Raw genomic sequence first — 70690 nt, 5'->3', positions numbered from 1 at the left:
AATTGACTATAAAGGGCAATAACTCCTAAACGGGTCAACTGACCATTTTGGTCATGTTGACTTATTTGTAGATCTTACTTTGCTGAACATTATTGCTGTTTACAGTTTATCTCTATCTATAATAATATTCAAGATAATAACCAAAAACAGCAAAATTTCCTCAAAATTACCAATTCAGGGGCAGCAACCCAACAACCGATTGACTGATTCATCTGAAAATTTCAGGGCAGATAGATCTTGACCTGATAAAGATTTTAATCCCGTCAGATTTCCTCAAAATGCTTTGGTTTTTGAGTTATAAGCCAAAAACTGCATTTTACCCCTTTGTTCTATTTTTAGCCGTGGCGGCCATCTTGGTTGGTTGACCAGGTCACGCCACACATTTTTTAAACTAGATACCCCAAAGTTGATTGTGGCCAAGTTTGGATTAATTTGGCCCAGTAGTTTCAGAGGAGAAGATTTTTGTAAAAGATTACTTTAATTAACGAAAAATGGTTAAAAATTGACTATAAAGGGCAATAACTCCTAAACGGGTCAATTGACCGTTTTGGTTATTTTGACTTATTTGTAGATCTTACTTTGCTGAACATTATTGCTGTTTACAGTTTATCTCTATCTATAATAATATTCAAGATAATAACCAAAAACAGCAAAATTTCCTCAAAATTACCAATTCAGGGGCAGCAACCCAACAACCGATTGACCGATTCATCTGAAAATTTCAGGGCAGATAGATCTTGACCTGATAAACATTTTTACCCCATGTCAGATTTGCTCTAAATGCTTTGGTTTTTGAGTTATAAGCCAAAAACTGCATTTTACCCCTATGTTCTATTTTTAGCCGTGGCGGCCATCTTGGTTGGTTGACCAGGTCATGCCACACATTTTTTAAACTAGATACCCCAATGATGATTGTGGCCAAGTTTGGTTTGATTTGGCCCAGTAGTTTCAGAGGAGAAGATTTTTGTAAAAGTTAACGACGACGGACGACGACGACGGACGACGACGGACGACGGACGACGACGGACGACGGACGACGGACGCCAAGTGATGAGAAAAGCTCACTTGGCCCTTCGGGCCAGGTGAGCTAAAAACTTAATTCAAATAGTTAAGGGGTGGGGGGTTTGAACTGCTGCAAGATTTGGTTATCCGACATTGATTTTTACATATATCCATATGGGTCAATTTTTCCCAAACTAAGTTAATAGGGGGGTAGGGGGTCAGTGAAAAAACTATTTGAATTAAGTTTTTTATCCTTCATTGAACTTTTGATGTCGTCCCTAAGGTGTACATGTATTTCTCGTTTGGTTTATATGACCTTAACCTAACTTTCTTGGACCATGTTAAGTGTATGTGATACTGTGGATTCGTTATTATTCGTCGGATACCAATTTTTGTGATTTTCGTGGATACAGGTGAAACACGAATTAAAATGCTCAATGAATTACACTTTTCTATAGGCTTTGTGTGGAGATATTGGCAAAACCATGAAATTAAATACCCATGAAAATTGAAATCCACGAAACTAAGTGAATCCACAGTAGTTGTTGTAAAGCTTTATATTTAGGACTATTAACATAGTATTAATGGTTAGTAAAGAAGGCGAGACATTTCAGCGTGCGCACTCTTCTTATGGTAGGGCCTAGAGCAAAAGGTAAATAGAATGATTGTAAGGGGTATATTTCTGTCTTGCAGTGTCATGTGACCTTGACCTCATTGTTCATTGATCAATGTTTAGTTTTTGAGGTTTTAGGCAGTTTCTCAGGTATTCATGCAACAGCTCATATATATTTGGTATATGGAATGATTGTATGGTGTCCGGCAGGGCTCAACTGACCTTGGCCTCATTATCAATATTTAGTTGAGATAAGGACCTTTCCTCCGATACTATAAGCAATGGGTTAATTATGTTTGATGTATGGAATGATTGTAACACGTACATATAAAGTAGAAGATGTGGTATGATTGCCAATGAGACTACCCTCCACAAGAGACCATATGATGTAGACAATAGAACTAAACAATAGTCAAAATACATACAGCATAGAAAGCCCCAAAATGACAAATGTAAAACCCAATCAAACAAGAAAACCAACGGCCTGATTAATAAACAAAACAATAATCCTCCCTAATCTTGGACGGTGATTTAATAGTAAAATATAAGCAGTTAAAACAAGAATGTGTGCCTAGTACATGGATACCCCATCCACACTATCATTTTCTATTTTGAGTGGACCTTAAAAATGGGGTAAAAACTCTAAATTTGGCATTAAAATTAGAAAGATCATATAGGGAACATGTTTACTAAGTTTCAAGTTGATCCGACTTCATCAAAAACTACCTTGATCAAAAGCTTTAACCTGAAGCGGGACATATGAATTAACGGAGGGACATACCGGAAAACATAATGCCCAGAAATGGGACACAAAAAGAGGCAAAAGGTACAAAAGGAACACTCAAACTCCAATTATCTGAAAAAGGAAACATGGCGGAGGAATTTAATTACATAAAGTAGATAAAACAAAGCTTTTATTTATCTAATAAATTACAACTAGGTTTAATCTCATCACCATTTTGTACTGGTAATTACAATGTCAACAATGTGGCAGAACTCAGATCAAGTTATTCAAACTAATAATTTTATTATTATTTGCAGTCCTCTTTCTGAACTAATTTAATTAATTACAGTTTACTATGACATTCCCCTTGATTAGTTAGATGCATCTGCTTTTAAATTTACATGATTAATTTGGGATAATTGGCTTTAAAATAATTACAAATGACATTATTATATGCACTTAAACAAGAGAACTTTTGTCTGGTTACATAGTGAGGCCAGTACAAAGTTCCATATATATATTTTTTGATCAATTAAAAGTCATATTTTGCACCAAATATTAAAAAAAAGGTAACAACTACTAAAGGAAAGCGTTACACCTATGTTAACAACAAAAATATTGCAAACTAAACAAATAAAATACTTTGGATATTTTTTATGTAAGACATCATCACAAACTACATTTAATTAGTAAATCAAAGTTAATGAATATCATATATACGCTTTAATATTGAAATACCATTTGGTTTTGACAGCGTTAAGATTTTGACTCTGCTAGTGATTGAAACAAATAGAATAGAATTTGTGGAGCTTCCTCTTTAGCAGATAAAATGTTTAGTATTAAAAATTCTAAATTGGTACATTACCATGTAACTATCAATTTGATTTCAAGTTTTAAACAATAAAACTTGGACAAACTAATATTCAATGCACATAAAAAGTTACAATGTCAAAGAAACAAAAATAATCAACCAAACTTGCACATTTATGAATGTAATCTAACATGTTTATCTGGTGAAATTCTTGTGTACTGTACACATTTCAATAAAATATATGATAAGGGTTTGAATACATAAACACATAGCTATATAAATAAATGTTCAAATAGCAACCAAAATTCAACCAGCCAGGTTAATTCACCACTAAACCGTTTCTTCTAAAATAAAACCAGCCATGAAGCAGGTTTTGAGTTGATGAGGGAGGCACTGAGAAGCTGGTTTTCATTTATTTGGCCTTAAAACAATATGAATAAAATAAATGGCAACACAGTTAACATCTTTGGGATGCTTCCTCCCACCATCAAAACTTGCCATCCCTTTCTAAAACGAAATACTGCGGATTGTAGAAGAATTGTATTTTTCATTATTTAATTTTGTGGCTTTGTCAAATCCTGCATGCAAGTCTATTTAATGGTGTATTTCATTGATCATTCAAATCATTGGTTCACCTTAACCCGCAAAATAGTTATTCCATGAATAATAATTAATCTATAGTAATGCAATAGTTACAATAACTTCATAACTGTGTTGTATAAATAAGATATGGTTATTTTGTTGTAAATGTGGCTTCATTGTTGTATAAAAATTAATAAATTATTTGATGAAAATGAACAAATTAGTAAATATATTTTGAAAGCTATGTGCATAAACAAATAGATCTGACAGCTACATTACATATTCAAGACAACTGTTTTAGAAATTAAAGGATGCAATAAGCTGCATCATTTTATAAAAAAAGCTCAAAATTTGACTGTATGTGTTATTTCAATGATTTACAAGGTTTAGCTAAATGTAACCAGCCCTTTTTGCATTCATATTTGAAAAAAACTTTTGATGATTACAAAACAAAATCATAACAATACAATTGACTTCACCTATAGTCTTTCTTGCAGGCCTGATGTTTTTCAGGTAAATATATAGTGTTTTAGTGTTTTTTTCCTAAAATCATGAAAAATATTATTTTTTTATATTATAAACTCATTTGTTCCTCAGTTATTGAATTATTATCAACATAGTCAAAAATGTGTATTTTATTTTCAAATTTTTAATTCAGAATATTCGTATTTGATAATACACAATAAATGTCCTTGGTTGATTAACAAAGATACACTAAATGCTGACCAATAAAACACTTGCAAGATGATAAAAGGTTCCACATTTATAAGATGATAATAGTTTTACATTTTTATCGTACTGATACAACATTCACAAGAATTGATCGCACCACTCTTTTAAGCATTGAAAGCAGTCATTCTGTTGTTTTGAAGTGGCTCCTGTCAAATCTTTCAACCAATCTTTAAACATATCTTCATCTTTTTTCAGCACTAAAAACTGTCCTAAGACAACATAGGCCTGAAAAAAGATATACACAAAGCATTAAGAAAAAATGTTTGTTTAGGGAGGGTTTCCTAATTTCTAAAAGTATTATCGGTAGGTAGAATTTTTTTATCTTATTTTACTAATTTATATAATCAAGTACAAGTGTATCGGGTCAACCTGCAATTCTTTCGTGATTCACTATAAACCAATGAAAACTTTAGACAGGTTTTTAAATTTTGCATTACATCCTTACTATGAAAATCATCACTTCAATCTTTTAACAGACAGATCTATGTATCAATGTGTATATTTAGGCAACTTTCACAAACATAAGAAAAACGCGAAAATAAATTGTTGCTAAAAGTTAACTCTTGGATCTATCCTTACAAAAATGTACCTAACTACTTCAAGTAAATTTGAAAATCCTGAAATTAAACCAGAAAGGGCTAAAAGCGAAATAAAGCATTTGGGAAAATAGGTTGGTTTACAGTATAGTGAAGATAGTTATCATTCTTGTTTTAAAGTTCTTGTAAAAACCAAAAATGGTAGTTGACGACGGATGGACAGACAGACAACAGTATACCATAAAACGTCACGTAAACGTGTTTAAAAACTCTTTGTTTCAACACCTGCCCAACTGTAATTTTGTCAGCATCTTCTTGTATTTTTGTGTTATTTATCAAAAGTGATTAAACTTACACAATCAAAACCTGCTTCTGTCAGTCTACCACCATAAACTGGTCCAATCCCTGCGAGCTCTGTTACAGGTTTGTCACCCATTGGCTCCATTACAAAATTTCTGTGTTTTTGAGAAGTTGAAGACATTTTACTACAAAGATAAGAATTTTCATATAATTAGTTAGACATTACTGGTTGATTCTATGAATGATCAATAGTGGTCTCAGGGACAGGACCTAACATTTCAACAGTCTTTCCATTCGAAAATGTTTCTTCAAATAGTTGGTACATGTATAAAATAAATGAACCTGGAATCAAAATATTCTTGAAATATATATATCTCATTTGATGAATTGAAAATAATTTTTGTTGCATATAAACCTTTCTCTTTTTACTAGTTTATAATCTGTCCGGTGATTGATGGACAGGCGATCATTATAAAACAATGTAAAAGCAAACAAGGTAAATTTCATACATTTGTAACTTTACAATTCAATATGAAATATTAAAGGTTGACCACAGAAGCAAAGTTTGGACTAAAAACCAAAAATTGACCAGACATATTTTCATGAGTCCAGGACTCATAGACTCGCCTAAGTGGGAACCAGACTGAAATCATCTATTGCAGTAAAATTGTCAAAATACTCATGCATGCTACCATGCCAAATGAATACAGAATCATTGTGGGGATAAATCCTAACGGACATCATTTCATATAGATAAGATATATGGAACAGACACCATGGATACACATTAATGACAGCTAAAGAATAAGACCATTATGACTCTCACAAGTTACTTTACATATATATTAACTTTCACTTTCTATTTATAATGATAGTGTCACCATAACAACAATATACAGATATATGTATCCTTTACTGTCTACTTTTGATAGAATAAACCATAGAATAGTGGTATCATGTTCACCATAAGTGTGGGAGATCGTTGGTTTGAAACCCAGCCGGGTCAAAGCAAAGACAAAAAATCTCCAGATAGCAAATAAATGATGAACAAATTGCAATCAAATCAATAACTAGATTAATATTGTATTTTCTATTCACATTCATCGTTAACAATAAACATATGGATAAAACACGTCACATGGATTTTATAAATTAACAAATCCAGAACTTTAAATCAAACAACTTATACCTGACACAACTAATAAGTTACTGGTAATGTGGAATTTGATTGGTGAAGCTCTGATGTTTGCCCAACAAATTAGGGAAAACGAAAGTGGACTATAAACCTTGTGGCGGAATGCATTTATTGTCATTTTATTTGCAGTTGCCATTACTTTAATCGCCTGATTGATGCTTCCTTCATATATAAGATTATGAAGATACTCACTTGTGTTGGGATTTTTCCGATTTAAAGATAAATAATGTACTGTTTCGTCGAGTTTCGTTTTCAGGAAATTGGCGCTTTCACAAGTAGTCAATGTATAAAAGTAGCTTGATTCAGTGTCAGTTTTTCAGCTATTCTTAAACATTAAAAAGATTCTGACTTTTTCTTTTTATCTAGATCTGTCCTCCTCACATAGGAGAACCGTAAAATAAATATTTTTTTAAAGCATTTTGATCATTTAACATGTTCTAGGTAATTTGAATATTTGTACTTTCTTGTTTTAAGGTTGCAATAATTGACCTTTCGGTAGGGGGTCAAGTGTTTTGTCTGAGTCAGGAATTTTTTTTCGCACCACTAATATTAACATATTTTTTTTAGCTTTTAGACACTAACAATCAAAATCTAACACTGTAAGGTACACCACAGAGAAAATATGAATTTAGAATATTATTTTAGGGCATCTGCTTGATCACAATTTTTTTTTCATCAAATTGGGACTGAGACTACTATATATAACTATAGTAGTCTCATCTTGGGGATAGAATATTTCAAAGGAAAAAACCAACATTAAAATGTTAAATGGTTCTGCTGTTATGTTTATCTTTTTAATACTGGTTAATGAAATCATTACAGTGTGTACTGGCTGGTCATTATCGCGTATGATACGATTTTGACACGCCTACATAGCTAATGAATATTCATGATTTTAAAGATAAGAACAGCACGTGTAGCCAGAGACTGGGACTTGTAGATTTGTAGCATAACTGTACATATGTAGTTTTGAAAATATAGAATAGATACAAAAATATGTGTTTTTAATATTAGTATCCGAGCAAGTAAAACACGGATCTATCATGGTGGAGGACTCAAATTGTATATATTAATATTGTGACTTTAATTTCGTGGTAGTTGTTTGAACAGTTCACAATGGCTTGTTTTTCTCCTGGATATAATAACTTTTTCTTTGGATTTATATAGATTTTTCGCTTATTATATAACATTTATGTGGATATTGGAGGTGGTGCTATGACTAGATATAGACCGGTGATTTAAAAAGTGAAAACATATCAGATAACTTAACTTTTAGGAACTATATACAGCAACGGAATTTTCAATAGTATTGTGTACATGCATCTTTATTACTAGTATTTCTGAACATTACATTTATTTTAAAACGATGGATTTTCATTTTCATATAAGAGGTAGGCCAGTGTACGAAACTCAACTCTCGAATTTTTCATTATACATTGTATCTATTAGTTCCAAAATCATTTTTTAAAGTAAAATATAACCGATGAGCTGTTAAAAATATTGTATCCAGTGCAAAATGATACTTTTCATATATATTTTAATCCGTTTTCTCCAATGATACTGTGAATGTATTTTTGTGTGTGAAAATTGTTTCGCCACAACCAATTGACATTAATCGAGTCGTTATATATACAGATCTGTGTGTGAGAATTGCCTCGCCACAGAAAATAAAGATGAACTTCTATACTTGTGTGTGAGAATTGCCTCGCCACAAGATTCCTTATTGAGTTTGTGAATATTGATTCGCCACCTGTAATGTGATTGTCTCGCCGCTTTGATGTCTAAATACCAAACCAGAGATGAAAGAACATTTTAGTGACAATGTTGAAATTTAACATTTTGTTGATATGTGTCAATGAAAACACTGCGTTACATTGAATTGTTTGTGACATGTTATTAATTTGTTTGTTCTATTTGAATTGGTTCTTTTGCATGCTTATATATATAGGGCTACACGTGACTGCATTTAGTAGTAGTATATTTGTTGTTGTTGATACTTAAATCATGCTGATAAGGTTTTGTAAAAGTTACATTTGCTATGCGAGTGTCTAATTGTATTAGGAATTATTAGGTTGAATCAAATGATTTGTGAGATATTTTATAAAATTGTTATAGTGGCCAAAAATTGATGGCTGGGTAGAATCAAATGATTCAAGAAACTGAGTAGTAGTGGTAAAAAAAAAATTGTAACAGGGATTTTGTTATGAGGGTCAAAAATTAGTGGCCAGGTGGAATCAAATGATTCAAGAGATATGAAGTATAATAGGGGCCAAAAATTGTGGGCCGGGATTTGTGAATTGTTTGAACGTTGAACAACAGATGTAGTAGCGCAAAAGATGTTATGCTAGAAATAACCTTTGTTTTCATATATAAATATCTATTTTTGATTGAATGTTGTAAGAATCTTTAATCTCAGTTAACGGAGCATTAATGAGTAATTATGTGAGAGTGTGAGAATAGACTAGTTATTATTATTTGAAATATATTATTAAGAGTCACGGGTCTCTGCTAGTGTCATCACTTTGAAACATGTATGTTTATTTTTAAAGCTACATTTTTAATGCATCGCAAAGTTGGCAGTTGAAATATGTCGTGCTCTTGGAAGTATCCGTAAAATAAACAAGTGAGAGTTTAATGGTCAAGATTTTACGACCTATGGTATCGAACATCTGTGTCTGGGATTTCACAGAGAGATATTAATGTTGTTGTGGTTTTTACATAATGAGTTCTAATGAGATTTAATGGATAGATTAGTTGATTTGTAACTATAAAATTTCTGCACACTTGTCATTGTGACAGATCAGATAAACAGAATTTCCGTTTCAAGACTACATTAATTACACTGGGAACTAAGTTGAAACCATGATCATTGATTTTCAATGTTTTATTGTTTTCTGTTTTCATATACATTTCGACATAATATTTTTTTTTTACTGCATATTTTAACTCAAGAAAAAGAAATCTTTCATTATAGATATTTTAAAACTTTCTGTTTTTATTTTTATTGACTACAAATTTTGAAGTTATTTAATTTAACACATAGAATTATTATTTTATGAGAACTTATGATTTTTTTCCCCAAGTTTTAAATGTGTGTATATTAAAATACAATTAGTATTTTCTGAGAGATTGTTTCAATTTATTTTTTATTTTTTTTATTATTATTATTTTATATAAATAGATTTCATTTACCAGTAAGAAATTTTTAGAAATTTCTATTTTGTGGGCGGGGGATGTTATGTTTATCTTTTTAATACTGGTTAATGAAATCATTACAGTGTGTACTGGCTGGTCATTATCGCGTATGATACGATTTTGACACGCCTACATAGCTAATGAATATTCATGATTTTAAAGATAAGAACAGCACGTGTAGCCAGAGACTGGGACTTGTAGATTTGTAGCATAACTGTACATATGTAGTTTTGAAAATATAGAATAGATACAAAAATATGTGTTTTTAATATTAGTATCCGAGCAAGTAAAACACGGATCTATCACTGCTCCCTTAAATATTTTTTTTAAAAAGGGATTAAGTGAAATTAATAACCTGTTTCCACTGAAACTAAATAAGGAAAAACATATGCTAAACAATGAGATTATAAATAGTCAGATTCTAATTATTCCTGATATAATTTTTAAGATGGAAAGTGAAAAAATATAGTTTAATTCTTTCCATGGAAAATCAACCAGGGAAAAAAAAAATAATTTAATATTGTATTATAATATTATTTCCTTGTTCCTGTTTGATATTGTGAAAATTTTGCTACAGTTCAAGCCATTCTTTTAAGGGGGGTCCCAACCCCAGGAGAAAAAAAAGGGGGGGGGGTAGGCACTTGTCCCAGAAAATAAAATTAGGTATATAGGATTTATTTTTTCTGTGACAAGTGCCTGTATGTGTGTTTGTTTGTGGAAAGGGGGGGGGGGGGCAAATATATGTCCCATTCTAACGATAGATCATATAAAACTAGATGTGTCAAAGCGACACGAATGGCCCTGTCTCAAAAAGTTGAAAATCTGCAATTTCAATAACACATGTGAACACAAACATGATGATAGTCTCTCATGTATAAAAAATCAGCTCAAAATCTGGAGGTGTATAGAAAAAAAGTCCGTATAACTATGATTTTCAACAATTTTCAAAGTTGTAAACCCTTAATTTTGACAAAATTAGAGGAGCGGAACGAAACTTAAACTTGATCTGTAACTCATCATGGTTAGCTCACATACCAAAAATCATCCCAATATCTGAAAACCTTTAGAATAAAGGTCTGTATAACTGTGATTTTTAACAATTTATCAAAGTCCAAATGCATTAATTACAGCAAAAATTAGCTTTGTTGCTTGTTTTTTTTTCACATCAGGAATTAATATGGAAAAGTATTCTTATACCTACAAAACCACAAATTATCAATAAATTCTCTTAAATTCTTAGTACAAAACATTTTCCTCAAAAGTTGTGTATATCAGATATATTTTGATTGTTTGTAAGCAAATCTGGTTGTTGGTTTACAGTTTTGAACTCTTTAACATTTTGTCATGAGGGGCCAATTGTTTTCCTCAGAGTTCAGTATTCTCATGACATTACTTTTTGTTTGCTATGTGGTATTGATTTTGCTCTTTATTGAAGGCAACACAGTGACCTGCAGATGCTAACATCTACTGTACTTTGACTATGATGGATAGCTGTTTTTCTGGCAATCATACCACATCTTATTTTTTATCACATCTTTTTTCATTAAAAATGCACAAAAGACTATATCATTATTTTTTTTTTTTTGGGTGAGTTTAATATGTAATAACAAGAAAAAATATTTAAAAGGTTAACAGGAATTTTCAAAATATTGAACTGTGCAATAGACCATCTTAATCAACAACATCTAACTTCTCTGAAATGGTTGAGATAGCCTGACATTTTTGCATGTACAAAATGTGGTGGGTTTGAACCAATTTTTCTTACATACTGGTTTTAACTTATCAAGACCATGTGTTCTAAAAGTAAAATACACAACAAACAAGAATATGTGTCTATAGGACACTTTGCTATGCAGTGGGAGATCCATAACTTTTCACAATTGGGGGCCAAATGACTGCCTGAGAGGGGGCTTGCTCCGGTCATGCTGCAATGATTCCCTATATAATCAACCATTTTTTCCCCAGAAAAAAAGTGGGGCAGGACCCCCCCCCCCCTCTTAATCCACCTCTGCCATGATCCCACCATCACAAGTTCACTGGTCCATGATATCCAGATATATATATTCTATGTCTATTGGTGATATTAAGAAAATACCATAATAGGTCAAACATTTAGAACAAATGGACAAACAGTGTGTGGATTAATCAAAGTGCTTGTAAGCACTGAAAGGTAAAGATTGCTTTAATTCAGTGGGAAGTTAAACTAAACATTTCATTGTGTAAAGCATTAGATGTAGTTGATTCAACTTTAATAATGGACAATGGAAGATAACTCCAATCCTAAGATTACTTTAAGATATCATTGATATTTTTAGAACAGATATTAGGTTACTGCTTATTGCAAAAGTTGTAATTTTCTTCACTTTGTAACTTGAATATCTTAGCAAATATTTCATTCATAAATTTCTGGATAGGATGTTAAGAATGTTATTGATCAATTCACTATATTTTGTTCATCTCAAAAGTAGTTTTAAACCATGAAAGATTTAGGTATCAATTCTGACAGTAGAATCAGTACCGTAGGGACTGATTTCATTTCATGCAATCTTTACCCAAAATTGAGGTTTGTTTTGGCAAAGTGATAATAAATAAAAATATGACTGTATGTAAGATAAAATTTATTAGTTCTAGAGACTTTCGTCATATGTTCACATTATGTATGTGTATCACAGCATTTAGACACCTTTCTATAAATACTATATCTAAATCATTGTAGCAATAGCTCTTATGGTCCTGACTCCACATCTTATTATAAACAGTACCTAATTTTTTATCACATAAAAAGGTATCATTAAAATTTTACATTATTAATGAACTTATAACAGGCGGTAAAGGCCAGACAAACCCTACCAAACAGACAAGCAATTAATCCATAATAACTGAAAAATATTGTGTGTAAAAACTTTACAGTTTTCTTTAGCAGTCCCTGAACGCTGAAGACAAAGTTTATACAATATTATATGCCAGATGGAAACATTCATCCATAAAGATGTATACTTTGTTAACAGCTTTAAAAGCAATATATCTGTCAAGCATAAAAAAAGTTTTGAACTAAGTTATACGTTTATCTTGAACTATTGTTACAAGAAAACAAAAGTTTTTTGAAGAAAAAAAAAGATATGTGATAAATTCTGCTTCATTCATTGCATATGAGACAATGAATCATTATATAGGACCATAAGAGTTATTCTACAGAAACTTATAACAAAGTCTTCCTCTATCTAAATCTGGTGAAATATATTTGAAAATTTACAATCAAATTCTCAATAATTACAGAGATATAATAAAATGTAAGTGTTTCTATTCAATAGTTAAAAGAAAATGTGGTTTGAGTGCCAATAAGACAAGTTTCCTGACCTAGCCTAAGTGCTAATCCTAACAAGTTTTACTGACTCTGTGGGACCAAACAAAACAGGAAGAAGCATATACATATATAAAGATTACAAAAAAAATGTAAATGAAAGTAGACTTGACTTTAAAATTCAAATTAAATGCACTCTGGATAGTATTATCAAAATGTACAACAAAACCTTCAGTAAGCAGTTTTATAAATACAAAGGGAAGTAATCAAAATGTATGATCACAAATACAAAGGGAAGTAATCAAAATGTATGATCACAAATACAAAGGGAAGTAATCAAAATGTATGATCACAAATACAAAGGGAAGTAATCAAAATGTATGATTGCAAAAACTGAGTAAGACATCTGTTCACCAGACAGCAAAGGACATGGATAAAAGCAAATATAGGTCACCATACATCCTTCAAGCAATGCTTTTTTTCCAGATTCTTTAGAAACAGAATGAAATTAACGTATGTTACTTTGAAGCCAATGGAAAATTTATAAAGTTGATTGACAAAAAACATGCAAGTGATTTAAACAGTAATGTTCCTCAACATTGGTATGAAAATTTGTCCACTGAAAAATTGCGTAGTTTAATAGCATCAGAACTTTTTTTCTTGTCTTCCAGTTAAAGAATGCGAATAAGACAAGATTAAAGAAGTTCTAAAAGCCATTATAATAATCTTTACTTGATATGTAAATATTTATTGCACTCACCTGATTTTGTTTTTTTTTAGGAATGTTTAGAGGAATTTTTAACAAAATTAATTAAATGATGTGATATATGAAAATAAAAAGGCCAATTAAATGGATTTTTTTTACATCAAGTTTTGTAAGAAAGACATCAAAAGTTATTGGAACAGAAGAACACCAAGATGTATCTAAAATTTACAATGGTTATCTACTACAAATGTATTAACAAAAAGTTTTATAACAAAAACAAAGGGAGGTCATCCCATAAAACATTTAAAAAGTGAATTGATTTGCGTTTAACTATAACAAATACAATATTTACAATATACAAGTACAAATTACATGTAAAGCGCTCCTATAACAAGAAAGACAATTAATTCTATAACATAGATAATAGGTTAGTCTTGATTATACTTACAAACCAAATAACATAAGCTCTATACACACAATTTGATCAACAAAATGATCAACTTAGGAATAAAGTAACTGGTATATCCTACATGACTCAACAAACAGATCTCTAAACTTAATGTTGCTTAAAAAAATACAAACTATTATTGAGACAAATAATGAATATGTTACATTTGAGATCGCAATGGAAAAAGTCCACATATAAATATTTTTTTTTAATATAAGAATTTCTCTGTATTATGGCCTAAACAATTCTTAAGAGATTCACTTTGAACTAACTTCCATCAGCGTGAAGAAGAAAAAACATGTGCAGGATATCAGTCTAGAGACAGTATGTAAAGGGTAAAAATAACAACTTATAATTCAGCACCTAATAATAAACATTTATCATTCATTGAGCACCTATAAAAAGATCTTGCAAGACAGAACTAGTCAGCTAAGACAGAACTAGTCAGCTAAGACAGAACTAGTCAGCTATTTTTAGACAGAACTAGTCAACTAAGGCAGAACTAGTCAGCTGAGGCAGAACTAGTCAGCTATTTTTAGACAGAACTAGTCAGCTAAGACAGAACTAGTCAGCTATTTTTAGGCAGAACTAGTCAACTAAGGCAGAACTAGTCAACTAAGGCAGAACTAGTCAGCTAAGACAGAACTAGTCAGCTATTTTAGACAGAACTAGTCAACTAAGGCAGAACTAGTCAGCTGAGGCAGAACTAGTCAGCTAAGACAGAACTAGTCAGCTAAGACAGAACTAGTCAGCTAAGACAGAACTAGTCAGTTATTTTTAGACAGAACTAGTCAACTAAGGCAGAACTAGTCAACTAAGACAGAACTAGTCAACTAAGGCAGAACTAGTCAACTAAGACAGAACTAGTCAGCTATTTTTAGACAGAACTAGTCAGCTAAGGCAGAACTAGTCAACTATTTTTAGATAGAACTAGTCAACTAAGGCAGAACTAGTCAGCTGAGGCAGAACTAGTCAGCTAAGACAGAACTAGTCAACTAAGGCAGAACTAGTCAGCTGAGGCAGAACTAATCAACTAAGACAGAACTAGTCAGCTAAGACAGAACTAGTCAGCTATTTTTAGACAGAACTAGTCAGCTAAGACAGAACTAGTCAGCTAAGACAGAACTAGTCAGCTAAGGCAGAACTAGTCAACAAAGGCAGAACTAGTCAGCTAAGACAGAACTAGTCAGCTATTTTTAGACAGAACTAGTCAACTAAGGCAGAACTAGTCAGCTGAGGCAGAACTAGTCAGCTAAGACAGAACTAGTTATCAAAGGCAAAACTACACAGTTAAACTGGACCTTCTAAAGATAATATATCGGGTTGCCATTTATAATCATGCTGCTTATTTTAAAACTCAATATCATATCTTAACATTGAATATTATAAGGAAAAGTAATTTTACAGGAAAGTCTTTTGATTAGAACTTCACATTTCCTTTTTAAAACCGGTATGTTTTAATGCATCAGAATTAAAGAACCAAATAGAGATTTTTATAAGGGAGATAACTTAATAAAAAAAATGTTCAAAGTAGATATTTTTGTGATTTCTAGAATCTAGAAATTAGGAACATTTATCTTAATTCTTCTATTTCTTTTTTGATACTGTCCTAAAAAATATGACGTAAATTTCTTTTATTAATTTCTTATGTGAAAATACAATTACTAACCACACTTTTCATAAAAATATGAATTATGAAGTCATCCAAGATCACTCATTGTATGTACATAGGCATTCAGTTAAAATTAAGAATATCTAATTAAGGACTGTAATATTTTTTCTGTCTATGAAGAAATAACATAAAAAAATGTGGTGCACACTGGATAATGCGCGTCGCAAGTTATTTAACAGTGTGCACCACATTTTTTATGTTATTTCGAATAGACTGACAAAATATTACAGTTATTTCTTATAATTTAATTTTTAAAATCCATTTTAAACCGGCGTAAATCATGAAAAAATGTTGATGACGTCATGGTCACATGACAAAATCATGTCTATGATATGATAAACAAAACAACGTCAACCAATCATAAGACGTGTTACATCCTAAATTATATTATTGTAAAATAATATGAATAACATGTCGAACATGGATTCTATGTTTTACTTTTACTACTATGTTCACGATAACATGATTATTCCAATTCTGGCTTAAAAAAGTCTACTCATTATAAAAACAGACAAAAACACAACTCTAAATAACAATCAACAATATGACAAAATTGGAACCATAACATTAGACAAACAAGATATTAGTTACTGGATTGAAGATCTAATAACACTTAGGGTGGGAGGTGAAAATCTTATTCATTACTGACAAATGTATCTAGTGCTGACTATACCTTCTTATTAGATAAAGAAAACACCCAAAAAGAAGCACCTTTTCTGGAAAAGAACATTTCATTAAAACCCATAAATATTTCCCATTTTCAACAAAAACTGAGGAATCACATGAATAAATATGGAATGCACTGTATTTACAGCCAATCTAAGTTTTTAATTGATATTAGTAAACCTATACATGTATAAATTATCAGGTTTACTAATTATATGAATTAAAAACTTAGATTGGCTGTAAATACAGTGCATTCCATATTTATTCAAAATTTTATAAATATTTTAATAAGCATCCCTATATCAAAAAACAGTACCAATTCAGAATCTAAAGCATTCTGGGTAATGAAGTCACCAAACCCCCTAACCAACCAGGCATGTAGCCAGGAATTTCTAAGGGGGTGGGGTTTGATACAATCATATTCAACTTTTGTTTTTAACAGTTACAATTCATACAAAACATCGACTTTAACAGTGCTTATTTGTTTTGAAGGGATGGATAGTAAGAACCCCTCCTAACCCCCCTGGCTAGGGGTGTGCCAATGGAAATTCAACCAATGACATTACATTATTTCCATTCAGTGTATGAAGAATGAAACAGTGACTGATTAAAAGGATAAATGCTGACTATAGTTTGAGACATGATATGTATATTATACTGTATATATTAATCCTTTATAAAATATACATTGTTTTCTGACAATATAAATCGTAACTGATTTGATAATAAAATATTTTTGTTTTTTGTTATTACCAAATTTGCAAATGATTTATCTCAGTTTAAGGTTATTTGTTACTTCAAGTTTTTATCATAATAAATATTTGTTCTTACAATTTCTTCAATAAATTCTGATAACAAAATAAATAGAATGAAATATCGAAAATTCAAAAACTTATGAGATATTTTCATCATTGCGATAATAGCAACAAAAATATTCCTCACAAAAATAAACAAGAGTGCACATGCTGAAATGTCTCGCCTTCTATACTAATCATTGACAGTCCTTAGTATAAAGCTAAGCTTTATAACAACTGTCACATAAACTTAACATTAACCAAGATAACTAAACATAGACCAATGAACTTTGAAAATGAGGTCAAGTTCAGATGAACCATGCCAGGCAGACATGTACAGCTAACAATGCTTCTATACAACATATATAGTTGACCTATTACTTATAGTTTAAGAAAAATAGACCAAAACACAACCAGGTGCTCCGCAGGGCGCAGCTTTATACGACCGCAGAGGTCAAACCCTGAACAGTTGGGGCAAGTATGGACAAAACATTCAAGCGTGATACAGCTCTGAATTTGGATTGTGATCAAATTTTTGACATTACATTGGTTTTTTTTACACAAAACAAATGTCAAGATTTTACAAATCAATTAAAGATTTCTTCTTCAAACTTTTTAAATCTAAAATTAAATAGTTGACACAGCATAGGTTTCTGACACAGAATGAATGTGGTCTAATGAACTTAAAAGTTTTTTTTTGCCTTTGAGCAATTCACTATGCTGTTGAATATTAATCCTCTCAAAAAAATGTTTGAAGAAATTTTCTTTTTATTTATGAAATCTGAAATGAGAAAAATTTAAACCCCCCCCCCCCCCTTTTTTTTCACATCCCGTTTCCCTTTTTCCAAAACTGATATCAATTCAAATTTCGAATGGAGTTTGCAACAATAACTACTCTTTTAAATACATCATAAAATATTAAAATGTAAAATAAAGTGCTTTTTATCACTGAATGGTAAAGATTGGTTGGTAGTAAAAGTGAATATACATTGTTTATTGTATAAAACAATAAAAAAAAACTTCATCAGCAACATTTTATATTGGCAAATTTCCAATGAAGTTATTTACATAAAGTTATTGGCAAATAAAAATAGAAAATGACATCATAGTCATGTCTGGCAAATGTCCAACATACATTATCTAAAAACATTTTAGATAAGATAAGGAAAAAAAGCTTCATCAGCAACATTTTATATTGGCAAATTTCCAATGAAGTTATTTACATAAAGTTATTGGCAAATAAAAATAGAAAATGACATCATAGTCATGTCTGGCAAATTTCCAACATATATTATCAACTACTATTCTATACAAAGAAAGATAACTCCAATTGAAAATTAATTGCTATTGCACAATATTGTGCAATTAGATATTTCTTGCTATTGTGCAATACTGTGCAATTGAAAATTTCTTGCTATTGCACAATACTTGATATGGAATCCTGATTTGGACCAACTTGAAAACTGGGCCCATAATCAAAAATCAAAGTACATATTTAGATAAAGCATATCAAATAAGCCCAAGAATTTAATTTTTGTTAAAATCAAAGTTTAATTTTGGACCCTTTGGACCTTAATGTAGACCAATTTGAAAACTGGACCAAAAATTAAGAATCTACATGCACAGTTAGATTTTGGCATATCAAAGAACCCATTTATTCAATTTGTGATGAAATCAAACAAAGTTTAATTTTGGACCCCCATTTGGACCAACTTGAAAACTAGGCCAATAATTAAAAATCTAAGTACATTTTTAAATTCAGCATATCAAAGAACCCCAAGGATTCAATTTTTGTTGAAATCAAACTAAGTTTAATTTTGGACCCTTTGGACCTTAATGTAGACCAATTTGAAAAAGGGACCAAAAATTAAGAATCTACATACACAGTTAGATTCGGCATATCAAAGAACCCCAATTATTCAATTTTTGATAAAATCAAACAAAGTTTAAATCTGGACCCTTTGGGCCCTTTATTCCTAAACTGTTGGGACCAAAACTCCCAAAATCAATACCAACCTTCCTTTTATGGTCATAAACCTTGTGTTTAAATTTCATAGATTTCTATTTACTTATACTAAAGTTATGGTGCGAAAACCAAAAAAAATGCTTATTTGGGTCCCTTTTTGGCCCCTAATTCCTAAACTGTTGGGACCTAAACTCCTAAAATCAATACCAACCTTCCTTTTGTGGTCATAAACATTGTGTTTAAATTTCATTGATTTCTATTTACTTAAACTAAAGTTATTGTGCGAAAACCAAGAATAATGCTTATTTGGGCCCTTTTTTGGCCCCTAATTCCTAAACTGTTGGAACCAAAACTCCCAAAATCAATCCCAACCTTTCTTTTGTGGTCATAAACCTTATGTCAAAATTTCATAGATTTCTATTTACTTAAACTAAAGTTATAGTGCGAAAACCAAGAAAATGCTTATTTGGGCCCTTTTTGGCCCCTAATTCCTAAAATGTTGGGACTAAAACTCCCAAAATCAATCCCAACCTTCCTTTTGTGGTCATAAACCTTGTGTTAAAATTTCATAGATTTCTATTCACTTTCACTAAAGTTAGAGTGCGAAAACTAAAAGTATTCGGACGACGACGACGACGACGACGACGACGCCGACGACGCCAACGTGATAGCAATATACGACGAAAAATTTTTCAAATTTTGCGGTCGTATAAAAACTTAACACTGTGCAATAAACCGTGAAAATGAGGTCACGGTCAAATAAAACCTGTGCGACTGACATGAAGATCATAAAATATTTCCATACACCAAATATAGTTGACCTATGGCATATAGTATTAGATAAAAAGACCAAAACTCAAAAACTTAACTTTGACCACTGAACCATGAAAATGAGGTCAAGGTCACATGACATCTGCCCGCAAGACATGTACACCTTACAATCGTTCCATACAACAAATATAGTAGACCTATTGCATATAGTATGAGAAAAACAGACCAAAACACAAAAATTTAACTTTGACCACTGAACCATGAAAATGAGGTCACGGTCACATAAAATATGCCCGCTAGACATGTACACCTTACAATCATTCCATACAACAAATATAGTAGACCTTTTGCATATAGTATGAGAAAAACAGACCAAAACACAAAAATTTAACTATAACCACTGAACCATGAAAATGAGGTCAAGGTCAGATGACACCTGCCAGTTGTACATGTACACCTTACAGTCCTTCCATACACTGAATATACTAGCCCTATTGCTTATAGTATCTGAGATATGGACTTGACCACCAAAACTTAACCTTGTTCATTGATCCATGAAATGAGGTCGAGGTCAAGTGAAAACTATCTGACAGACATGAGGACATTCATGATTGCAAGGTACGCATATATCAAATATAGTTATCCTATTACTTATAATAAGAGAGAATTCAACATTGCAAAAAATTTGAACTTTTTTTTCAAGTGGTCACTGAACCATGAAAATGAGGTCAAGGACATTGGACATGTTACTGACGGAAACTCGTAACATGAGGCATCTATGTACAAAGTATAAAGCATCCAGGTCTTCCACCTTCTAAAATATAAAGCTTTTAAGAAGTTAGCTAACACCGCCGCCGCCGCCGCCACCGGATCACTATGTTGAGCTTTCTGCAACAAAAGTTGCAGGCTCGACAAAAACCCAAATTTTAATGTTGATATCATTCTATACACGATCTAGAAAATCGCAACAATAAAACTCTTATTTTTTGTTGATTGTCCAACAATAACAATAAGAATACTCGCAATAATTTCTAAATTTACAGTACTTGCAAGGAAGTATGGTAACCAATAAAAGACTTCTGATATATGTATTTATACATGAGTTTTCTATCATAAATGTTCAGTAAATACAACTTTAGTTTTTATCGAAGCATTAGGACTAATAGATATGCGTGAGTTAGGGTTCATAAGTTCTTGCAGATCTTCATCACTGATTGGTCCTTTCATATAAGTAGTTGCTGCTCGCCTTGGTAATTTCATCTTCACTTGTTCTAAATTGGTTGATCTTATACGTATACCTATAAAATATAATAAAATTGTTTTAAATTATAATATAATTTGTATTATAATTTTGAAACTCTTTTTTTCCACAGTCATCTTTTTTCAAACATAATTTTTCAGTAGAAATTGATTTTAGCCGAGTTAAATTTTGAATGCAGTTATAACAAAAAGTAAATGACTACAAATTCTTGTCAATCAAGTTAAACTCATTCCAAAAACTCTTAGGGTAGAAAAGCTTAATGATTTGAACATTAGGAAAATTTCTTTCATCCATGCCATGTTAACTTAGTCTTGTTTTTGTATCTACATCCATACACAATAATGAATAAGAAGATATATTATATTTATATAACAAACCAGCCATACTTGTACAGAAATGTGACATTTTTCAAAACAAATAAAACAGTTGTGACTGACCAACTCATTTCCAAGGTCACATGTCTTACTGCATACAGAAGAAGTCAGGATACAAAGAATGATACCAGTGCATGTAATGTCTTCATATATTATTTGTAATAGAATAAATAAGGTCTGATGATCTGATCTAGCCTAATACATACTTATAATACAATACTAAATTAGGGTTTAAACAAGTTTACAGGAATATTTAACATGCAAGCATCTTTCCCAGGCAGGTAGTAAACTAACTATAATTATCCTATTTCTACGCATTCAGAACATTCAACTAAATTACATGCATCCATAAGTTAGCTTGATATCTGTAATGAATTCTTGAACTACTAATGAAACCCAGTTGAAATATCCAGCTTGAAGACCAATTGGTGACTGTCAGCTGTTTTCTGCTCTTTGGTCGGTTTGTTGTCTCTTTGACACATTTCCTATTTCCATTCTCAATTTTAGCTTATATTATGGGTAATTTTTACCCCTGAATTGTTATTGAGTACTAAGATTTTTCATTTTTAGTGCTTTACTGATTACTTTTGATTTCTTTAGACATCTAGAGGTCAATATACATTGTAACATTAATCAGGTCATTAGTTTTCTCATTTGAATAGTTTTACATTTGTTAATCCAGGGCCTTTTATAGCAGACTGTACAGTACAGGATTTGCTCATTGTTAAAGGTTGTACACTGACCGATAGTTGTTAATTTTTTTCTATCATGAAAAAACGAAAATACAACCACATATATTGATTATCTGATTGTCTGCATATTTATATTATAAAACATTAATATGTAGGAAACCTGATAATCAGTACATATAAGGATAACAACATGTTGGTATATGAATATGTTTTGCACTAGATCAGCAGGGGTGGATCCAGCCATTTTAAAAGGGGGGGTCCCAACCCAGGACAAAGGGGGGTTCCAACTATATGTCCCCATTCAAATGCATTGATCGGCCAAAAAAAGCGGGGGTACCAACCCCGGAACCCCCCCTGGATCCGCCACTGATCAGGATGCAGAGTTTAAGATTTCGTCTGAAGAAACCCACCTAGACTCATTATTATGAGTCATGACTTCAAACCCAAGGCCAACAGTCTTTGCTCATACTCCAAAATACCGCTTGTTTAAATAAGAAGCAGATAATGAAATTTTCAAGTCTTATGTTTGATAAGGCCCGGAATCAAATCCACAACCCCTCTCACTTAAAACAAGTACACTACCATGAGGACACTGACACATTTTTAAAAATAATTCTTGATCATGTATTATTTATAACACATTCCTAGTAAACACAGCCTCTGCACACAAACTCTAACATTCAAGTCATTTATTCAAATGTCGTTAAAGAGATTGCCTACAGAAATGGTAAACTTCTTTAATAAATTTCTAGCAGATAAAAAGTATTAGTACAATAAACAAAGAGTACAAAATGTCTACATGTTGATTCCACATTTTTAAAAGAAAATACACAAATAAAACTGAAGAAATTATAAAACAGGATGTCAAAACATAAATCTGCTGAATTTTGTACTCTTAAACAATGAAATAATTTGCCATAAACAAAAACATTTACTGTTCAACATTTCATATTTTTGTTTATGGCAAAGACTAGAACAAAAGGGGAATATCAGTCAGTAACAGAATTCTGATGATGCTTATAGAATGTGTGTTTGTGTGAAAGGGACACCCCATGGAAATTTAACATTTAAGTTTTGGATTGTACATCTAAAATCCAAGGAACATATACATTTTGGGTCCCCCTTGCCCTTTTTTGACAAAAATTATCTGTAACAGTTAAAAATTCTAAATTATGAGACTATTCTTTATAAATTTAAAGTATATCAGCATTGGCGGATCCAGGGGGGGGTGTTCCTGGGGTTGCAACCCCCCCTTTTGCTTGGCCGACCAATGCATTTGAATGGGGACATACAGTTGGAACCCCCCCTTTGTCCTGGGTTGGGACACCCCCCCCCTCTTTTTAAAATGGCTGGATCCGCCCCTGATCAGCAGTAAATATTGTGTTTTCTTCAATAAAAGAATTAGTTTCCTTATACATGTACTATGCTCCTAAAAAACCTGCAGTTGATATTTTCTATTAATTTTTGCATGCCTATTAGTTTTTATTTACTAAAGCAATAGCATTTTGTTTTCACTTATTAATGAAATTTTACTTGAAAGCTTATTTTATTTACTACTGAAATTGTATAATAATGCAATAAAGGCATACAAGCTTAATATGGTTACTGAATAAGTAAATAAATTTGATTACTGGTAACAATGGCTATGATAGCCTATGATGATTTCTGTTACTGACTGACAGACATAAATACAGGGAACAAGTCTCTTCATATGCTTTCACCAACCAACATTATAAAATAATAAAAAAAAATTTAATTTGAAAACTTCAATCATGCATGATGGAAAAGATGATTAACTGCGATACATGTGCATAAGATTAATGGCAATTTTGATTGATTTTTGGCACTTATTTTTCCTTAAAGGGATAAACTTGAACCTTAAATACTGTCAAAAATGAATGGAAAGTTGACAATAAAACAGCAGTTAAATAATTAAACCTTTCAGAGAACTAAAGGGTCTGCTTAACAACAATGCGTATCAAAAGTTGATTTTTTCATTGCAGATTATAATATTTGATCAAAGAAATTCAGTTCATTCTCTAAGTAGTATAGAACCTTATTATTAAACAGAATGACAATTGTACTAAATTTAAATTAATGTCAATATAACTAGCCAAGTTTCAGGTGTATCCACAAACAATTAATTAACGGTCTTACCAGGTACCCAAATTTCAACTACTATTATCCCAAGTCCAAGAAAAGAAGAATTATTATGAATATCAATTAGAAACTAATATTTGTAATTCCACATGTACTTTAATATTCACGAACAATATGGCGACTGAAAAAAATGAATAAAAATCAACGCTTTATTCCAACATGTTTTAAACTACCTGTTTACCAATGTTAGTTGGTGAGTATGAAGTGTTAGAACTTACATCAAAAAGCTGTGCTCATACTACTAAACAAATCTTGTGCTCTCATCCCTGTAGATTTATATACAAATGATAAAAAAAAAATACTATCCACAAAAAGCTTAAGACGTCAACTATAAATAATGATAGTTTTCTCGTGTTTATATTTTAAAGAGAATCTATAAAGGAAGGAAGGAAGTTTGGTAGTGAGTTTCAAAATACTGAGGGATATTGTTTTTGCCGATTATTCTCTATAGTTGATATTTTGGCTCCCCATTATTCTCAATTCTATATAAATTGGTCTATATTACACTATTTTTTATTTTATTGATATTTTGGCACCCCATTATTCTCAATTCTATATAAATTGGTCTATATTACACTATTTTTTATTTTATTGATATTTTGGCACCCCATTATTCTCAATTCTATATAAATTGGTCTATATTACACTATTTTTTATTTTATTGATATTTTGGCACCCCGTTATTCTCAATTCTATATATATTGGTCTATAATACACTATTTTTTATTTTATTTTACCCTCATTTTTTATCTTTTGCCCATGATTCTCTACTTTATAAACCCATCTAGGTTCCAATATAGATTAATATACTGTGGTTTCATTTTTATTCGTTTGATACCAATTTTTATGGATTTTGTGGATACAGCTGAACGACAAAATTATATGTATGATGAAAAACAAATTTTCTTTAGGCTTGTATGCAGTGTGCATAACCACTAAATCAAATATCCATGAAAATGTAAGTTTTCCTTAATCCACAAAAATTGGTACCCACAAAAATTAATGAATCTACAGTATAGGATATATTTTCCGCAATTAATCAACATGAAAGCATATATATGAGCTTTTAAAATTTTATAAATTAGAATTTAAAAAATTGCAGGAATTATTTTTCTTGATTATCTAGGATTTAACTAGGTTAAGCAGGATGGAGCTTCAGTATTGATTGAAATTTTGAAAAGCAAAATGTTGTAATGTTTCAAATAAAAATAAAAACTTGGGAAGCTTGAAATAAGGAAAACAAGATGGCTGACATGGCTATTAAAACATCTTTTAATAAGGTTGCTAATGTCATATAAAACAAAATTCTACATAATGTTAATTTTATGTGAAAGGCATTGTGCTAATAATAACACTTATTGGCTGACACAGATAATTTTAAACATCCTAACATGAGTCAAAATGCATTCAGATTCCTGAACAACACATAACTAGCCATGCTATTACCTGATTATATCGGAAGGCCTTATCAAATTTATGAACCAGAATAAATTAATGTTCTACAAAAAGTAAATGTGATACAAAAAAATATCATATAATATGAATATCATTTAAAAAAGAAGCGTAACACAGATAAACAAACCTATCTAAAAAATACCGACTTTTTAACTATAAAAATATTTTCCGAAATAAGATGTTTGAATATTAAATGAACTGTCAGTTAAAAGCAAAATACAAATTTGCTAACTTGCTTTTGTACCTTGTCATAATTAATAAGGCAATGTTCCCCTAAAATCTTCAATTTGTTGAAGGCGGTCATTATATGGTAGATATAGAAGAAGAAAGGTAAACAAACATTGAATTTTGTAAGTGTGACCTCACTTTATAAAGACAAATATTTGCTTTTTTTGTTGAATCACATAAATTTTTATTAAATTAAACTATATCTATTATACTGAAAACTGTTAATTCACTCTTGCAGTAAAAGACAACATTTAAAGCTTAATTAACACAATTACTGGTGTTAACTTACTATTAGATTTTCGTCTATCTAATTTCATTGTTTTAACTCGTCTGGCTATTGTTTTCCTGGCGTGTATAGAATTCTTAACTATCACAGGTTTATCTGAGTCAATGGCTGCTTCTGTTGCTAAGTCTTCAAAGAAACCTAAAATAGGAAAATATACAACTTTTTACCACAAAGAGATACTGTAAAACAATTTTATATTTATTTAACAAGCAATTTATTTTCGCAACTTTACCAAGAAGAAAAATATCGCGAATATGTAAAACTTGGATCTTTCTTATTTAACTTTATCAAGCAAATGTTAAGGTGGTATCTAACACTACAGGAAGATAACTCTGTAAAATCAGCTAAACGTTTTAATTACGTTGTGTTGTTAAAGGGATATTAAGCTTCTCAATGATCAAAATGAGTGTTTGTCAAACTGCTATATAACCAGTGTCATTTTTCTGATAAAACGGTTGGTTCAAATTTTTAAAATTTTTTATATTTTTGTAAAAGGGTCAAAGTAAATACTTTGTCAAAATTTTATGAAAATTAAACGAGCCAAATTGATTTTAGTGTAAGTGTTGGGTACCACCTTAAAATCGCAAAATTAAATTGCAGTTAAAAGGACTGGTAAGGGCATAAAGTATCCGTGAAAATAAGGTGGTTTACAGCACATTTTTAACCATAAACATACATGAGTTAACCAATTTTCTTTCAATTCATTTAAAATACTGGGGAAATCACAATTTCGTTCTTCTGCTTTAAAAGGGTATTTACTCCTCCCTTTTCCTGTTATCAAGTTGGATAAATGTATTTCAATAAAATAATGAACTTAATGTTGGTTATTTTTCTTAACTAGTTTTAAGTTGATGATAAAACTCTTAGTCTATAAAAATTGAGATTCATCTCACTATTCTCAAAAAATATATCAATTGATATAACAAGTTGTTTTTAAAGGCTTAACCACTTGTTGTATTTTGCTGATGTTTATATAATTTTCCCAGCCAAAACACATATTGAACCTAAGTGAAATGTAAACTAACGTTTAAGATGTTTGACATTCGTCTTCATTTCTTCTTTGATTTCATGGTTTATATTAGGTGTCTGTAAGGACACTGCTGTATCTAGTCTATCTAATGATATATTAGCGTCTCGTAACTTCTTCTCTGCTGCCATTCTTGCCACAATTTCCTCCTACAATAAGAACACACATAATGGTTTACATATCTGTTAAACTCTAAATTTAACAATACAGTTTATACATTATTTGTAGCAATTGACTTTAAAATTCTAATATATATTAAACTATACAATCAATTTTAAAATATTGAAGAGATAAGAACACACATTACTTAGAAAATTTTCTTAAGACATAAATCAGTGGCGGATCCAGAACTTTTCACTAGGGGGGACCACTGACTGATCAAATTTTTCCCACCAAAGAGGGGTCTGGCCAATGTCAATGTTGGCAATTGTTTCACCATAGGTGATAATGGTAACGTTTTCTTCTGTTGCTCAGTCCATATCGATAACTTCATACTTGCCAAGTGACATGATATTCGCTTTTTCAACGATTTACACGCATGGATTTTGTCACATGGCGTGTACACGCTTGTCACCACTTTACACGCTATTGCACGCTTTTTCGTTCTTTTCGTTTTTTGGTCGTTAGTGATATCGCTATTCTCAGGTTTTTTCCTTATTAGGCGATAAATCCTGAAAATTTCGAAGTAATTGTTTGGCTGCCATTGTTTGTTTTTCTATACGCACAGCAAAAGGTAAGTAGTTTGTGATTAGTTTTAACGATTTTGAGACTTTCTTTTAAATTCATTTTATTGGGGAAATGTACACAGAAATAGGTCACTTTCAGGGTCTGTATTGTCGTCTAAACCGCTGATTGTTAAGCCAAAATGATGTGTACGTACCAAGATTCAAGATTTATAAATCATATTTTGGAGTTCTCGAGTGATGAATTGTGCATTTTATGTTGCAATGATATAAACAATACACATGAGAGGGGAAATACAATTTAGCTATTTGAATAAGCATTCAACATGTTTATTAAATGGAAATCAAGTTATAAAACATTTTTCTTTTTCAATTTCAGTTTCAAATCTAGCCAAAAGATTTCCACGAACCATGGGATGAAAATATCGCAGAACTGTTGGATCAGCTCTCATAGCGCCAGCTATCTTCTGATAAACTTACCAGTTTTGACCAGGCAATAGCAATGGGAGCAATGACAGAGATAATAGATGAGCTAATTAAGTTGAGCCAAATATCAATTCTTACTGAGAGAGAGCACTTTCAATTATAAAGAAATTCACACTGAATTCTGATCAGAACTTGACAATGTTACATTGATATTGTGTGCTGTTACAATGTATCAAATAAATTTAACAAAACTTGAAACTGGCAGTTGTTTTCAATATGTGCCTATATATAGCTAGTGGTGTTTCTTTAAAAGCAACATAACAGACCACTGTAGGATATAATAAAAGTTTACAGAAGAAAATACATGTATGTTGTTCTTTTATAATAACACTTTTGTATAATGTGATATAATGAACATTACCACATTCATATTAAAAAGTCTGCATCTATGTCACGCGTTTTCACACGCTTTTTGACATGTCATGTCATGTCATGACATGATTTCCTATTGTCAGAGGTTGGCAAGTATGGTTAACTTGGATATGTACGATGGCTCGTTTTGAAGCTGAGACATTTTCACATAAGTAGTTTAATTATATGGGCCTAGAAGAGCTATTAAAGGGAAATAATTAATTACTTTTAATTCTGCCTCAGTCATTTCTTTCTGTGTTCTCAAATCCTAAAAAAGAAAAAAGTTTGAATGATTTATCACTCTTAAAGTTTAAGAATTCATACCTTTTAAGTTACATACAAAGTTCAACAATCTTGATAATATTTTCAAAAACATACACCAAAATATTGTGATTGGATTACGAATTCTATAAGGGAGATGTATCTCATTTTGAAAAATTGAATTTCTAGAACAATGTTGACAGACATACTTATTATAGACTCTTCCTAAGAATTGTATATTTCTTAGTTGCCAAAAATGTATAAATAGCATACCCTAATAGTTTCCTTCAACTCAGTGGCCTGATCACATATAGATTTTTTCTCTTCTTCAAGTTGCTGTATGATAGACTCATTTTCATGCAACCTAAAATAAAGGGCAACAACTCATTATTGCAAGGTATATTTTGCTCTTCTATTTTATCTGTTAAGTTAAAGGGAGATAACTTCTTAACCTAAAATGTATGGGAGATAACTCATTGTAGTGTACTAACAAGAAAACAAATGCATCTATTGGAAAATAATACATTAATAAAATATAAGAATGTGTCTGAGAACACAAATGCTCAAACTTTGCAATTATAAATAGTTAAAAAGGGACATTACTCTAGAACAGAAAGTGACTCAATGCCAATTTGCCAAAATTGGAACTGTCTGCTAGTTTTAGTTCTTAGCATTGTGTATGAGTTTCATAAAATTTGAATGAGGAAAACTTAAGTAAAAGAAATATAATGGAATTTTACATCCTTAATGAGCTTATAACATTAACAAGCTGTCATAATTTGTTTATCAAAAGTAAAATCAGTGAAACATAACATTATATCCTGTTTGTACTAAACAACAAATTTTATTTTAACAACATTCTAACTAAATAATTAGGAAAATGATGTATTTTTTACAATATACTAACTGTATAATAAGGAAGTTGATGTATTTTTAACAATGTACTAAACTATATAATAAGGAAATTGATGTGTCAATTTCAACAGTCTGGTTTTAAAATGCATTTAAGCGGTTTCATTTCAGTTCTTTCAAAATACATTAACCCTGTTACCTTTTCTGCTTTTTAGTTTTCAAATACTGCCTGCCACAGATAATATAAATGTTCATGAATATGCCACCAAAGTTAAGTTCAAATCAGTGTTTGTGTTAGATTTTTATTTTGCATTAAAAAAAAAGCAAATCACCAAAAAAAAATATAGTCTTTTTTTTTTTTTTTTTTTTTTTACATGGAAATAACACATGACTTGGTTAATTTGGTGTATTTTTAAAAAAAAAGTTTTGCACCAAAAACACATAATTTTGTGTTAATGCAACCACTATTTAATACCTACTTGTCTACAGCGACAGATTTATCATTTAACAAAACTTGTGTGTCATCCTCTATCTGTTTCAATGCCAGTTTTAATTCCTCTCTAGTCTGAGACAAATCTTCAAATTCTCTATTTATAAGATTTTCTTTATCCTGTAGTTGCGTTAACACTCTGTCTTTGTCTTTGGCTAAACTCTGAATATTTATTGTACAATGGTTATTTATTGTTAATATATAGGTATGTAAAAGTCTAATTTTTTAACTTGTGTGTTGTATACTGTTGTCTGTCTATTTGATAGTTTTTGCTATGTACAGATCATCGGGTTTTTTTCACATTGATATTGTAAAATATCAGCCGCGAGCCACAATGTGAACCTTTTTGGCGAGTGAGCGTAGCGAACAAGCTAAACTGTTCCACATTGTGTCGAGCTGCTGATATTTTAAAATATCTATACGAAGAAACCCCGATTATCTTTTTATCGTTCTATTACTGGTCGTTTCTTTCTCCCTAAGACAGTTTTACACTTGACAAAAGCAAGCTTGATAACGTCTCCTCTCGCATTGTGACGTCATTGATAACTTCTCCTCTCACATTGTGACGTTGCTGATAATGCCTGGTCTCGTTTTGAAGTCTTGATACGAGAATTACGGAGCAACAGAGCAGGGTGATATAGGCGGAGGGAAGGACGATAAGGTTCGTTACCGACTTGAGTTTGAATATATATATCATTGTTATCTTTTGCCTCTTTATGGTAAATCAAAGCTGATTTTATTTCAAATATTAAATTCAATTATTCACCAAAAAATGTTTATCCAAATGCTGTAGCTATGTAAATTAAGATATAGCCATACTGAGAATATATCTAAAATGATCATAACATTTTGGGCTTTAAATCAAAGGACCAACGTCACTGAGAGTCATTAGGTTTAATCCGGTCTTGTAGAAATTATATTTGTCAACTGTCAAGATGAACTATAAAATTTGCTACCTTTAACATTGTATCTTTTTCCTGTAATGTTTGTGACAATTCTGCACTGTCAGCTTCTAGTGTCTTCATACTTTCTATGGTATTATCTAACTCACTGTAATAGATATATGTTCATTCATTAAGGCTATTTCATTAATGATCTGATATTCTCAGACTCACCTGCCTCTTTATTTAATTTCCTATGTTGTCATTTTAAAGAAAACCTGGAAACAGTTAAAATCAAAGAGCTGAATAGCTCTGGGGGGAAAGACGGCCCTTGTTTCTGTATTATTTTTTAATCTATTTTTTTTTTGGGGGGGGGGGGGATGAAAAAGAGAACAGGTTGACAATATTGAAATCAATTGTTCTTTAATGTAATTTCCTTTCCTTAGTTTAGAATTCAATTTGGACCAATGGAAGAGATCTGCATCTTCTAAATCTAAACATTCAATTAAAGTTGATAGTTAATTATCTAAAATTCAACTGAATTCTGTCATTTAACAACAACTACAATTTTTTGAAATCTTAATTGTGTACCACTGAACTGCAGGTTAGGGCGATTTTTCCATTTTTTTGTGACAGTACTCTAAGATTTTTATTTTTTTTCTCAAGAAAGTTAGGACTGAAAAATCTATTCAGTTTTAAATTTCCAATAATTAAGTTCCCAGTTACAACTATCATCACAGGGATACAGGTACTAATAAAAACAATATGATTGGTGTAAACTGTGTGAAGCTTGTTTCCAGATCCTACATTTTGAAATATTTGTAAATTTCATGAATAAATAGGTTTAAACTACAAAATGCAACATTTTTGATTTAATTATTTTTTACCATTACAATGATTATGTTGGTAAACAAATTTAGTTTTAATGGAAGACTACTAATCATATACTAATTGTCACATTTTAAGTGTTCAGATACATTAACTTTTATTTTAGTAGATAATTACCAGGGTTTAAGCTAGGATTTTGAGGGCTTTAGTCACTTTTGCGCGCTATTAAAATCAACCTTATTTTGTGTAAAAGCAAGGGGCCAATGATGTATATTACTAGCTTCATCTTTTGACTTTGTCAGATTTTAAGGGATTGAGGCACCAGCATGATTGGCAGTTATTGTATGATTTGACTGTATTGGCCATTATTATGAAAGATTCTGACATGGAATCCAGAAATTTAGTTCACAATTTCTCTTCAGTTTGTTCCAGGGGTCATTCCTGATCAACAAAAGTTGGATTCTATTTTTTTTAAACAAGGAATCACAGCAGAAATTAACTTGCAATGATTATTTCACTGCATAATCATTATCCATATAAAAGGTCTAAATCGATATTTGGAATCATTTCTTTCAAGTTGGAAATGTGTAAAATCCTTTTTGGAACTATAATAATGACTGAAAGTAGGTTGTAAACAAATCAACAATAGATCACGTTTACTACTTTCAGTTTTAAAATGAAACGAAAACGGAAAGTGACACGTGGATAATAAATTCAAAACGAGTCCGGATTCATCAGGAAATTATCATTTTTTGATTTAAATTCCTTTAGTAAGAGATATTTGTCTCTCTCGTTTAATGATTCTAAATTAAATGATTTCGTATTTTACGTTTTTTTAAAGTCTATAAATAGTCAAAGGAATACTTTCACTCATGCGTAGAACACAATACAGAAAGCACCTGTTTAACTCGTGAAAGTTTTGAATAAACACATTAAAGTTCTTTATTTTAAATGGAAATTGTCGAAAGTTTTTTGATGAAAATTTAAATCAAATATGACGAAAATGCCTTCGAATGACGAATCTACGACAAATGAACTTCAGATCGTTGGAAAAATATTGAAATTCAAATGCGAACTGACCGGGTTGTTACATTTTTGATTAATTGACTAAACTAAACTCCTAGCTGGTTGTTGAAATGACTTGCCGACTGACTGGTTTTCCTGGGGAAATAATTATGATGGTTATTCAATTATGGGGTTTAATAATAATTAACGGATTAGTGACCCATCCGATGGCGATAAGCGGATTAGTTGTAATCACAACTTGTAACACCTGTTAAAAATGTTAATTACCTGGAGGTCATAAACTTGTCAAAAACATGAAGACAGGTAGATTTATAGTTTTTATTGCGAATTTTTTTTACACTTTCAAAATTAAAGTGACGAAATTGATTTGAAATACTTTCGTCAATGAGAAAACCCTTTCGTAAAATACGAAAGTGACGAGCGCTAGCAAAATCACTGATTACTCATCAATTGAGGTGCTCCTGAATTGGAGGAAGATTCTCAAAACAGAATTTTACAGAAAAAAAATGAAAAAAATCGTTTCTCTCCCCAATCTCATGTATACCCACGGACTTTTGTTTACTTTGAAAGTTGTTGACCTACTAATTAAAGTATTGCATGTTGATGTTTGAATCATCTACAGCAAACAAAATTATGTTTCAATTTAACAAATACCAATTTTTAATTATTGCACGATCTCTGAGAATGATTTAAATAACCAGTGAAGGATGTCCTTGAGTCTGTGTAGTGTGGCATTCCAACAATGACATCACTTTAAAATATAATGTAGGTTGGATATATTTAGAATATCTTGTCATACTGATTTTTCTGGATTGTAAAAGAAACGTAAATAATGTAAAGGAGAGCTCAAGATACGATAATTTCATGAGAAACAGAAGGGAAATGCGTAAAAAAGTGTTCTATTCATTTGTGGGTCTCTTTTTCATTAATCTCATAAAGATTTGTTGGGAGGTTTCCCCACTATAAAAACAAAATGAATGATGTGAGGGGATGTCACTCTGGTCAACCCCATAGGGGATTGACGGCTTGAAGCCTTCTTTCCCCAAAAATCTTTCCATTCACTCCAATACTTAAAGTTAGTTGAGTACTAGCATTTATGATTTATTAATAGAACTCATTTTCTTAGATTTGACAACATTAAGAACAAGATGTTGATATCAAAGGCCAATTCTTTATTACAGTAACATACTTTTGTATCATATAAAAATTACCTTCTTTCACCTTAGATGTTGTTGATAAATAATACACTATTAAATATTAAATAAATAATGATAATTGAGCGTTGTTCTTGGAAGTGTAAAACAATTAAATAGGCCATTAGTTCTTAGTGCTTCATATTTAGAATTGATTGTATTTTTAATTATTTCATATCGGTTAAGAATAAGCTTCTCCTATTGGATAAAAAGAGGCCACGTGACATTCATTATTATTCAGTAATACATTCAATCGGTCATTAACAGAACAAAACGGACAAGAAAACCGGTCGTTAACGAACTTTTGACATGATAATGACTGGTGGGGCGTGGTTTCCGTTTGATAATGACCGTTGGGGCGTGGTTTCTCTGTAAATGACCGGTCGGGCATGGCGTCTCAGTTTAGGGAGAAGTCCCTTTTATAAAACATTTTCCTGTTTTCAATATTATATTTAAGTTGTTGAATTGTTAACTATATGTTTTCGTTAATTATAAAATTATAAAGAACTTGATTAAGTATTTATATACTGAAAAATAGCACTAAAAGAATGGCAGTATTACTACGACTGGTATTCACTCTTGCCATAGAAATTGTATAACTACTCCAGTTTGCTTTAGGCATTTTGAATTTCTGAGAATTTACCAAAACATGGTTTCTCAATGAAATAAACACAATAGTTCTTGAAAAACTGGTCATTACCGTGATACACGGACTGCCCGTAGGACAGTGGTATTAACTGCGACAGAAATAATGACCTCGCCTCCGGCTCAGTCATTATCACTATCTCAGCCAATACCACTGTCCTGTGGGCAGTCCATATATCATGATAATGACCAGTTTTTCAAGAACTATTATATAATTACTCACTCTTTCATTTGTTCATAATCTTTCATCAATTCTTCATGATACTGTTCTAGTTTTGCTTTCTCTTTTGCCAATTCACTATTTATTTGTTCTAATTCCTGTTAAAAGACATAAATAAATTGTAATTATTTTTTGTTTCAGAAGCACGATGAAATATTATAGGGAGTTGCAATCTTTCTTATAAGTACAAGTATAAAATGTTATAAATTTGTTTTAACAAAATGAACCAACAGAAATGGATGCTGATACTCTCTCAAAGAAGCCAATATGCCACCATTATAGGTAGTCGTCAAAAGTCATATACAACCAAATTTAAGGGACATAACTATCCATCAACCAATTGCCTTGTCCATAAAATCAGAAACATATTTTATAGTGGAACCAGTCGTTTTTAAATATTTTGCAGAAGAAAAAATAAAGACACTACAGACCCAACAGTGTGTTATCTGTAGACTTTGTTTTGCTAATATATATAAAGAATTCATTATCTTCATGTTCTACGGGTCTAGCCAACAATTTTCTTCATGTTTAATAAAATACCTCAGTTCTCTGTTTTTCATCAGATAAAGCTGAAATCTCTGACTGTAGTTTATCTGGAAGGAAAGAAATATGCATAATTACATGCAAGTTTAAAATAATATTCCCAACACTTACCAGCATAACATAATCACCAATGATGGTTTCATTGGACAGGTTATGGTATGACTACACATGCAGTAATGATCCAATGAAATAGAAGGTTATAACTAATTTATCAATGTAACTTCAATGATGATTGGACAGAAAGATTGAACATTCCAAGCAGCATTTTAGCTCTGTCAAGGTTGTCACAGATAAATGTTCTCTTCGTCATGCTTGTAAAATTCTCCTGTTTATAAACTAAGTTCCATTATTTTGTATATATTTTAAAAATATTGCATCAAACTCATTTACTATGGATGGCTGTCACTTTTTTGAGTGCAGTGAAAATGTGAACAAAATTCCAAAATTTCCTCTATAATTTGAATATCCAATTTTCTAAATGCCTTCCCTATTTAGGCGTAATACCACCAAATCATAGTACGTCACATCTTGTTGGAATTTGGTCGGAAAATTTTTCTCTCTTGATTTTGACAGTTGTAGGTAATTAATCTTACATTTCATTGCAGTAAAACATTTCTGTGTTATAAACATATATTTTTGGTATTCAAAGCACCTTTATTTTTTTAATTTGTGGTTTTTATTTCTTCCTTTTGAAACAAAGATAAATTATGCACATTTTTTTCAAAAGTGCAAATTAAGAAATACTAATAGGGGAAATTATTTGTGGTATTACACCTGTACCATGTAAGTGTTACTGAATGAGATTAAACATGATACTTTATATTTAATTTTTGAAGTCATTTTGATATTTGATCTTGACCTACCAAAATACACGTTTTTGTTTTGCCATTTGCAATCCCTGTACTTGACTTACCAAAATACACATGTTTTTGTTTTGCCATTTGTAATCCCTGATCCTCACTTACCAAAATACACCTGTTTCTGTTTTACCATTTGTAATTTCTTATCTTCACCTACCAAAATACACCTGTTTTTGTTTTGCCAATTGTAATCCCTGACCTTCACCTACCAAAATACCTGTTTTTGTTTTGCCATTTGTAATCCTTGACCTTTTCTTACTAAAATACATCTTTTTTTGTTTTGCCATTTGTAATCCCTGATCTTGACCTACCAAAATACACCTGTTTTTGTTTGACCTTTGTAATCCCTGATCTTGACTTACCAAAATACACCTGTTTTTGTTTTGCCATTTGTAATCCCTGAACTTGACTTACCAAAATAGATCTGTTTTTGTTTTGCCATTTGTAATCCCTGATCTTGACCTACCAAAATACACCTGTTTTTGTTTTGCCATTTGTAATCCCTGACCTTGACCAGGTTAACTTACCAAAATACACTTGTTTTCGTTTTGCCATTTGTAATCCCTGACCTTGACCATGTTGACTTACCAAAATACACCTGTTTTTGTTTTGCCATTTGTAATCCCTGATCTTCTAACTGTTTGATCATATTATCCATTAATTGAGCATTTTTCCAGGTTCTGTAATACAATACACATTTCATTTTAATTTTATGATCATCATATCTATATGATTTATTATTCCTACATTCTAATAAATCTATTTCAAATCAAATAACACATATATGAAAGTTTATAGTAGGAATCTGAGAACAGTTTTTTTACCACAGAAAATAAAATAGTACTGTAGAAAATAGAATTAAATCTTTACAAAACAAAAAAGATTTATTTATCAGTCTTTTCATTTATTTTTTTGAAAATCCTACTGAAGTAAAATTATATAAGTATAAAAAAGAAGATGTGGTATGATAGCCAATGAGACAACTGTCCACAAGAGACCAAAATGACACAGAAATAACAACTATAGGTCACCATACGGCCTTCAACAATGAGCAAAGCCCATACCACATAAGGTAAGGGTATGGTTAGATCAAGTGGTTGTTCTCAAGGGAAGGGTAGTAAGTTAAACAGGTAAGAGTAACCAACTGTGGATTAATTATTTCCAGTTAAAACTAATTTTCATGGATTCAGGAAAATTAGCAATTTTATGGATATTTGATTACCTAGTTATGCAATATATGCATACATCTCTTTACAAAATCAGTACTTGGTGGAACATGTAAATTCATGGTTTACCTATATCAATGAAATCCATGAATACATACATGTCTATACAAAATTTGTTATAGTGGTTAAAAATCATATTTAAAGTGACAATCTCTGTTTACAAAAAGGTTTGAATTATTTAAAGTCTTACATTTTCTGTGCTTTTTCTAAATGTTCCAACACTTTAGTTCTATCATAATTACTTTCTGTACCTAACAAGTAGGTCATCTGTAAAATATACAAAATAGGTCATCTGTAAAATATATACAAAATAGTTTAAAACAATATATATTTATGTGAATCGTCACTTCCTAGTCAAATACCCATACCGGTATATCTATTTTACATGGGAGATAATCCATGTTAAATACAGACTGATCAAAAACCTGGAGCCTGCATTTCCATATTGTCATCTGTCTGTCTGACGGTCATACTTGTTTTTTCTTTAACAGGTTTAATGTTTTTTTTTAAATAAATTAAGTTTTCAACTATCTCTTTTGAATTAATTCCTTATTTTGTTATTAAGAAGCTATATAACAGCTAATCATACATTGAAACATTTTGCAAATGGTTAAAAACTGTACTGTAAGTAACTGCTGTACATTATTGCTGTTTACAGTTTATCTCTACCTGTAATAATATTAAAGATAATAACCAAAAGCTGCAAAATTTTCTTCAAATTACCAATTCCGGGGTAGCAACCCAACACTGATTGAACTGAAAATTTTAGGGCAGATATATCTTGACCTAATGAACAATATTATCCTATCAGATTTGCTCTGAATGCTTTTGTTTCAGAGATATGAGCCAAAAACTGCATTTTACCCTGTGTACTATTTTTAGCAATGTCTACCATCTTGGTTCGCTGGCTTGCTCATCGGACACATTTTTTAAACTAGATACCCTAATGTTGATTGTCGACAAGTTCGGTTAAATTTGTCTCAGTAGTTGCAGAGGAGAAGATTTTTATAAAAGATTACAAAAAATTGTTAAAAATTGACTATAAAAGACAATAACTCTATAATGGGTCAACTGACCATTTTGACTTATTTGTAAATCTTACTTTGCTGTACATTATTGCTGTTTACAATTTATCTCTATCTGTAATAATATTCAAGATAATAACCAACAACATCATACCAATATACGACCAAAAAATTTTTTCAATTTTTGCGGTCGTATAAAAACGACAAATTTCCTTAAAATATTTAAAATTACCAATTGAGGGGCAGCAACCCAACAACTGGTTGTCCGATTCATCTGAAAATTTCAGGGTAGATAGATCTTGACTTGATAAACAATTTTACCTCAATGTCAGATTTGCTCTAAATGCTTTGGTTTAAGAGATATAAGCCAGAATCTACATTTTACCCCTATGTTTCTATTTTTAGCAATGACAGCCATCTTGGTTGGTTGGCCAGGTCACCGGACACATTTTTAACTAGATACCCCAATGATGATTGTGGTTAAGTTTGGTTAATTTGGACCAGTAGTTTTAGAGTAGAAGATTTTTGTAAAAGTTTACGACGCCAAGTGATAAGAAAAGCTCACGCAGCCCTTTGGGACAGGTGAGCTAAAAACTAACAATTCCAAACAGCTGTTTTAAACAGAGTTGGAAATAACAAACCTCAAAGTCATAGACAAGTGATTATTATAGATGAACTATATTTGAACTTAAGACTGTTTGGCTACAAGGCACCCTCTAAATATTAAATAATACTAACATTAAGTTCAGTACTCAAGATTGTGAAAGCTGAATATTGTGTTTCTTCATCATGGATAGTAATAATAGATTCTCCCAAAGGAATGAATCCCTGAAACAAAATAAAATCATTTTATTACACTTTATATATTAGTAACAATGGCCTCATGAGCACAACACATATGTTTTTTCCAACTGTAAAGTAAAACTTTAACTTTAAACCTTACTCTTAGTCTTACTGTCTCTAGATGAGCTATTGCCTAATGATAAAAGTGATACAAGAAACCAGAAAAAGTATTATCCTACAAATATAAATGATCCACAGTAACCTTTTTTTTCTAGAATTTTGAAACTGACATTATGGTAAATGTATGTTAAAATTGTGATCATGATTTAAAGCAACTTTACTCATTCTAATTTTGGTACATTAGTTGTGTTACTCAGTAAAGGTGTAATACCACCAAATCACGGTACGTCACATCCAGTTGTATACGAAAATAGGTCGAAAAAAATATTCCCTTGAATTTGACAGTTGTAGGTAATTAATCCTACATTTTATTGCAGTAAAAGATTTCTGTGTCATAAACATATGTCTTGGGTATTTCAAAGCACCATTATTTTTTTATTTGGGATTTCTATAGAATATTTTGTAATCTTGAGGTTACCTGGTGACTAAACCTTGTACACAGATAAAGTAAGGGGAGAAATTTGATTGGTTACTTCCAGTGATGGTTATTTTCTTATATGCAATAAAATGTTATGTGATTTTTTTCTATAGTACTGGACAAGATAAAACTTTACTCATGCCAAGTATTTATTTATTTGAAACAAAGATAAATTGTACATATTTTTTTGAAAAGTGCAAATTTAGCAAAGACTAATAGGGGAAAATCAATGGTGGTAATACACCTAAACAGAAAACAGAGATCTCGTCTTCATGGTGTCTTAATAAACTTTTATAAAATATTTGCAAGGTATTCATTGGTCAATGGTATTGCTACATGAGTTTAAGTATTTTAAGATGTGTTAAATTAGACCATTGGTTTTCCCGTTTGAATGGTTTTACACTAGTAATTTTGGGGCCCTTTATAGCTTGTTGTTCGGTGTGAGCCAAGGCTCCGTGTTGAAGGCTGTACATTGACCTATAATGGTTCACTTTTATAAATTGTTATTTGGATGGAGAGTTGTCTCATTGGCACTCATACCACATCTTCCTATATCTATCTAAAGCTAGAGATGAAGAAGAGAATCAGCTAGGCATTGCTTGATGGTTACTGGGTATGATTGAATCATTCTTAAATGTCCTAAAAGATTTTGAAATTTTGATCAAAAATGAAAAGTGACACGAAGCTTCTAAAGTCTACCTTATTCCCTATGCAGGCTTTAATTTTTTATTGGGTTGCTGTTTCATGAGGGATTTTCACATAAACATATCTGGCCAAATAAAAATATATGTGTGGTTCCATTCTAAAAAAAATAGGGTCGGTAGGTCGGCAAATTTTATTAATTTTTTTCTAAATTTTATTTTAGATTGTCAAAATCCAAAAAAATCGTGTGATTACCGAAATTGTTTCCGGTATTACACACGTCAATACCAGAAGTCTTTTTTTAAAAGTGTTTGGTTGCAAAATAAAGACAGTCATTTATGTTTTTCATAAATTTTGTTGCATTTTGACAACTAATTGTTATGAATTCTTGCGATTTAACAATAACAATTTCTGATGGAAATTCTGATGACAGAAATCTACGAATTTTATATTATTTTAATTTACAATCCTCAAAATTTTATCGTTTGAAATTTATTTTTCAGAAATGTTCTAGGGTTGGGGGTTTAAACTAGGGGCGGTCGGGTTACTGGAACCACACATATATTTTTATTTGGCCTGACATCTTCCTATATCTACTGACTGCAATAATTCTTTTTAGAATAAATCAGAATGTTGGTGTTCTCTTTTGAATTATTACTCATATTTTCATGACAAGACTTTTATAGCTAACTATAAGGCATGGATAAATTGCCCATTGTTGAAGGCCATATGGTGACCTTTAGTTGTTTACATGCTGAATGTTTGATGTTTGGTGAATTGTTGTCTCAATGGCAATTATACCACATCTCCTTATTTTCTTATTCTTTTCATTTAAAATGTGTCCATACAAATCTCTTCATTTGCTTTATTTAACATTTCTTTTTTACTTCCTTGTTCAGTAATCAATTGATACATGCCTTAGGATGAATACTGAGGCATTTTCTTTTTTCCATATCTTTTCTTTCTTGTTCGGTATAATAAAACAGGTAGCCATCTTTCACAACAAAAAATCTGAAATACAAAAAAGATATAAAAGTTGACAATTGTGGTTTAAATTTAAATTTCATTTTCTTGCCTCACATAATAAATTAGCTCAAAGATTTTTTTTTGTATTAAATTTTAGTGTAATTTTTGCAAAACATACAACAAACAAAAAGAGACAGAAAACAACATATATCATTATTTCTCATCCTATTTTTGCAACAACTTTGGATTAAATTATTTTTGTGGGTACCAAGTTTCTTGGATTAAGGAAAACTTGCATGTTCATAGATATTTACTTTTTTGGTTATGGCAAAGTCTGCATACAAGTTAGCCTATAGGAGATTTGTCATTTGTACCCAGATAAGAAAATGTGATTAGACAGTTCAGGATAAAACAAATAATATTTCCATAGTAGGAGATTAATATAAAATAGATGATGTGGTACATGTATGATTGCCAATGAGACAACTCTCTAATGCCTTCTTGAAGTGTGCAGACATACATGATTTTGGAATACTTCTTAGTTCTTACCAACTGCAAGTATCCAGCTACATGTAATTATATAAGTATATGATGCAATGTCATGACATAATAAAAACATGTACATGTACAGTGGTCTCGCTAGCCCAATATAGAAGGGCGCCGCGCCCTGGGTGCCCTCAGCTGCGCACTGGGTGCCTTCATCCGCGCCCTTATGCCCTGACGTCTTTTTCCAAAATTATCTTGTGCCGTTTTGGTAAAATTTTGTTTCATCGATTTCTGATCTCAAAGTTAATTACATATATCACCTGTGTGATTGCCCCCAGGTTAATCATGTCATTACAATCAATTACAATGATAAAGACTTCAAAGGTGTTTTAATAACTAGGTAATTTAATTAGGACAATGTATCTTTTTGTCATACTTTTGATGAATGTGTCACGTGTGTTTAGCTTGGGTCGGCATTTTCGATCTCCAAGTCACAATGGAAGAGCGTATATAAATGAAGACTTTCATGACTTTAGAATTGAATTTAAGTCATCAAAATAAAACTATGCCTTTACAGAAATGCCTTCCATCTCTACTTGTTAGCGACAAGCACAGTTTTTAATTAACCCAAACGTGGTGGAAATTGATTTTGGAGTTACTTCCCCTGTTTTAGCTTATTACAAATTTGTGCTCTAAAATTATTATCTAGTACCAAAAAAAGGAATAAATTACCAATTGAATATATAATAACATAATAATGTTACCTTAAAGATATTAACTGTCTTTGAACATATTAAACAAGAATGTGTCCCCAGTACACGAATGCCCCACTCGCACTATCATTTTCTATGTTCAGTGGACCGTGAAATTGGAGTAAACCCTCTAATTTGGCATTAAAATTTAAAAGATCATATCATAGGGAACATGTATACTAAGTTTGTAGTCGATTGGACTTCAACTTCATCAAAAACTACCTCGACCAAAAACTTTAACCTGAAGTGGGACAGACGGACGAACGGATGAATGGACGAACGAACGAACAGACGGACAGACGCACAGACCAGAAAACATAATGCCCCTCTACTATCGTAGGTGGGACATAAAAATATATATTGCAATTTCTACTTGATAATTATACTTTTAGCAATCCATGTTCTAAACATTGCTAAATTAGTAATGCTCTCCGTTTCAGACATAACCGACCTTGCAAGGGCTGTATAGCCAGTCAAGGTCGTTAAAACTTCCATTTGTTGTTCAGATCATATGATGTATTCAAAGCTATAATTCCTATATAGATAAAAAAAAAAATAAAAAAAAAACACATACTAGTATTCTTTGATAATGGGTAGAGTGAAGTTGAACTGTAAAAACATAATATGTTGATGAAGATGTACTATATCAATCATAACTACACAAACAATGAAATAAAGACTATAGTTGAAAAGCATCTTTATTTAAAAAAAAAACATATACAGTACAAAAAAAAGAGATTCGTTAACTCGTGATACACACAGAAACGTAGACAAAAAAATGAGCAGTGCCTTTTCTTATCATAAAAAGTGCCCTGCCCTCCACTGGCACCCTGCCCCTTTTTATTTCTAGCTAGAGCACTGATGTAGCTTTCATACTTCTTTACTTTATCTGATTTTGTACATACAACTTTATAAGGTAATGAGGTATTGTTTGCCAAAAAAAATACACCAATCTCTTGGGTTTTTTTTATGAATGTCAGAGTTTCAGGGGTTGACACTACTTCAGTTGGCATAAACAATATCATCAAAAATCAGTTATTATTGCAATTTAAAAACATCCATCAGCATTGTGACTAATAAATTTGTGTGTGAATTGGAATTGGCATATTAGCAACCACTGTTTTTTTAGCTATTAACTTGAATATTTTTCTTTAAAAATGTTAAATTCAAACAAGAAGTGCCATTGGTTTATAAATTAGGGAAATATTTTTAAAAATGTTTTACGAAAATGAAACGGATAACTCACAAAAAGTTTATGAAATAAAGAAATATTTGACATAATAAACCCAATATGATATACATTGTACAGTATCAAGGATATTATAAAAATGTAAACATACAAATATTACATGCACCAATTAATCTCAGTTAATTTGTTCATACCATTATTGACATGATTGATATATTGTCCTATATCGAATTACATGCATGTACATAAATATCCCCTTAGGCTAAAAATAACACATATCTGATAACGGAAGGTTTAATACACTATTATCACCTTTTAGACCATTTATTTGATGGATGTCCAAATGGCTTTTTATAAAGATATCCACTATATTGAGAAACGTTCGACCAGTCCAAAACCGCAGACGATCGATTGTTGGTCATGTTTTTTGGTCTATTGTCATCATAACTTCCTTGTTCAGAATGAAAACATCCTGTCAAACAACCCATTCCACAGGTACTCGGCCTTTTTTACTTCATTCTTCCTTGAGCTACCGGCAACGGGTAATTATCTCCCCCTAATTGAAATCACGTGTCAGGTGTACAAAGTGTCACATTATTTAAAAATGGCGCTATCTGGATTTCAGATTGTTTTGATGGTTGGAATGCTTGTTACTGGAAGCATAAATACTATCAGTAAAAAAGCACAAAATGATTGCAAGTAGGGACATTTCAGGTTTAAATTGAACACCTTATTCCATTAAACGGGCTCAGAAATCCAATTTTAGAAACTAAGGACGTAAGGATTGTGCAAAGATGTAAATACTAAAACAATGATGTATGATTTTTCCCAAGCCAACAGATATCAAATGTGCCTTTGAATACATTCATTTCGTAAAAAAATACATTAAATACCTTATGTAACTCATTCTGAAATGTGTGTAATGTAAGCAATTTGATTATCATGATTATATAATTGCAAATGTCACCAGGTTATTTTAATCATTTTTTTAAGAAATTGGACTTATAAATAAATATGGTTAACGAAGTAATGAATAATTATCTTAATTAACATGACATTTGATGTGAAAATATTTTTGACACATTTATTGATTAATAAAGTTGCTGAAATTTATATAAAAGACTTTTAATATATAATCCCCAATTTATATTAAGGTGCATGGTGTGAAAACTATTGTAAGGAAGAATTGAAAAAATAATATTATACAAGTATTAGTAATTATCTTTTATATTAATTAATGTGAAAGCTGACACTTATGGCTAAAGGTTATATATGTTACAGTAAATAGGTGAAATTAGGAATTACATGTAATTACTAAACACTTCAGTAAATACCTGTAATTACTAGCCAATTTAGTAATTACATGTATTTACTAGTTGTTTCAGTGATTACTGGTAATCACTGATTTTTTTTGTCATTTTTACAGCTATTTACTAACTTGATGTTTTTGTTTTAAAATTAAAAACATAATTCAAGATATCAAATAAGAAAGTAAAGGGGTAGGGATTTTAACGGCGCTAACTTAAGGATGTAGGAATATAATGCACATCCAAAGTGCATACTCTTTAGTGTTTGTGAATTGAAACTGGAAAATGGTTGTTTTATAGGTTTTGAAACTCCGTAAATATATGTATGCAAGACAATGATATCTATCCAAAATCAAACTAAAATCTCCATCATGCACTGTGGCTCAAAACTTTAAAAAAAACTTTCTCCAAATATCCTGGATTTCTACCAAACTTCATGAACTTGGACAGAAGCTAAATGTTTATGATCATAAAATAATATCCAAAAGTAAAGTTTGAAAAAAAAATCCTTTTTTTCGTATATTACTTATAAATGGACTAGTTTTGTCCCAGTTAACATTACATACACTCTGTAGTTAAAGTTTTTAAAACATTAGATTTTATAAACCATCCTGGATTTTTACCCAATTTTGACTGAAGCTTCTTACAGTACTAGTCAACAGATAGTATCTAGAGGAAAATTTTAATATTTTTTCCTCATTTTTGTTGAGCCTGCGATTAACAGCAAAAGTAACCGAGACTACATGTATTTGTTCTGCTAAAACCCTTACAATTTTAATAGCTTAATACATCGATAACCCATCTCCAGCTAGGGGTTGATTTGAAGGTCACATGAATACGTATTCAATGAGGTCCAAATATTCACTTGCAAGTGCACAACTCATCAACCTTGTTTCTCAGCTAATTTAACAAAATAAAACCAGAATGGCTGCTAACAGTGAATTATAATTTTACAATATCATTTTTATAAATGATTTAACAAAAAAAAGATATTTTTTTTATATATCTCGAAGCTAATGCACATAACAGTTCATTCCAGTTCTTAACCTACATAACGTTATCTTATCTTTATAAGGTAATAAGTCTAAATATTCTTCATATTCAAAGAGTTCTTTAAAAAGTTAAGACATAATGCTTTGGGAGAATTTTCCATTTCTGATTTCCATGTCTGCTGAAGTTGGTCAAAAATTATCTGTATTATAATGCTCAACTTAAACCATTTTGGATTAAAACTAAAGTTACTCTGATTTAACCAAATATTTGAAAGTCCATATTTATTCAAGATATTTTTTATACATATCAACCATTCAAAACTTTAAGTGTACTAACTGATCTTCTAGTTAGTATTACACAGCTAAAACAATGTTGTATTATGGTCAGGTGATCAAAAGTTATGGTTGTGTTAGCAGTCAGTAAATAGGTGTAAATATTCATTTTAAATTTAGTAATTACTGGTAATAACTGGGCCGTTTAAGGAATTACTTGTATTAACTAAGTGCATGAAGTGCATCGGGAATTACCTGTAATTCCTAAATTTTAGTAATTACATGTAATTCCTAATTTCACCTATTTACTGTAACATATATATGAAATGTCATTTAAGTTGGAGTAATATTATATCTGTTTTCAATTATGCAGTCATGTCAGTATACATATTTTTGTAAACTATAATGTAAAATCAGAACCATTATGCAGAATATACCTTATGCAACAAAGTTTTTGTCTGCTATATGTCCTTGACCTTATTTTCATGGTTCAGTAACTGCTTGATTTTTGTTTTTTTTTGGGGAAAGTGAAATACTATCTTAATGTTAGTAAGAGTTCTATAACTATATTTGCTATATAGGTTACTGGCAAAGTCTTCATGTCAATCAGTAAAGGTTCACTTGATCTCAACATTCAATGAATCAGTGGTCACAGTTAAAGTTATGTGGTCAAGTTCATTATTCAGATACTATAAGCAATAGATCAACTATATTTGTTGATGGATCTATATGTTTATATTTGGTGTATGGAATTATTGTTGGATGTACATACAATTGAGAATGGAAATGAGGAATGACATTTTTAACAAGTCCATGCCTGCCAACTTTTCAAAATGCCCATGGGGGTTTTTCGTGAAAGATGGTTCTTATAGTCCTACAAAACCTTCAAGGGGGCCTTCAAATATATTCTAATGTGTTTTTTAGGCAGTTAAGCTGCCTTATGCGAGCACCCTGGATTTGTGTGCTACCCAATAAATGCTGAAATACGTGCCATTGTTATCATCTAGCTGGATACTTTATTATTTATAACTTATTGGACAGTTTTTTCATACTTTTCATTCTGGATTACAAAAAATATGACAAGAAAAACCTTAAATGATCGTCGATTTTCCCAAAAGTTTTGAAGTTGCACATGGGAAGTAGAGCACATTAGGAATCCTTATGTAGTTTATTATCCCCTGAGCTTTTGGCTAAGATGTCAAAGAACAAATGTATGAAATATTTAATCGCCGAAAATCTTTAAAGACAAGTAGTTAAGATTTCCCAAATTGCAAAACTCGTAGGAATATTGTTTGTCGTCATTACGTAGTCAACTACGTATATAAGTTCAATTGATCACGCTGTTGGCGGCAATTTTGAATTAGAAAACGAAATTTTCGTATCTTTTTAATTTAGACGCAGGGGTTCAAATTAGCGGTGGTCCGGGGTCTGTAACCTTCCACTTTTGCAGTCGGACTTTCTACTTAATTACTAGCTACTCCCGATGGCCCTTGAAAGAAAATAAAAAAATTACATTTTTACCAAAGTTCCCTTAAAAAACGATCTCAAACTTAGTTTCATCAGTACTGTTCATGACAGCGATGTTCAATTTGTTCAACCGCTAGCTTTATACAGAAAATCGCCGATAAATAATGTGTAAATCCGAGTAAAATCGTATCTCACTTTCTGTCAAAAGTCAAAAACAACATTGTAAACAAAATGGCTGCCGCGAGATTATAATGGCCCAAGACCACAATTAATGACCCCGCTTTTCGTTGTTCACGAATATAGTTCCCCTTAATTATAGTGTATTTTTTCTTTATTTTTTTTCTTTGCCTTTTTCATTCATTTGTTAGTTTTTATGGGGTGGAAATGAAAGAAGAGAGGTGAAATAACTTTTTGTTGAAGGTATTTTAACTGATTTTAATATGGAAAGAGTGATTAGGTCAAGTGCAAAAAGGTAATATTTTCAGTTTTCGGAACATCTCTTGACTTGTCCATAGGGGTATGGATGTGTATTGGCTAAAATTGTAAGTTACATCAGAGCAATCTTTCTGAATTTTGGATATGTTTTTGGACTAGTAATATACATTACACACACAAAAAATTTGTCAAAAAGATTAGGTCGAATTTTTTTAATGAGACAAAAAGTTATAAAGAACTAATAGAGGAATTAATTGTGGTCTGTGGCCTAAGAGGTGCATTTCAGCAAATTTTGAATTTATACTTTGACAACTTCTCTGAATGATCTATTGGTATTGATTTGTCAAACTATATGAGAAGAAATTATTTCCACTTTTATTTGATAGAAATTTGTAAAAAAAAGTCACTTTTCAGCTAATATGCCCAAAAAGTAGCTTTTTCACTTTTTTCCACATTTTTGCAAAATCAGCATCCTTATTTTTTCTCTGACAATTTTTTTCTGATACCTATTTGTGTTTGTGGTATTTATTTCATGTGTTTTACTCATTTGTGAACTCTAAACACAAGGAAAAGTGGATAAAAGCATAAAAAGAGTATAAAATGTGCTGTTTTAATAGTCTAGGTCTAGCGGTCCGTACGAAGCAAGTGAAATATGAAGTTCTATGCACTTTAAAATTGTATTTCTTTAAACAGATTGCACTGAATCTATATGAAAAGCACTTATTGCAGGTTGTTTAAACTTGTCTGTTTCACAGAATACCTTTATTTTCTTCTGCTGGATGGCTGGTGGTTAAAATATTGGCATTTTAAGACTGAAATTCCATGCAGGTTTTAAACAGTAAATTGAAAAAACTTTGCATCAGACCATACTTTCTACATATACAATTAAAAGCAACAGTCTTGTTACATCCAGGCTTCAAATTTGATCATATCTCAGCAAGGATTTTGGCAAAAAGAAGCATATTTCCATCTCCAATATCATTTATATGCAATTAAATATGGAAATATAGGGAACGGCCTAAATTGACAACTTGTTATTTTAAGCTTGACATTGCTTAATACCATGTAAAACTCATGTGTTATGCTTTTTGAAACTTATATTTACATGAAAAGAACATTTATGATATGTTAAATGTTTTGTTTTAACTTAACAACTTCAGAAAATTGTTGTTAGTGGAAAATATTGCATTTCATATAAGGCCTCGCTTCATTTGAAAACCTCTATTTTTTGGCATAGGCACATATAAAATTACTTTTTGTCAAATTTTTATAAGTCTCATACATTAAGTATGCTATCATTTACTTTGAATATATAATATCTTACACATTGAGACATAAAAAAGTGCAATTTGGTGTTATGGGGAAATTTTTGAAGCCAAAATTTGAAAGTTGAAATTTTTCTATTTCAACGTCTCAATTCAGCAACCAAAGTTGAGATATAAAAAATGCCACATTTTCTTTAATATATATCATATGGCTTTTAAACTTTGTAAACTGACTTATAATACACTAAGCTTAAATCATGCCAAGTTTTATTGGAATTGGTCAAGTTTTTGGCCCCTAATAGGCCCAAGACCACAATTAATGACCCCGCTTTTCGTTGTTCACGAATATAGTTCCCCTTAATTATAGTGTATTTTTTCTTTATTTTTTTTCTTTGCCTTTTTCATTCATTTGTTAGTTTTTATGGGGTGGAAATGAAAGAAGAGAGGTGAAATAACTTTTTGTTGAAGGTATTTTAACTGATTTTAATATGGAAAGAGTGATTAGGTCAAGTGCAAAAAGGTAATATTTTCAGTTTTCGGAACATCTCTTGACTTGTCCATAGGGGTATGGATGTGTATTGGCTAAAATTGTAAGTTACATCAGAGCAATCTTTCTGAATTTTGGATATGTTTTTGGACTAGTAATATACATTACACACACAAAAAATTTGTCAAAAAGATTAGGTCGAATTTTTTTAATGAGACAAAAAGTTATAAAGAACTAATAGAGGAATTAATTGTGGTCTGTGGCCTAATATCGGATCCGATTCCGGAAGCGGATAAAGGTAATCCCGGGTTTTTGGGGCTATCAACTGAAAAAATCCAGACAGGTGACAAAATACAGCTTTGCATGGTAAATAAATATAAACACTGGAATTGAAAACCAAAGTTGTTTAAAAGAAAGAAAAAGCAGAAAATATTTTGTACACCAATTTTAATGTCAAAATCCAATACAAGTGACAGCTGGGAACAGTTTATCTAACAATATATATGTTCCTGGTAACAGTATATTTTTTTTTATCAGTGATAAATGTTGGTAATGCATGTTAAATGCTTTTCAAGTTAAACATATTACTGCAATTTCAAGGGGTATTTTTTTCTTCTCAATTTTGATAGGTCAGTTAAAATAGCTGGAAGTTTCTTATATATAAAAAAAAATGTGGTATGATTGCCAATGAGACAACTATCCACAAGAAACCAAAATGACACAAACATTAACAATTATAGGTCACCGTACGACCTTCATGTTTGAGAACTTGGAAAAATTTGAGATCGTCACCCCTTAACCATATATACTCATGTATAAGACAAATCAAATGAAATATAGGGGAAGTCCTGTGGTCACCCTACTTCTCATGTTTAAGAACTTTGAAACATTTGGGATCCCCAACTCTAAATGAAATGAAATATAGGGGGAGTCCCTGCAGTCATCTGATTGAGAAATGGGAAACAGTCGAGATCCCCACCTTTAAATTAAACCATATATATATTCATGTATGAGAACTAATCAAATGAAATATAAGGAGAGTCCTTAGGGTCACCCTACCCACTCCTGTTTGATACTTAGAAACAGATGAGTACCCCACCCCTCAACCATATATATTCATGTATTGGACAATATAACAAATCAAATTAAATATAGGGGAAGTCACTGGGGTCCCCCATCCCTCCTGTTTTAAAACTTGATAACGGTCGAGATCCCCACCCATAAACCATATATATTTATGTATGGGACAATATAAAAAATCAAATGAAAAATAGAGGTAGTCCCTAGGGTCACCCCACACCCTCTTGTGTGTGTTTTGAGACTGTAAAAGATTTAGATACCAACTCCTAAACCATATTCATTCCTGTTTTTCATTTCAAAAAGATTGAATGACATACAAGGTCAATCTCATAGGCGACACATATGCATATCACTTTGCTAGACCCTAACACCTGTCATTTTATTCCAAACTTAGACTTCATGGACTTGGGGTTAAGGTGGGAGTCATTTACATTTACTATGGACAGGTCAGTCAGACCTCACCATTGATCCCTGTAGTAGTAAACATTTGTCTGATTTGTGTCTCATAACTTTTGTACTGTGAAACACAAACTCAGTTTTCTTTCCAGAGAAGCAAGTCCATTCATATTTTTACAAGCTCGTACTAAAGTCAACTTGAACTACTAACAGTCAACTAATACGAACAATTACGTTCAACTAGAAGAACTGCAATCATTGCAAATTTGTACCACTGCTGACTCATGAAAGACTCATGACCATAAAAGACTCATGACCATTCGTGGCCATGTGCGTTGCTATTGAAAACCTTGATAAAATATGAATTATTTGCCTTACTGTTTAATTCATTAAATGAACATAAATGCACAATTATATATGAATGTTTAATGTTTGTTCTTTTAAATCTTTAAAAAAAAGTTGAAGCAACATTGCCACAGTTTTCATAATTCAATTTGCCTTGGTTTTTGGTTAACTGCCTACAGTGCTTACAGCGCTTTGATTTGGTTTCTTCGTGCTTTAACAAGCTCATAGCCATTGTTAAATTAATTGTTTTCTTTAAAATAGTGGACAAAATTGTTCTTACAAAATTTCCACTTGGGAGCCTCCATTAGGGAAATCCCCCGCAAATAGTGACAGTTGGCGGGTATGCGAGTCAAAGAGACAAAAACCTGACCAAAGGGCAAAAAACAACTGAAGGCCACCAATGAGTCATCAACACAACAGGAAAGTCCTGCAACCGAAGGCATGGTACTGGCCCCTAGTTCAATGATCTCATTCTCATAGAATATTGATAAAAATAAGTTTATGTGATACTTGTAATAAAACCTTCATGTTTCAGACTTTTAACATGAATTCAATGATAGTAAAACAGGTGAGACATTTCAGTGTGTATGCACTTTTTATTAAATCTTACAGAGTAGAAGGATATCCTGACAGAAGTGCTAACAATACCAGAACAGTCCATGAATTTGATCATCCATGGTTCCAAACACTGATTATGTTCTTTGGTAAGTACATTGGGATCTTTTTGTATACCAGGCAAAATTCTGTGCATGTTTACCTATTCCAAGATTTCATTGGAATACTTGACAAAATACACATTATTAGTTTATATTGATTAAATCACAAAATTAATAAGTAACATTGTATCTTCAAAATAGCATTTTTATTTAATTTTTTTTAATTTAAAACATGAATATATACTTTGGACCCCCAAAAAATGAATTGTCAGTAATTGTATTCTAAATTGATTAGTTATTGATCATTATTACATTGGTTGCAATGAATAGACTACTTTCAAGTTCATCTGTCACCGGAAAAAGCTCGTCAATTATACACGCCTTTGTGACATCATTTACCAGATAGAGGGGCTCGCCGGTATCCCTGCACTATAAGCGTTCATCAAGCGTCTTAGTGATTGTCATTGTGCAGGATAAACTAGGAATAAAGTTTGTTCAGTAGGTACTTAATCACAATTCCCTTATGACAGTGGTGCAGATTGTCAATTATGAGAATTAAATTTGCCGAATAATTTGTGCAATATACATGTAGCTTCATAGTTTTTCAACCACTCGCTCAACATTGAAACAGAAGTCATGACGCACCTAAACGCACATGTGACGTTCACTAAAACCAAAGTTTTTGACGGAAATGCATCGAAATTGAAAAGTTGTTTATTACATTAATTTCCCAGAGAAATAAAAACCGATAATTTCACATGTAAAATAAAAGTGGTTATTTCACTCTCTGACGTCATACAACAATAGGCATTGTCAAAACGTCAATAACGGCAGATCAAAACAAATTGTGAATGCGTAGAAAAAAGATATAGTTCCTTGCATATTTTACATTAATTTCTTTAAAAAAAGCCATTTGCCAATGTAATAAAAAGAATAACTAATTAAAGAATTGAAATATTGAAAAATATTCAACTTTTAACCCAACAACACTGATAATTAACTCATGCACTATGCACATTCCTGAATTAATGAGTTGTTTGGTCACTCACTGAATATTTTTCTCTATTTGAATTCTTTGATTAGTTATTTTATAATTATCCAATGCATGTAGGACACACACAAAAAAAACATGTGTAAAAGAAAATAAGATGAAAAGACAAGCAATGTTCATGAATAAAAATTACATGGAAATATTTACAAAGATTTGAAACATTAAGTAAAATGTAGAAAATTTCTCTGATAAAAAAATTTTGGGACAAGGTTTGTCTTAGAGCATATTTCAAGTTGTCATCTTAAAACTATATATTTAAAGAGGTATGAAATAAATCGGTGAACCTCTGATTATTTACTTAGAACATCAAGAAGTTTTAGTGCACTGTCTAGTCTTGTAATACATTTTTTTTACCATAAAATGTGGGTTCCCTAAAACCTCATTGAAAATTTGAATTCAAGAACCCTTGATGATGAAGTACTAAGCTATCATTCAAACCCTTCTACTTTTTAGCTAATAATTGTCAAGTTTGTTGTATTTTCAGGAGAGATGATATGTTTAGGTGGTTATTGTATAGTAAGGAAGAAAGAAAGAGATAAAAGGAGAAAAGAGGTTAGTTTTTCACAAAACACAATGAATTAACCAGTTTACATTGAATATTCTAGACCCTCATATAGAGATTCCAGTGTCTGTCACTCCATATTGGAAGTCAATCCATTTTTTTGTTGAAGTCTAAGTCCAATCAACTTGAAACTGAGTACACATGTTCCCTATGATATGATCTTTCTAATGTGTATGTCAGTGTTCTCCCCAGGAATTTTTAAGACCAAAATTCAAGGGCACGTAACTCTTTTTTTAGAGTGAACTATCAAATTAAGAGTTTTGACCCAAATTTCTCTGTCCACTGATTTTAGTTAACGAAAGTGCGAGTGAGGTATCTATGAGATATGGACACATTCTTGTTTATGCTTAGTTAGATGCTGAATTAAACAGTGTACATCTAAGTTAAATGTAAAGTTAAAAAAAAATTGTTCTATTTATAGTATGCTGAACAAAACAAAGATATGACAGATATTCCTCCACAACCGAGGTATGCTCAATATTGTTAATAAGGTTTATTTTTGAACTATTTTTCATTATATCTTTTATAATTCCATGAATTCTGTTGAGTTTTCATTATGTTTGTTTTGTCTATGTAAAGTTGGTTTCGGTTTGTTTTGCAAATAAAGAATTATATAAAAACTATTTTATGTGGGGGTTCAGAAAAAAAAGTTTTCTCTAAGATATATTGTTTCTATTTCCTCTTGTCTTAGTAATATTTACATTTTTGTCTTTTCATCTGTACATCCTATTTTTGTCTTTTCATCTGTACATCCTATTTTTGTCTTTTCATCTGTACATCCTATTTTTGTCTGATTGCAGCTTGAGCTTGAGTGGGGGAATTTGTGTCCTTAGACATATTATTCTTTCGTTTATTTTATTTATTTTATCAACAAAAAATAGTATCTTTTAAAATAATTCATCCAGTTAAAAAGATATATAATAAAAACACAAGGATATCCCTCCATGACAAAAAAAATCAGAACATCCACAGCAACAACAAAATCCACACAAAAAGCAAAGGAACAGTGCTGTAATGGTTGTTCTTCATCTCAATGTCTGTTTAAAGCTTAAACCTACTGCATTGGCGGATCTAGGGGGAGGGTTCCAGGGGTTGGAACCCCCCTTTTTTTGGGATGCTCAATGCATTTGAATGGGGACATAAAGTTGGAACCCCCCTTTGTGCTAGGTTGGGATTCCCCTCTTTTTCAAATGGCTGGATCCGCCCCTGTACTGTGAACCATTTTACTGAGTTTTGGCAAAACTTTTAGGAATTTTGGTTCTCAATGCTCTTCAACTTTGTACTTTATTTGGCCTTTTTAACTTTTTTGGATTCGAGCGTCACTGATGAGTCTTTTGTAGACGAAATGCGCGTTTGGCGTATATACTAAATTTAGTCCTGGTATCTATGATGAGTTTATTTGCTAGATTACTATTAAAGTCAAGATGTTTCCACATTATTTCCCTTATATAACATGTATAATGTTAATACATCAATATTTTTGTAACAAATTCTTTATACATTGTATCTACTTACCTAACCAGTTTTAAAAGACATGTCATATCAATTTTATGTTTTCAGAATAGTACAGTTTATTGTAGCAGTACCTACCATTTGTGACTTAGTTGGTACATCAGTGGCTGGTATGTATTTGCATATTAACCTGGTCCCCTGTACTCAATACCAAGATGGCTATACTCAATTTACTTGAAGCATGGGTAGAGTTGTGGTTGTTCAGATCTATTCTGTTCAGTAATTAATATGTTTGTTCTCTGCGCTTTGTACATGTATCGTTTCAACCAGTTAATAGATTTAAATAGAACATTATGGGAATCTTATGTATCTAATGGCATTGTGCTCTTTTTGATTTATTTCTTAAATTCAGATGTTTAGATTGCCAATTTTGAAAAATGAACTTAGTCTTAGTACTTGAGTTGTTGTCACTTCAGAGACTATTTTGAGGCCCTGGCTCCAGTGACTTTAATTAAACTTTTCAATGTTAAGGTTCTACTTAAGTCAGTTTGATAAGAACTACTTGTAAAAGATTAATGATATTTTGTATAAAGTTGCAGTATAATTTTAATACATCTCAATTTGTAAACCATTTCTAGGCCCTACCCACAAGATCAGGTCCAGCAACTTTGAATTAATCAGCAATGTTGCTGCCCATCATATTGTCCTTTTCTGAGTGTTATGGAGACAGGCAAGACATATCTCTGTGTCAACAGTTAATTAATAGCAGAGTACTTCTCATGTTATTTGTATGGTTTATTTGCCATAGTTGCAGTTGTTTCATAGTTCATTTTAAATAAACATAAAAAAAATTCATTGAGATTTCCATATTAATTTATATTTTATAGGAATAGGACTTATATATGTTGATGCTTCAGTGTGGCAGATGTTACGAGGATCAATCATCATATTTGCAGGAATTTTATCAGTAAGTTAATATATAATATAATATCAATACCTTTTTCTGTTAACCTGTTATGGCCCTTTTCAAGGTGGTGTTAACTGTTATCTGAGATCAATTTAAGCTGTTAACCGTTTTCAACCCTGTTTGTTAACTGTTATCAGCATTTTTGCATTTTTTGTTAACTGTTTTTGCCAAAATCAAGGTGTTGTTAACATGTTAACGGACCCCCTATTGCCCCCCCTCATTACAGGATATTGGGTAACATATTGCTGTGTTCACACATAATTTGATTCGATTTGCATTGATAATTCAAATTAGTCTAATTCGCATTCAAAACGTTTTATGTTTGAATGTAAATTCTAATTCAAATTGCAATGTGCGTCAAATCCATTTTACTATCCAAACGACATTAACTTTTCATTGGTATTAACAAAACCGCATTTCTAATGCGAATTACATAATGTGAATTAGTTAATTCGAATGAGTTCGAATTAAAAAAGAAGAGTGTGTGAACGCGATAAGCGAATATATTTCAACTAAACTTTCACATAATTTTAATAACTTAACTTGTACATTTTTTTATATGCCCTTCAAAATTTTGACGGGACATATTATGGTATACAAATGTCCGGCATTCGTCCGTCTGTCTGTATGTCTGTCCGGCGTAAACATGTCGCACTGTAACTTGAGAACAACTAATCCAAATTTCATGGAACTTAACATAGTTGTTTCTTATGATAGTCAAATGATCTGTATACTTTTTGGTGAAAATAAGATTAAAACTTTTTGAGTTACAGCACTTTGTAACTAAAACAGGGAGGGGGGGGGTTGACATGTCGCACTGTATCTCAAAAACGATTCTTGATTAATGCTTGAAACTTTACACACTTCTTAGTTATATTAATCTTAATATCTGTATTCTTTTTGGTGATGATTCAAAATTTCATTTTTTAGTTATTGAGTATTTTGTAAAAAAGGGGGAGGGAATTTTTACATGTAGCGCCGTATCTCAAAAACAATTTAGGATTATTACTTAAAACTTTACACACTTTTTTGTTATATTAATCTAAAGATCTGTATACTTTTTGGTGATGATTCAAAATTTTATTTTTGAGTTATTGAGTATTTTGTAAAAAAGGGGAGTTTTTTTTTTACATGTCGCGCTGTATATCAAAAACAATTTATGATTATTGCTTAAAACTTTACACACTTCTTTGTTATATTAATATAAAGATCTGTATACTTTTTTGTGATGATTCAAAATTTTATTTTAGTGATATTTTGTTTTTTGTAAAAAAAACACATGGGTGTTTAACATGTCCCACCATGTCTCAAAAACAATATATTGTTATTGCTTTTAAAAAACTTGCTCAGAAACTATTTATGATTATTGCATAAAACTTCCACACAAGACGTCGGGCGTATCATGCGCTCATTGCGCAGCTGTTTATTATTGATCTTTTTGTTCCGATTGATTTCTTGATTTTCTCTTACACAATAAATGTACTCTTGCCCTTTCAAAAAATAGGCTAAGAACTTCCTTATTTGCAATTCCTCCTAAACCAGGGAATAGATTTAAGTTAAACTTTTGCAGATTTGTTATGACCTAATACCACTACACTTGTGTAAATTTGTTAAAAAAAATCCCGCTAGAAATTACTTTTTCAGAATCTGGTGTGTAATTTCAATGTTTGTGCAATGAAATGAAGATGTTTGATGGTTATGCATATTTTAGGACAATGATAGATAGCCATTTACACATTTTGGTGTACACTTTTTACCCAGCATGTATTAGATTTCTGAAGCCATAAATTTGTTGTAGAAATTTGCATGTCTTCAGTTCACATAGTTATTTTTGTATGAACAAGAAAGTTTAACCAAATGTTCCTTTTTGATTTTAGAAAATATTTTTGAAAAGAAAGTTACGATTAGTTCACTGGTGTGGTATGTTAGTAACAATGATTGGATTGGTCCTTGTAGGATGTTCCAGTGTATTTAAATCTCAACATACAGCTGAAGGTTCTAAAACTATTCTAGGTACACATTATTGTAATTAGAAAACTCTGAGTCATTGTTTTATGTCATATTTAACAAACAAACTACTCACCGAATCTTTTGGTAGATATATTTTGGCATCCTCCCATGTGCAGCTAGCTTCCCCTCAAATTTAACCTCATATTTTGTAAAGGCGTAGAATATTAAGCTTAATTTATTTACTTAAAAGTATTGTATGTGCAATTCTTTTGATGAAAGGGTGGAATAATGTAGAATATGAAAGTCTAAATTTTCATACTCAATATAATGGAAAGAATGGATATGATGCACTGTTTTATTTTTGTAAAACGTGGAATTGGTACTTTCAAATTTGTTTCAGGTATAATATTAATTCTGGCTAGTCAAGTAGTCAGTGCTAGTCAGATGGTTATAGAAGAAATGTTTCTGAAAAAGAGAAGTCTCCATCCATTACAGGTTTGTGGCATATAGTTTTTTAGCTCACCTGGCCCGAAGTGAGCTTTTCTCATCACTTGGCGTCCGTGGTCTGTCGTCCGTCGTCGTCGTTAACTTTTTACATTTTGAACTTCTTCTAGAGAACCACTGAATGGAATGAAACCAAACATGGCATGAATGTTCCTTATGAGGTGCTGACCAAGTGTTGTTACTTTGTAGCCGATCCATCATCCAAGATGGACGCCAGCGGGGGACTTAGTTTAACATTGGACCCTATGGGAAATGCATACAAATGACTTCTTCTAGAGAACCACTGAATGGAATGAAACCAAACATGACATGAATGTTCCTTATGAGTAGCTGACCAAGTGTTGTTACTTTGTAGCCGATCCATCATCCAAGATGGCCGCCAGCGGGGGACTTAGTTTAACATAGGACCCTATGGGAAATTTATACAAATGACTTCTTCTAGAGAACCACTGAATGGAATGAAATCAAACATGGCATGAATGTTCCTTATGAGGTGCTGACCAAGTGTTGTTACTTTGTAGCCGATCCATCATCCAAGATGGCCGCCAGCGGGGGACTTAGTTTAACATAGGACCCTATGGGTAGTGCATACAAATGACTTCTTCTAGAGTACCACTGAATGGAATGAAACCAAACATGACATGAATGTTCCTTATGAGTAGCTGACCAAGTGTTGTTACTTTGTAGCCAATCCATCATCCAAGATGGCCGCCAGCGGGGGACTTAGTTTAACATAGGACCCTATGGGAAATTTATACAAATGACTTCTTCTAAAAAACCACTGAATGGAATGAAATCAAACATGGCATGAATGTTCCTTATGAGGTGCTGACCAAGTGTTGTTACTTTGTAGCCGATCCATCATCCAAGAGGGCCACCAGCAGGGGACTTAGTTTAACATAGGACCCTAAGGGAAATGCTTACAAATGTCTTCTTTTAGAGAACCTCTGAATAGAATGAAACCAAACATGGCATGAAGGTTCCTTATGAGGTGCTGACCAAGTGTTGTTACCTTGTAGCCGATCCATCATCCAAGATGGCCGCCAGCGGGGAACTTAGTTTAACATAGGGCCCTGTGGGAAATGCATACAAATGACTTCTTCTAGAGAACCACTGAATGGAATAAAACCAAACATGATATGAATGTTCCTTATGAGGTGCTGACCAAGTGTTGTTACTTTGTAGCCGATCCATCATCCAAGATGGCTGCCAGCGGGGGACTTAGTTTAACATAGGACCCTATGGGAAAATCATGCATAATGCATGCAAATGACTTGTTCTAGAGAACCACTGAATGGAATGAAACCAAACATGACATGAATGTTCCTTATGAGGTGCTGACCAAGTGTTGTTACTTTGTAGCCGATCCATCATCCAAGATGGCCGACAGCGGGGGACTTAGTTTAACATAGGACCCTATGGGAAATTCATACAAATGACTTCTTTTAGAGAACCACTGAATGGAATGAAACCAAACATGGCATAAATGTTCCTTATGAGGTGCTGACCAAGTGTTGTTACTTTGTAGCCGATCCATCATCCAAGATGGCCGCCAGCGGGGGACTTAGTTTAACATAGGACCCTAAGGGAAATGCTAACAAATGTCTTCTTTTAGAGAACCACTGAAAAGAATGAAACCAAACATGGCATGAAGGTTCCTTATGAGGTGCTGACCAAGTGTTGTTACCTTGTAGCCGATCCATCATCCAAGATGGCCGCCAGCGGGGAACTTAGTTTAACATAGGGCCCTGTGGGAAATGCATACAAATGACTTCTTCTAGAGAACCACGGAATTTAATGAAATCAAACATAGCATGAAAAGTCCTTTCTTTATGAGGTGCTGGCCAAGTGTTGTTACTTTGTAGCCAAATTTTATCTGTTTTTATATGATTTCAAAAACCCAAGTAGAGTCAGGTGAGCGATACAGGCTCTTGAGAGCCTCTAGTTTTACATACAACATTGTAATGAATATATACTCAAAAAACTTTTACTTCAAATACTAATGTATGAGCCAAGCTTCATTTTAATTTTGATGTTAGAAATAATTTCTTCACAATAATCAGCTGCAGAAAAAGGTTTATCTAATTTCCATAGAAAGATTGAAGTTTATGTATCATGATAGTATTATTATCTTCAAGATCCAATAATTAGATTTCTGTATTATATGATGATCGGAAAAATTAAACACCTTTTTGATAGGAACATGGTTGTTAAAAAAAGTTGTGACTTTCATTTTATAAATTTACTCTTTAAAATTCATATTTATACTGTTTCAATAGTATAAACAAAAGACTTATTTATTACACAGAGACCCAAGTTTAATTGATTAAAAAAGTTTGGCAAAGTATATTTTAATTACAAAACTTTTAGAGGACAGACTCTCTCTGATCACAATTGTAATAGATTTCAGATTTTAATTTTATTTATTTTTTTAATATTGTATTACACAGGTAGTTGGGACAGAAGGAAGTTTTGGTGCGTTACTTATGATAGCGGTAAGTGTGGCTTATGCTTTTATGAGGGTCTGAATTCTTTTTAGTTAAGGCCATTTTTCTCTATTTATAGAAACCAGATATTTTCTGAATTGGACATGTATCACCTTTCTACCTCCTAATTTTCAACTATTGTTTAAAGTCTTGTAATGAAAAATTACAGTTGGGAGGGCAACTATTACCAGAAATGACCCCCGATTTTCAGGAAAATTTAAATAATTATACTATGGAGCATATTATTTATCCTCAATTTATACGACAAACTCATGGACAAGTAAAATTTAGCTCAAAATGCTCTAGATACATGTAAATTTCTTTCATCAAAAGTTTCATTTCTGCAAATTTGTTGGTAAGTTTTAGTAAACAATGACATCAGAAGTATTATTTTTTTTGTCTGAGGAGTGCTTACATATGATCTTAATTGTATGTGTAGTGTGTGAATTTTGGTGGTCTGACACATTATTCATGCACCACAACTTCCACTTATGTTTAATTAACAAAATAAGATACTCTTGTTTTAATAATTTATCAAACATACCAGGCATATGTTTTGGTGCACTAGGATGTGTATTTTGTTTTCTTAAAGACCAATCAGTGGGCCTTAATTCAAAATCGGTTGATATCCAAATCAAATTTGAAGTTGAAATGCATAAAAACCAATAATTATAAAAAATATTTTCATCTGTACCTTTTTAAACCAATTATAGGTAGTTTTACCAGTGATGTATTTTATACCAGGATCAGATGTCAATAACAGTTATGAAAACAGTTTAGATGCTATATACCAGATATTCAGTGAACCAAGACTTTTAGTGTTCTGTCTACTATACTTATTGTCTATAGCATTCTATAACTACTTTGGATTGGCTGTAACCAAATCTTTAACAGGTATGGAATATATGTAAATTGTATGGGAGGAGCCTTACAGAATATATGTAAATTGTATGGGAGGAGCCTTACAGACTATATGTAAATTGTATGGGAGGTGCCTTACAAAATATGTTAATTGTATGGGAGGAGCCTTACAGAATATATGTAAATTGTATGGGAGGAGCCTTACAGAATATATGTAAATTGTATGGGAGGAGCCTTACAGACTATATGTAAATTGTATGGGAGGTGCCTTACAAAATATGTTAATTGTATGGGAGGAGCCTTACAGAATATATGTAAATTGTATGGGAGGAGCCTTACAGAATATATGTAAATTGTATGGAAGGGGCCTTAGTGTCTTGGTATTATAGATAACTGGTTCAGATCATTTTTGTACCTTATCACATTTATCCAGTACATTTTTGTAATAAATATTCAATATAAAATTTATAATCTTTATAGTCATGATTAGGTCAAAATGTCAAAATTGCAAAACTTTGTAATGATAAGTATTGACTCATCACACAAATTTTGACCAGAAATGAACATATGATAGGAAAATTGTCAATTCTGTAGGATTTTATGTACGGTAATCAAATTTAAAAAAGGTAGGCAAAACTTAAAGTTATAGTTTATCTGTATCTACATAATTTACAATTATATACTGTGGATTTGTTTATTTTCGTGGATACCTATTATAGTGGATTAAGGAAAACTTGCATATTCATGGATATTTAATTTTGTGGACTTGCCAACATAAAATTTAGTATTGTTGAACATTTTAATTCGGGGTTCTCCTGTATCCATGGAATCCACGAAAATTGGTATTCAACGAATAATAATGAATCACAGTACCAAGTATTATTTAAATGTAAGAAAAAAAGGAAAGAAAAAAGGGGGAAACAGCCATTTTTAAGATTATTTTTTGTCAAGCCTTTTTACTATTGGCTGCAATTTGGTATTAATTCCATTAACCAAAATTAAAATCATAGAAAAGTAGGTCAGCTGAAAAAAAAGTCTTTTGTGGTCTTAATTTGTCATGTCACAATCATGTTAGAGTGATTTTATATTCTATTTGGTGTCCTGCATTTCATTATGTATACATAAGACAGTTTATCACATCCAAATATGAAGAATTATATTTGGAATATGAAACTCTTAAATATTTATACTAGTAATAGATTGATTATATCTGTTTATTTTGTAGCTGTTCACAGAACATTAATTGATGCCTGTAGAACAATATGTTTATTGTAGAACAATATGTTTATTTTGTAGCTGTTCACAGAACATTAATTGATGCCTGTAGAACAATATGTTTATTTTGTAGCTGTACACAGAACATTAATTGATGCCTGTAGAACAATATGTTTATTTTGTAGCTGTTCACAGAACATTAATTGATGCCTGTAGAACAATATGTTTATTTTGTAGCTGTACACAGAACATTAATTGATGCCTGTAGAACAATATGTTTATTTTGTAGCTGTACACAGAACATTAATTGATGCCTGTAGAACTATATTAGTTTGGGTTGTAGATCTACTTATCTTTTATGCTTTTGACAAGGTATGTAACAAAGTACCAGCACTGCATCAACTGATAAAGGGAAATAACTTAACAATAAAGCACATATATACAAATAATACATATCAAAAAGGGGTTAAACTAAATACCACAAGACACAGCAACAAGAATACAACAAAATTCCTCATGTAAGTTATCAATAATAGGGATACATTTGGTCTACAGGACACACAAACACTGTATGTTTGTATGGTCAGTTGTACTCTACTGCAACCATGAATGCATGACACTAGACTCATTTAAACCTACTTTGGTTCTTTTTGTTCCATTAAGTGCAGATGTTGCTCTTTTGAAGGCAGATTTTTACAGTATGCTTTAAATTCATTCAAAACCTTTTGTAACCTCTTGAGTGATAGAAAGCTTTGAATATTGTGTGGACATTTGCTTATTTATTTTATTCTGTTTTAAGGATTTTGGAGAACCTTTTGACAAGACATATGGACTACTTCAAGGTAATGCTACTAGCCTATGATCTCATGTTTAATCTTAGGCTTTGTAATATTGCAGGCTTTAAAATGGGTACTTACTGATTCTCTGTCAAGCACACTGCACATATGAGTAAGTAAAAAGACAAGTCAGACCAAAGTCAGAGTGGCCAAGTTTGGATGGATATGTAGAGTAGATGGGATTGACATGGTCATATATAACACCTTTTATGATTGGATATAGCTTTCCCGCCATTAACACTCGAGGAGCCCTTGGTTGTGGCAGGGTTCATAGAGATCGACTCGATATCCCGGATGTTATGACGTCAATCCAATCAAATTTGAATGTAAACATATTCAGAGTAGGGGCCTTGTGCTTCCGGTAATCTAGAGACCTTACTCTTAAAAATTATTTACCGTTCATATGGAACTCTAGTCAGAACTTGAGTTCCATCAGAACTTGGCCCAGATGTTGGAGTAGGTAGTATGTCATCCTGTTGATATTTTCCTTGTGAAAAGCAGGGTATATGCCTATCATTGACTTTTTGTCCTGATTATGAATCTTATATTTGCAACTGAGTGTTAAGCAGCCATCACTGATTCACAGTAAATGTGTTCACCATTTGATTTCTTAATCCTGTATTCAGCAATTTAGTATAGAAACAGCATTCTGTGAGTATTGAAATACATATAGTCCCTTTCCAAAATTTGTTATTTTAATGGAAAAATATTCTAACTTGATCTATAACTTTTCATGGTGTAAACTACATAACAAACAAACCTAACACTTATTTCTTCAAACAATTTACTAAAGAAAAGGGGAAAATTCCAAAATGTCATTTATCTTAATACAGTGTCTTTTAAAATCTTTTGAAAATGAGTTATTTCCCTTTAAATAGAAAATAATTGTAAGTTTTTCATCAAAAACTAAATTCAAGGGAAAGGGCTTTTACTGAACAAGGACAAAAGCTAAAATTGTGAAAATTGAACTTAACTTGCAACCTATCATAATAAAACAATACACCAAATATCAAATCAATATCTTCAAGCATGAAGAAAAAAAGTTTGGAAAGCCGATTTGCTGGACAGACAGAGTGCAAATCTAAAGTCCCCTTTGACTTCCTCGGTAGGGGACTAATAAACATATGTGATATATGTATACCATTATACAAATATTATAAGTTATATGGTTCGCTACTGACCCCATACGGATCCATAGATGGTTAGTAAAATTCATAGGGGGTGAGGCCGGAGGCCGAATCCCCTATGGATTTTATTCACCCTCTATGGTCCGTAGGGGGTCAGTAGTTAACCGTATAACAAATTTATCGCACGCTAGACTTTTTCTGCTACGTTATTTTGAAAAATAAACAATGAAACACAACAACATCGATATATGACGTCACAATTAACGCGTCATGAACCCCCTATGAAATCTACAAACCCCATATGGTCTCATAGGGGGTCACCACGTGACGGCTTTAAACCAATCACAATGTGCTATTTTACCCGCGGTGCGATAAGATCTTCTGTTTCTACTATAGTATAAACCTATGATTATATTACAATGACAGTTGAAAGTATGACGTCAATTGTTATTGTATCCTTTTATAACAGACACATCAATTTATCAATATGCTACCAACAATAATAATTATATTGCTCAATTAATTTTTAACTAGAAGTTCAAATTTCATTAATTTATTTGTAACTTTATCTATTACTGTGATTTTATTTTAGTTGATGGATTTCTCTTCCTGCTGATTGGCACTGCTCTATATAATGAACTTGTGGTGGTTCCCTGTATACCTTGTTTGAGGAAACCAGTACCAGTACAGGAAGTAAATGTGGAAGCTCCTAACCGTGGCAACATACAATATGCTAGTGACTCAGATGATGATATAACAAGACCATTATTACGAGATAAAAAATAAAAGTTTACTTTGCAGCATTCAAAAAAAAAAAAAAATATAAGCAAACAGTATCATGAACGTTATAACATTGTTATCTTTGTATCGATAACCTTTAATAATTTTTGTACATAAGAAAACTCACCCCTAGAAAAATCAAAAGGAAAGAGAGTTCCAACATGAAATATAGAGAGAATCATACAGCATTACAAAATATACTCTTGATGATATAGTCTTAAAGTATTATAAAAAATACTCTTTTTTATTTGTTTTCCTGCAATATATTTATGCAATGTAAACTTTATCTGTGATTAACCTATGCATATTTGTAAAATTTATTTGATAATGTATGTACATGTATAGTCACATCTTTTTATGTTTGCCTTTTGAAACTTTTAAAACAAGCCATATTCTAAAATTGTTTACCATTTTGAGCTTTGCACATGGTATAGACCTTGGGCTATTGTTAAATAATGTATGCTTGCCCTTTCAATGTCTCCTCTGGTCTAATCATATTAAAAGAGAATCTTGAGGGGTTTACAGAATAGAGAATGATGGGCCAATACTCCAGAAATATAAATAAAGGAGTCGAGAAAAAAGGGTGCTTAAAAAAAGTCTGAAAAAAAAACTGTGCTATATTTAATTTGTTAATTGGGTTGCTGCCTCATTGAAGTATCCCTACATCTCCTTTTTGTTAATTATGAATTGTGTAAATAGAAACAGGCATTATATTCTTATACCCAAAAGGTTGTACATTAGATATTTTGTATTTATTTTCAATAGAAATATTTTTGTTAATATATTTATTCCAATAAAATTTTAAATAAAATCTTTAAGAGTTGTCAATATTGCACATGGTTCTGAAGTAGTGTTTAAAGTAGATTTTAAGGAGCAGTACATAAATAAAAACATAAAGAATTCAAGAATGTGTAAATGTAACACAGATGCCCCCACTTGTTCGGACGTGACTCGAGAACAGAAAAATTGACGCCATCCACATTCAAACTTGATCAGAGTTTGGTAGTTAGAACAAGCGTGGGGAAACTGCAAATTTTACCATTTTTTCTTTTTATAAAGGAACATAACTCAGGAATTGTGAAAGTGCCAGCATTCAAATTCTAACTTGGTCTGAGTTTGGTGGAAGTAAGCATTGTCATAACATTTGGTTCAGGCCGACTAAAAGTTAAAGAATGATATGTTATTCTTGAAGGGCCTCCGTGGTCAAAGTATTTCTACTGTAATCACTACCCAGTTAACACTGAAGTTGTGAGTTTGAATCCTGCTCGTACTGGTGCACTCAATTCCACTCTTAATTGATGAGAATTGTCAGTTTTCCTATTGAAGGTAGTCATTTTCTCTGGGCACTCTGGCTTCCTCAACCATAAAAAAACATCTGCCGCGAAAAAAGGCCAAAAGAGGTGCTTAAAACACCAACAGTCAAGTAATCAATCTTATTCTTGGATAAACAGACTGTCAAACAGATGAACAGGCAAACAAGCTTAGAAATAAATAACTTCTCCCCTGTGCAAGGGCATCAAAAAAGGCAATTGTACACATGCTGAGATCAATGGCCAGTGAACATTGGTTAAATTTGAGATAACCATGAAATCTTAAGTGACCAACTGCAGAGTGATAATTGAAATGCTACATATTCATAAGAGTAACATCTAAAATCAAGACTGCAACATTATTGCTGAATATAATTATTTAAGGTATACTGCAAAGCTCATAGATTATTTTGCCAAGGGAGAAAATGCACTATTGTATTCTTCAAGAATCCTAAATTTGAATATGATGAGAATGATAATTATAAAATACGATGTTTCACGAGTTATTGATAAGGTACATCTAGAGAATGCTCCTCAGTTGCCTCAGGAAATACATGTTTTTTAACAGTAAATTTAAATCAGTAATACGATAAAATTTTACGATTACTTCATTATTTCATTTTTGATCTAATATTGTGTATACCTACTTCTGAATGTGCAACCTCCGTCATACAAGGCTTCGTCATACTTTACAAAATGCCAACTCAAAAATAGTGAAATGGAAACCAGTGTTAATGTACTCAATGTATACTTGATATTACAAGTAACATTCTTAATCATTTCAATTGAAGCACTCCACATTATTTTCGGAGACAAGAGAAAATGAAAGAATCATCGATTTCAAACATATTCAATTCTACGAGATCAAGAAGTTTTTTTTTAATTTTTCAATCTGAAGTTAGTACAAACGCCATAGTTGATACGGTATATTTGATTATTAAAAGTCAACTTTGCCCAGAATCCTCACAGACTAGCCTTGTAATGGCAAAGGACAAACTTCAATTCATCTTATTATAAAAGCGTAGATTTATGACTTTGATGGAAGGTTGTCACATTTACACTCAAACCACATCTTCTTATATCCATGTGTAAGGTACTATAGATTAGGCCTTCAAACATCAACTTAAACTACTGGTTATGCAAAAGTGTACGATTTGACAACACTAGTATTCTTACATTATTGTGACAAGGGAGATAATTCAATTAAAAACACTATGAATTATGATAAAAAATTTCAGGATTCAAAAATTATTGTGACAAGGGAGATAATTCAAATGAAAACACTTCAGGATTCAAAAATTATTGTGACAAGGGAGATAATTCAAATGAAAACACTTCAGGATTGAAAAATTATTGTGGCCAGTGAGAGTTAAACATATTACACTTGGAATTATTGTAACCAGGAGATAACTTAACAAGATACACAGAATTATTGTGATAATATTGCTGGATTCCCAAATTATTGTGACAAGGTAGCAGTGATCGGGAAGGACGTGCCCCCTGCGCCTATAGCGCATATTGACCAGAAATGGCGCATAGAGTGACAAATGTAAGCGCCCACGTGGCGCACGATATTTTTCACATCGTTTTGAAACGTTAAGATATCGTCAAATGGATTTCTGATCATGTTCCGTGCCACCATGTGTGTGTACACAACTGTATAATGTTCCTCCAATCATAGGAGCACCTATATATTTTTGGGACGTCTCGGGTGTTTTCCTATGGTAATATAACCACGCGGTTTAACGTCTCTAGTGTTTTCCTATGGTAATAATAGAACCATGCGGTTTAACCGATAACCCAAAAAACGTAATTAACCATCATTCATGATATATATTTTTTTATAAACAACTTTAAATTTGTGAAACTTGGCTATTACAGACGAGATTTAACTCTAACAATAATCTTTTAATTTAGTTTAGCTATTATTTCGATTGAAAACCCCCGAAGCCTTTTTATGAATATAGTTTTTGCCTCCATAAAAGGCGCTTAACTGTCCTTGTCATTTTTTGGTCTTTGGCTCGTTTTGACATTTTGTAAACATGACTTCAGCGAATTGTTGTTTTGTTCTTTCAATTAATGGTACTCTCTACTGTCATGATGAAGTAATAATAATAATACAAGAAGTGCAGAGGAAGTGTTTGAAATGTCCTCTAATATGGAACGTCTGGAATAAGTATGGTTTCGACGAAGACCCAAATGTAATGTTAAAAAAAAGCCATGAACATGAACAATTCAAGGCAACAGTACCAGTTTAAACATTGTAAATAAAGGTTATCTTTAATATTGTCCGTTTTGGTAGAAGTTATTGTATATTACATTGAAATTACAGAATCACAGGAACAATATCCATGATATTATTTAAAATCATAAAGGTAAGTACCAACGCCTCTTTGCCAAAAA

At 31.6% G+C, this 70690-nt stretch overlaps 3 protein-coding genes across 5 annotated transcripts; 1 reads left to right on the top strand and 2 right to left on the bottom strand.

Annotated features, from left to right (window-relative positions):
- Positions 1-2512: 2512 nt before the first annotated feature.
- Positions 2513-6825, bottom strand: LOC143069555 (barrier-to-autointegration factor-like). Of its 2 annotated transcripts, none has more exons than XM_076244244.1 (3): positions 6688-6825; positions 5356-5485; positions 2513-4689 (listed from the first exon to the last, which is right to left on the bottom strand). In XM_076244244.1, the coding sequence occupies exons 2-3, from the start codon at positions 5479-5481 to the stop codon at positions 4543-4545; spliced, it is 273 nt and encodes a 90-aa protein (XP_076100359.1). In that variant the 5' UTR covers positions 5482-5485; positions 6688-6825; the 3' UTR covers positions 2513-4542. The 2 variants fall into 2 exon arrangements, with proteins under 2 accessions (XP_076100359.1, XP_076100360.1); XM_076244245.1 differs by having other exon boundaries at positions 6684-6774.
- An 11349-nt stretch (positions 6826-18174) lies between these two features.
- Positions 18175-45039, bottom strand: LOC143069551 (pleckstrin homology domain-containing family D member 1-like). 2 transcript variants are annotated; one of them, XM_076244239.1, is made up of 15 exons: positions 44796-45039; positions 42008-42101; positions 39806-39895; positions 38233-38309; positions 37405-37496; positions 35954-36006; positions 35417-35511; positions 31577-31670; positions 30610-30782; positions 29552-29642; positions 29244-29285; positions 27496-27646; positions 26474-26608; positions 24720-24767; positions 21092-21312 (listed from the first exon to the last, which is right to left on the bottom strand). In XM_076244239.1, exons 1-14 carry the CDS (start codon positions 44969-44971, stop codon positions 24721-24723), a joined length of 1410 nt encoding a protein of 469 aa, XP_076100354.1. In that variant the 5' UTR covers positions 44972-45039; the 3' UTR covers positions 21092-21312; position 24720. The 2 variants fall into 2 exon arrangements, with proteins under 2 accessions (XP_076100353.1, XP_076100354.1); XM_076244238.1 differs by lacking the exon at positions 24720-24767 and having other exon boundaries at positions 18175-21312; positions 44796-45037.
- A 9-nt stretch (positions 45040-45048) lies between these two features.
- Positions 45049-67790, top strand: LOC143069552 (solute carrier family 35 member F6-like). Its single transcript, XM_076244240.1, has 13 exons — positions 45049-45182; positions 53143-53234; positions 54722-54789; positions 55221-55267; positions 56360-56421; positions 57139-57218; positions 59096-59231; positions 59569-59663; positions 62123-62167; positions 62872-63052; positions 64524-64606; positions 65034-65076; positions 66790-67790. The coding sequence occupies exons 1-13, from the start codon at positions 45088-45090 to the stop codon at positions 66981-66983; spliced, it is 1221 nt and encodes a 406-aa protein (XP_076100355.1). The 5' UTR covers positions 45049-45087; the 3' UTR covers positions 66984-67790.
- The last annotated feature ends 2900 nt before the right edge of the window (positions 67791-70690 follow it).

Source organism: Mytilus galloprovincialis, chromosome 3, assembly GCF_965363235.1.
Source record: "Mytilus galloprovincialis chromosome 3, xbMytGall1.hap1.1, whole genome shotgun sequence".
Taxonomy (NCBI): Eukaryota; Metazoa; Mollusca; class Bivalvia; order Mytilida; family Mytilidae; genus Mytilus; species Mytilus galloprovincialis.
This window is presented reverse-complemented; position numbering and strand designations above follow the sequence as displayed.

What these genes read in the sequence shown, in the direction of transcription:
- LOC143069555 (XM_076244244.1), bottom strand. Translation starts at nt 5,481, where the DNA reads ATGTCTTCAACTTCTCAAAAACACAGAAATTTTGTAATGGAGCCAATG. An exon ending in CAGAAGCAGGTTTTGATTGT is followed by an intron (nt 4,690 to 5,355) that starts GTAAGTTTAATC and finishes ATCTTTTTTCAG; the next exon opens with GCCTATGTTGTCTTAGGACA.
- LOC143069551 (XM_076244238.1), bottom strand. Translation starts at nt 44,971, where the DNA reads ATGGGTTGTTTGACAGGATGTTTTCATTCTGAACAAGGAAGTTATGAT. An exon ending in AAATCTGTCGCTGTAGACAA is followed by an intron (nt 29,643 to 30,609) that starts GTAGGTATTAAA and finishes CCTTTATTTTAG; the next exon opens with GTTGCATGAAAATGAGTCTA. An exon ending in AGTTGAAGGAAACTATTAGG is followed by an intron (nt 29,286 to 29,551) that starts GTATGCTATTTA and finishes TTTCTTTTTTAG; the next exon opens with GATTTGAGAACACAGAAAGA.
- LOC143069552 (XM_076244240.1), top strand. Translation starts at nt 45,088, where the DNA reads ATGGCGCTATCTGGATTTCAGATTGTTTTGATGGTTGGAATGCTTGTT. An exon ending in AGTTGGTACATCAGTGGCTG is followed by an intron (nt 56,422 to 57,138) that starts GTATGTATTTGC and finishes TATATTTTATAG; the next exon opens with GAATAGGACTTATATATGTT. An exon ending in AGGTTCTAAAACTATTCTAG is followed by an intron (nt 59,232 to 59,568) that starts GTACACATTATT and finishes AATTTGTTTCAG; the next exon opens with GTATAATATTAATTCTGGCT.